Raw genomic sequence first — 72,089 nt, 5'->3', positions numbered from 1 at the left:
TAGCTTTGATCTGATACGGCTCGTAGTTGGAGGAAATCCTGGTGCTAACCCCTAAAAAAATTACACAAGGAGAACGTTTTCAGTACAGGCATGATCTTCGTAAACCCTGACCAGGGTACGAATTAAATAGAATTAATAGAATAAATAATCAATTTAATTAATTATTGATTTTTCAACTTAATTAATTAAATCGGTGAAAAAAACAAGTTTCAATTAAATGTCTAACCTTAATATATTTTTATCAATTAATAAAAAATGTTTGCTTAATTATACAAATGATTTAAATAAATTAAAATCAATTATTTAATAATAACCTAATAAATAAATAGATATTTATTAATTTATTATATTAAAAAAAGATTTATGTATATATATATATATATATATATATATATATATATATATATATATATATAAGAAAGCTCAAAACAAAATATATATATATATATATATATATATATATATATATATATATATATATATATATATATATATATATAAGGCTTAAATGCACCTTTGGTCCCTGTAAGTTAGCGAGTTTTTGATTTTTCGTCCCTGTAAGTTTTTTTTTGGGTCTGAGTCCCTATATTTCACTTTCGCGTTTTTTTTAGTCCCTAAAATCAAAATCCGCAGGAAAATTCATAGAAAACCCTGCAGATTTTCCTGCGGATTTTGGCTTTAAAGACTAAACCGCAAGCAAAAAGTAAGATATAGGGACTCATACCAACAAAAAAATTTACAGGGACGAAATTCAAAAACTCGCTAACTTACAAGGACCAAAGGTGCATTTAAGCCATTAAATAATAATAAAAGGAATTGTGTAATAAAAAAATAAAAAAAATAAAAAATACTTAACTTCTGATCCTGTGTGGCACGCGCTGAGAGACTATGGCGGACTTGCGCCTTAGTGTGCGTAGGATCCAATAAGCTTCTGATCTGATGGCTGACAACGTGAGGGAGCAACATACGCGCGTGGTCTAGCAGGCACCAGATTTGAGAGCGCAAATAAGAAAAGCGCGCGCGTTCTACTTGAAATCAACCAATGAGATGACGCCACGGATGCGTCTTCCTCCTTCCTTCCGTCGTCTTAGCTGGCCAGACTTTTGGCAACGGTTTTACGTCGTTGCTATAGCACCTGCAACTGCCAAAATCTCATATACGCAACATAAATTATATAGGAGAATGCATTAGGGTAAAAATTATGGACTGAATCTTCTTCAATCTTTGATTTCAATCTTGGAAATTTGATTGAAAAATATGGTTCATGATATTTCTAATTTGGGCCAATTTCAATCTCTCTTGCACCAATCTTGCTTGCCCAAAATTATATTGGAAATATGATATAAATGGTGATTGAATGTGATTGGAATAAGATCCTTAGTTGGATATTTGAATTTTATGTGATTTATATAAATTAATATCACTTTTACATGATTAAAAATTCATATAAAATCAAATAAAAATTCAAAAATTCGTGGCAACTAGATTTAGGGCCTTGGATAACTTGATGATCAAGATTGGGCCAAAAGAGATTGGGTCTCTTTACAAGAAAATTCAATTTGAAGCCTTTTATTTCACATTTTTCTTCTCAAAATTGTCCAACTTTGACAAGGCATAGCTCCCTCAATTTTTAAGATATGGAAGAGTTCTAGAACTTTTTGGAAACCTCAAGATGTCCTCTACAAGCCACTTTGGGAACTTTTTTTCATTAGAGGATTTTATCTTGATGATATGGGCTTTGACAAAAAACTGCTTTTGGTTGACTTCCAAAAAGGACCTGTAATGTTTTGATCCATATCTCTCAAATGAAGCATTTTTAGACTTGGCATGTGAGAGATAAAGTTGTATAGAATTCAATTTCCTTCAAAATGAGATTTGGATGGAAAATTTCTGATGTTCCATGTGGGAGTTATGGCTGGTCAAAGTTCAGTTGACTTTCTCCTATGAAAATCCTAATTTAGGAACTTTTGAAATTATTGATTTCTGATCTTTCCTTGATGAACCATGATCAATTCTTGATCAAATGGTGAATGATACTTCAAAATGAGGATGTTGACGAAAAATCAGGAGTTTTGACTATACTTTGACCACAGTTAACTTTTAGGTCAAATTAGTCGACTGTTGACTTTCTGAGCAACTGAGTGACCAATCCTTTGACTTGAGGCCTGAATTTTGTCATGGAGATAGTTTGAAACCTCATAAGCCATATGAGATGCCTTGGAGCCTTTGATTCATTGACTTTCTTCAGAGAAAGCAAAACCCTAGTTTAGGAGTTCATTGTTTAGGAGAGTATGCCTTTGAGTCTTGAGCTTTAGTATGAGCTTGAATAGGGAAATGAGATGGGCAAATTTTGGGGTATGAAACAGACCCTCCAATATGGTTTTCAGAATAAGATTGGATGTTAACCTGTATGTTGTCCTTCCAAAAGAGAATTAATCCTCCAGCTCTTTCCCTCCCCACTCCTCTACAATCCACACTGAGACAAGACTTGTAACCACTCCTTGATTTAATGTTAGCAACTTCCTCTTTCTTAAGGCGAGATTACATGATAAACAACACATCGGGATTTTCTAAGCGAATGAGCCTTGTCAAGGCTCGAACTGCACGGGGACTCCCTAACCCCCTGCAGTTCCAACTCAGAATTTTCATTGATCTAGGCGGTGTTGGGCTTCCAACACCACCTCTGGTTTTGTTGTGTCAACTTCAAGATGCTCCTCTGATCCTTTCATCCTCTTTTCATTAGATCCATGGCCATCAATAGTTCCATCGATAATCATCACATCTATCAGATTTCTCTTTCCAGTCTCCATCTCAACCTTCTTCACTGTAGCTTGATTACTCTTCCTAGCACCTTGTCTTCGAGTCCACTTCTTCTTTTTAGCTATGCCTTCCTTAAGCCCTTTCCCTGATCCTTGTCCTACGTTTGAGATGTCTACTGCCCCAAAAGACTCTGCCATAGCTTCTATCTCGAACACACTTTTCTTTGGTGGATCCACTTTTACAATTGGCAACTCATCCTTCTTACCTACAATCAAGACTGGACTTTTATTCTTCTGATTTACTTCCCCTTCATCTACTTCCTTTTCCTTCCCTTTCTCCTCACACCTACTCTGTCCTGATGATAAGTTGAATAAGCTCTTACTACATGAGCTTGAGGTGGACTCCTTCTTCTTCTGGTCTTCCTGCACCCTGGGTAAAGGAGAAGCTCGCAACCAAACTCCGAATGATAGATCTTGTTCTTCCAAGTTTTCAAAACCTTCATCACTGAAATCCCCAACCTCCTCGCAGTCCTTCATCTGATGTCCAATTTTTCCATAAACAAAGCAGAAAGTAGGCAATCTTTCATACTTGAAATGAACTCGTAGATTTTTCTCCTTGAATCAGACCATCGTCCCTCTTTTTAGCGGTTTCTGAAGATCCATCTTCACTTTTAACCTTAAGAATCTACCATTCCTGTGAGCCTCCTTTTGATCCATCTCAACATATTCCCCAAGTATGCCTCCTAGCTTCTTTGCCATATCTTTAGATCTGAGCATTAAAGGCAGCTCATACACTCTAACCCAGAACGTGCCATAATGCATATTCAGCTCTGATGGTTGCTCTTCACCCGACACTCTAGCCAACACCAAAATATTTCTATCGAAGCTCCATGGCCCGTTTCGCATGACTCATTCTAAGTCTCGTTTGGTAGCAAAACGAAACAGAAAAAGATTTCTACTCAGCTCCTGAACTTCAACAGGGTTTTTTAGCTTCCACGCTCCTATCATTGTATTTGTGAAGGCTCGGGTGTTGAAAGGATTGTCTGTCCATAGCCTAGTTGCCAGAGTTCTTTGAAACACTTCATCCTCACATGCTTCTTCCACCTCCACTGTTATCCCTTCTTCTTCTTCCCTTGAAAACTCAAACTCCTTCCATTTCTCCATTTTCCCGGAGCTTCAGAACCACCCCTTCTAATCGCAAGGACCAAAGACAAAACAAAGAAAGATCTCGTAGAAACGAGATGGAAAGACCAAAACTAGTTTGGAAAACAACAGCCAGAAAGATCTGGGAAAAGGACAGCAAGCGGCGCTCTAAAACCCTAGGAATAGTAAAGAGGATACAACACAATAAGTTTTTTCTAGAGAGAAGTGGGAGCTTCTCTCTCTAAAAAACACGTGGATGCTAAAAATCATTATTTTAATTGTATAAATTTTAATAACAGATACATATTTTTCTCGTATTTAGATTAGTAATATAATTGTTTCTGTATTAAATATGTTTTTATCCCTATAAATATCTCAAATTTCATTTTTTTGTCCGTATAAAAAATGACATATTTTAATCCCTATTCCCTACAAAATTTTTATACATGCAATTTTAGTCTATGCTATTTTTTAAAAAATTTTAAAATTGTTTAAATATCCATAAACTTTTAAATTTTAGAATAATTTTTTTCATACGTGTTTGGAATATTATAAAATATTTCTTTATCAAATTATAGAATTTTTTAAAATGTGAAGAATTAAATATGAATTTTTTAAATTTCAAAAGATAATGATAAAAGTAATACAAATTTCGACTTAGAAATTAAATTTTGATTTAATTTTTTTCGAGGAACTTTGTATAACGTTATGAACATGTCTGTAAAATAATCATTCAAAAATACACATCGGTTTAACAATAGGGACTAGAACTACGTGCATAAGAAAACATTAAATTTTAAATTTTGTCACCCTATCAATTTATAAACACAAATAATCATAGCACACTCTTGATGAACCTAATAATAATAGTTGTCTTTCTCCAATATTTCTTCAAATCCAACCTAATAAACTCACTGCAACATAAGGGAGAATATTACAAAAACATTGTAGTCCAAAACACACAAATCCTAACTAATTTAAGAGATAGCCAAACAAATTGCAACACTAAAAAAAAAAACAGATTTTATTAGACATTCTTAATATAATCACAAAAATACTAACCCTTTTAAGCTACTGAGATGAAATCATCAACTGTAGCCTTGAATTTTTTCAGTAGAGAGGAAAGAAGAGAGTCAAGCTTCTATATCTAATCTCCTCATTGAAAGATCCTTGGGTGGAGTTATCCTACAATTGCAAAACATTCCATTAAAAAATAGATCAGTGATAAACTAAATCTACACCAACAACATAATAATAAACAAACACCAAAAAAATAAACAAACACCAAGCATCATATTCGCACAGTTGACTAAGGGCGTTCGAGGGAGGTGTCGAAGGAAGACCGTGGAGGTTGGTCGCACGAGGACGGACTGCCTGCGGTGGAGTTACGCGGAGGAGGCTTGAGGCTGTCGGCGAATCGAGGGGATCTTGAATGGTTGTATCGGCGGCGCTGCTCAGACGTGTGGGCGCAGTGGTTCATGGCTTGATTTTGAGAAAGAAGGAAGAAAAAGAAATGGAAGAAGGAAGAAGTACAATAGAGAGAGAAATATAGAAATGATGGAATTATGTTTGTTTGATATCAGAAAAAACGTTGCACGTGTTTATATTTGTTGGAAAACCAAGCGATACATTTACATTGAAAACGAAACATTTACAGGAAAACGAAACATTTACATTGAAAACAAATGATACAGAAAATTAATGAGTAGGGTTAATATTTTGCAATTCTTATTTTATTTCAAAAAAAAATTTATTGACCAATCAGTTAAAAGGGTTTTAATGAATTTTGGAAGACTAAAATAAATATGAAATTATTTAAAAAACAAAATAAAAATTATAACAATAATAGTAAGATTTCTTAAAGTAGAAACTATTAAAATAATAAGTTGTCTAGAATTGTGCCACTTGTCAAAATTGCCAATAAACTCATTTTGCTTTATTATTATGTATGATTTTAATCTATCTGGCTACACCCAATTTCGTACACCGATTTCTCTATGAAAGAAACACAAATAGCATCAACTATATAACTAACTAGTAACAAACCCGTGCGTCCGCACGGGTTCTGATACGGGACGCGCATTTTTTTCAGATGTATATTTTTTAATAGAAAAATGTTTGGTACCCGTAAAAAAAAAAAAATGTATAGAAAAATGTCTGGTACCCGTAAAAAAAATTAATTAAATGTATAGAAAAATGCCTGGTACCCGTAAAAACATTTAGATTAATAAATTTTTTTAATATAATATATGTGAAAAATAGAAGATAAAAAATATAATAAAAAATAAAAGCTAAAAAAATTATGATGGAATGTCATGACATCAACTCATGACACCGCCCCTGCAGAACTGGAAGAAAGATTCAGTTTGTACTTAACATATACATAATATTCTATGTGGCGCATATTATGTAATCCTATATAGCGTATATTATGTAATCCTATGCGTTCGCACGGGTTCTGGTACGGAACGCGCATTTATTTCAAATGTATATTTTTTAATAGCAAAAATATTTGGTTACCCGTGAAAAATAATAATTGAAGATATAATTAATAAAAAATATTAATTGAATATATAATTAATAAAAAAATTATTTTGATCAGTAAATTCATGTCTCGTTATTAATCAATATTTAGATCAATAACTTAATATCCCGTTAATAATCAATATAATACGAATGTATATAAAAAAGAAAAACAAAATTTTTTAATACTAAAATACAACCCTGTTATAAAATATGTAAATAATAAGAGCTAAAAAATATTTCCTAAAAAAATAGAACAAAGCATTTGAAACAAATGAAAAAAAAAAAACAATTTGAAAAAGCAACTTTGAGGAGTTGAGTATAATTTGAAAAAGCAACTTTGAGGAGTTGAGTATTGTTACAAATAGAGTTAGGATTGTCACAAATAAACAATGATTGTTTATGGTTTAATTGATAGAGAAACATAGTATTGTCACAGTCATAGAGTCAATATAGTAATTCTGATCTGGATACCCGGGCGTTTCGTATGGATACGGGTGTATTACGTGCATATGTTTTTAAAATGTAATAAGAATGAAAAAATAAAAAGAGAAAATTAGTTAAACAAATTTTTGTTTACTTAAAAGAACATATTTTTTATTTATATTTGAAGCATAAATATAATATTTCCATGTATACAAATATTTTGATCAGCAGTATATTTTCTCGTATATACATATTAAATTTGTTTTGACATTATTTATATTAAAATTATGCAATCATTTAATTATATAAATATCAACTAATAACATAGTATTTAAAAATATTTTCCCGTATATAAATATTAAATTTGTTTTGACATTATTTATATTAATAATTATGCAATCATTTAATTTTCTAAATATCAACTAATAACATAGTATTTAAAAATATTATTTCAATTATATAAATAAATATTAGTAAGCAGATTGGGTTGGGATTTTGAGCATGCTGTTCACCAATACCCGCCCCGCCAAAGCCATCTACTAATTTTCGTCCATCCAAAGTTCGCCGCCTATCAAAATTATATTAATATATATTATAAATAATTAATTTGATTTTTTAATTAAAATTCTCATAAAAATTGGCTAATAACTAACGTTCATTTATTATACTAAATTTGGAAAGATAAATTACTACAATAACTTTTTTAAAAATTGAAATAATATTGCTTTTAGATACACAAGAAAGCTACTGAATCATGAATTACATTATTTGGTCGAAATTATTACAAAGGTTGAAATTATTTCAAAAATAAAGTCTTACTCTTTAAGTAAGACCAATGAGATTTAGGACCAATGAGATTTATTTGCTCTATTCTCTTCGCACGATAGAAGAAAAAAACCATTTTGAGATTCAATCAATATAAATTTACATTGGACTAACTTTGTGATCTTTTTTCTGAAAAGATAAACACTTAATACTTTATAATTTTTTAAGTGTGTATCTAAAGCTTCTATAATGGCCTTTTCAATATCAGCTATTGCCTGTCCAAAAAGAATTCCAAAAACTTAGTCAGTTAAACTCATATTCTTAAATCAATTCTAAATAATACTACCCTGTCTCAAATTATAAGACCTTCGATATTATTTAAGATTCACGAGAAAAAGAAAAAATCAGTATGATGAAACAGAAAAGTAATAATAAGATATTTGACATACATTTTCTAAAACCATTATATATTCCGGCCAACGGTAAATGACAACCTCGTAGGATGTCAATCTCTTCTTCAACCGCTCATACATATCATCAACAAAGGCAGTAGTAGAATACTGTGTTCTAACTCCAGACCACTTCACCTGTAAAAACAAAGCATTTAAACATCATATTCAATACATTAAATCAGAGAGTTTTTAATTAAAAATACCATCAACCAATTGTAAGTTGCCGTGCTGAACTCATATTCTTATCCGACAATCTTTTCATCAGATCAGCTGCATCCTCAACTTGTTGTTAAGTGATCCAACGACAACGGAAGCGTCAACCAACTGTAATTTTCTGTGCAGAAAAATTTGGTTCAGTCTTGCAATAGATACAATTGGCTGCACTATTGAAGAATTCGTTGTGCCAAGAAAAAGCAATACAGATTACATATTTGTAGCTTGCTGCCAAAATATTAGACCAAACAATACTCCAATGATATGGTTATGAAAATTCAGACAACATTATATTGATGATTTCTCCATAATGCATTGACACCTCTCAGCAACAATAGTTACGACGCACCTCATTCAAATGTCAATCATATATCATCAAAGTCAATCTCAATTATATAAAAAATGCTTCAAACAAATAAACAAAATCAACTAAAAAACAAACATCTGTAGAATATGAATCCAATTGCATAAAGCAACAAACTATCTCCTTAAGTCTTTCACCTGCATAAAACAACAAACTTTAAGCCAATTGCAAACCCATGAAACCAAAAAATCAAGCACATTGCAATGTAGAACAACCTCATTCTCAACCTCAACCTTCATTCTCAACCTCATTCATAAGTTTTAATTCTAACTGATGGAGAAGTCCATCAGCTACAGCAACAGGATTCATATTGTCTACAATGTAGAACAATCTTGTATGTTATATGGCACTATAATAACTACAAGTTTTTTAAATAACATTTTTAATGTTCAACATTCAAAAGCCCTTTCATTTTTTGAATCACATGATCAAATTAATTAACAGTATGATGAAAAACAAAATGAGAAGAGAGGAAAGATACGTACCAGGAAGACCATAAGGAATAGTCCAGCTCAAAGAAGCAAGAAATCAACAATGTTAGTGTCTGGGAAGAATTCTTTGACGTAGCGTTCAACCGCAAGTATGCAAAGTTATGATTTGTGTATCAGAGCAGAAGCAATTATAAGTACTCTATGGTTGCAAACAAAGATTATGCTCAGCATTGACTAAAGTGTACACAAGACATTTAATCGAACATGTTACATTCATAGTAAACCGATCATAAAAAATAAAGTGTAGGTCCTCTGTTGTATACAGGAAAACCAAAAACTAAATTTCAACTTATAAATTAAAACTGGAGAAGCAAAAGGAGACTTGAGTTCAAACGGTGACGTCGGAGACTTAACACACTTCAACTTGCATCCGATTAATAAGAAGTTACAAGAGCTTAAAGGCACACTAATTAGTCCTTTATTATATATGTTTTCTGACACTTAATTTTTTACAGCCCACATAAACAGTATGAAACATGTAATTGTGGTGAAAATGAAAAACCAAAATTTACAGCTCAGAATTCAGATAATTGTAATAAGTAATAAATTTGGCATCTTTTTTCATATGCATAATTAAAAATCAAGTGTCGTTAAGCAAGACCAGCACAACTACTGTCGTTAAGATTGATTTGAGTAACCTCTACTCCTTCAGGAAGTGTCGCAACATCAACCGAGTAGTTGTGGCTCTTACAATTTTCATGTATCAATCAATATATCCAAATACCACAATAAAATAGATTCAAATGAATTTAAGTAACTGATATTATTATGTGGAATCCCATTGGTTTTCATACCTGGTGACTAATTTCAACGCGACCAATTCGAAGGTTATGAACGGGCAGATCTTCCTCTATGGTGACCGAATTTATAAGTCAATAACTTTCCATGCAGCCCTACTTCTATCTCAGGAGCATCCTCCTCCTGCTCAAATGTCATAAAGTTATGATAACAATTGCAAAATTAAAAGACTGAAGAAAGCAAACAGTAACTTCGTAATTTATTTTGGCAATAAAAATCAAACTCAAATGTTAATACCTTTTTATCCGCTAATCTCTTTTTTTCTGAAAATTTGGAAACAAAGAAGTGATGAATTTTTGGATGGCTGAAAATATATGTGCAAATTATGAGCATATGACTCACTTGATGTGCCACAAAGTACTACACATATGTCCATTCCAACTTGGAAGTCTTGTTTTTGAGCAATTTCATGTTTCTTCTGCTTTTTTGTAATTCATTCCAGCTAACTTGATAAAATGAAGGCACGAAACTTCAACTAATATTTAACAGCTTTGAAGTTACACCTTTATGCACAATACAATCACCAACCCTTGTGGAAAAAAAATAATGTATTTCCAAGGTTAAAACACCTATAACTTATGTTTCTAATGGAAAAAAAAAAGATAGAAACAGTTTCAGCATAGTAGATTTAGCAATCATGTGAAAATATTCATATGAGAATAAACCATACTACAAACTACATTCTCTTTAGCTGAGAATAAACTATATGTTGTGTTCCTTCCTAACACCTTATGTACGATTGTTTTATCATATACTAAAACTTATCAGAAGTAACAGGTTAATAATCAGAGCCTGCAGATAAAAAAACATTTTCATAAATAATAACAACATAATTAGACGATAAATATTATTATAACATGAAGCAATAAAGTATTTTCCGCATTGTCGCTCCCACGAAACTACCACCGAAACACTGTCAAAAACCCCATAGCCGATGCTGCAGTGTTATTTTTATTTGTAAGACAAATGATTTACATATAGAAAAAGAAGAAAAATAGTTTCTTTTATAAAACCATCAGAACAATCAATGAGTAGAAGTCAAAATCATCTGAATAATCATAACCCAATTGAATTAACAATTAACAAAGTAGTTATGTTCATAGAATCAAACAATAAATATCACTTCTAAAACCCTAAAACCAAGTACTGCATATAAAAAATCAGAAACTACAAACAAAACAAAACCCAAAACTATGTCGTTACAATGTAACTTACCCACTATCTTCTTAACAACTTGTTGAAGAAACAGTGCAAACCCTAAGCCATGGAAGCATTGGATCTGGAAAAAAAATGAGAACATCAAAACCCTCTTCATCACCACTTAGTAACAACAAAAAACTCCAGATCTAAAGAAGAAGATGCTCACCTTATTCTCAGATAAGTCATGTTCATAGTTTCGGAACCAAACGAAAATCATAAAAACAATGTTAGAGATGCTGAATAAATAAACAAATGAACCAAAGCTTTGTTGTGATTCGTACCTTCCACTGCTGGCTTACCGTATAAATCTAAAATTTCACGAAGGAAACACAATATGAAACATAGTGAACATCTTCCCAGGGTTTATTTCCACACTGAGACACCGCACGTGGAGCCACCAGAAACCGCACTATCGGCGAAGCTTCCCCCTCCATGTGAGCCAAAACCACCAAACCTGAAACAACAAACACAAAATCAAAATCAAAATCGAATCTATTTGAAAATCAATAATAACAATGAAGAAGGAGAGGGAGAAGGAAGAAGAAGAGGATGAAGGAAGAAGAATAGTAAGGAGTGGGAGAAGGAAGAAGTCTCAGAAAGAGAGAAAAAGAAAAGAACGTGTGAGAGAGAGAAAAAAAGTAAATGAACATGAGAAAAAGGAGAAAGGACATGATAGAGAGGAAAAGTTGTTTTGAAAAGGTAGAAAAAGTTGTTTTGGAAAGGTAGTAAAAGAAGGAAACAAAAAGTGGAAAATTGGAAGGAAGTAGAAGAGCACATCCACGTGTCAGGCAATATTCCAAAGGAGGGTAAAACAGAGATTTCAAGAACAATGGATTTTCTTATATTAAGATGAAAATCAATAATAACAATGAAGAAGGAGAGGGAGAAGGAAGAAGAAGAGGATGAAGGAAGAAGAATAGTAAGGAGTGGGAGAAGGAAGAAGTCTCAGAAAGAGAGAAAAAGTAAATGAACATGAGAAAAAGGAGAAAAGACATGATAGAGAGGAAAAGTTGTTTTGAAAAGGTAGAAAAAGTTGTTTTGGAAAGGTAGTAAAAGAAGGAAACAAAATGTGGAAAATTGGAAGGAAGTAGAAGAGCACATCCACGTGTCAGGCAATATTCCAAAGGAGGGTAAAAAAGAGATTTCAAGAACAATGGATTTTCTTATATTAAGATTATAAAGCATATTAATACAAATATATCAAATTATAGTCCAACTTGATATATGTTGGAATAAGAATGTTGACATATAAGTCATACACTCTGGTATCTACATTCAGAAAAAATAAAAACTGAAACAACTTGGTATGTTGTTGAAGAACCAGAAGTTCGAGTGTCAAAGACAAACTTATCGTCATTTAAGCGTGTCTCTGTGCTGTTCAATTCTAACATATTCCTTCTATAGTAACCATTATCAAATTGGTATCAAGCATGAAAAGTAGTTAGCTTTATTTATTTTAATAGGAAGATATCTAAAGCAGAAGCTATAAAGTGTGAAGCTTACCAATAAAATCCAAAAATCTAACTCCAATTGCAACACATAATAGTTTCAATGCAAACTGAAAAAGGGAAGTAAAATTATACCTCAAAAACTATTGAAACAATGCAGGCTCTAATATAGAATATTACGTTAGAATATTAGAATATTACTTTCATTATCCAGTGAAATTGAAATAGACCATAACATGAATCGATAAAACATTTTAAACCGAAGATGTAAATTTAGTTGCATCAAAAAAGATGTAAATATGTTTATGAAAATAAGTTTGAAAGAAGTTTTTGAACCCAAAATATTCGAAAAGAATGGCTGAAAGAAGATTGGGATAACATATTTTTTTTGAAAGAACACAACAATAGAACATTACCTAAATAGAGAGAAGAAAGAAGAGACAGAGAGAGATGATGATGGTATAGGCAGCGGAAGAAAGATAGGAGGAAATAAATTTGGGTTGAAGAAAATGTTAAGTTTCATTTTTTTGGAGAAAACAAAAGAAAAATTTGAAAGCATGTTGGTGAGACAACTTGCCAAAGTGATTGATTTGATTTAGCAGTGGTTGGTTTGGAACCAGAACAAAGAAAACCGATTAACAAATATTCATAAAGGTAAATGAAATACAACAAATATGCATTATTTTTGCAACTAAATGGTTAAACAGAAAACTTGGTTCAATTTTAAAAAATTTGGAGCGAAATTACCCCATTTTGATGATTTGTAAAAAAAAAGCATTAAAGGAAAAATTAGCATTTTTCAGAACATCTAGTTTTCTTAGATTATGAAAAGAGAAAATCAATGTAATTTATCTAAAATTTAAAATAATTTTTTATTTTGAAAATAATTTTAAATTAGTTACATTTTTATGTTTTCTTTAACATATATTTAACAAAAAGTTATAATTGTTTTGGGGGTTTGATTTGAAGTGATCTGGTAGAGAAGTTTTAATAAGAAAATTGAAGTACTGATAACTTAATATGTTAATGTATTATTAGTTTGACTAATAATGTTTGAGAATGAAATCAATCTTCTTTTAAAACTTTTGATAAAGTTATGTTGCGGGGAACCTCTATGAAAAATTTGAATAAACATGCATTTCAAGTTTTCAGAATATTTTCTTTAATTAATTGACTTAAAAATATGTGATTTAAATCACAACAATATTGAATATTATAAAAGTTAGTTTGTTTGGAGACCTTAAATTGTTTACTTTTTAGATCATTTTATATCAATAAAAAGAATAAATTTAGTTGTTAATTGGAGTTGTATCTTGGTTAGTTTTGAAAGAAAAAAAATTGATATCACTTTTGCGTGGTTTACAATAATATTTCTTAAATTTATTTATTTATATTTGCAATTTAAGTTTTGTATCTTCACTTTGACATCCCAACTTTTTGTTCAAGCCCTTCCATTTTGCCTAGAGAAAATAATAATAATATGATTATGAGAGTACTATTAATGAGGTAAAATATCAATTTTGGCCCTTAATTATATTTTTGGGTTTGTATTCCTCCCTTTCATGTTTCATATAGGAAAATTCAACTGAAAATATTAACTTCGTAATAATATCAACAATCTCAAGCAGTGGTAGCCAACATTTATTTTTGTTTTGTATGTGCAATAAATAATCAACATCTTTCAACCCATAGTAAAATAAATGAAAATTGAAGAAATTGGAGCATGCAATACCTGTTTGTTTTGTATGTACATTCAATAATCAACACCAAATAAAAATATTCAACAACTTCACTGAATCAAGGCACGTCCAAAAGATATCAGTAACAATCTCTGATTTGACCTTATTTCTGGACTAGTACATGTATTTCTCTTCATGAATTAGACTCAACTGATGTTGCATTTCAGTCAATGGACACCTCTTGCTAATGTTGTACGTAGATCTTGCCTTATGCATGCGTAACACTCGTGAGATTTTTTTGGATCTCTATCTTTCAAATCAACAACTATGTACCTCAGAGTCATATTGTATTTTGCCATGTCATTCACAAACTTTCTTTAATTATCTTTTAAACAACCTAATACGTCATGGTCATCTAAGTCCTTAGATAGTATATGATTGTGAAACACACACCTAACCGTAACCTTCCAACCGCTACCACTTGGCACAGATCTGAGCATAAATGAACATTTAACTTTCATAATATAATTGTCTTCAAACACATTTTTCCTTTTGTAGTTTCCTCCTATCTCATAACCCATAGTCAATTTATCTTTTCTCCCTCTGATCTATTTGCGGTATCACAACAAATAGTAGCAACAATAATACTATGTTGTTTACCAACAGGCTGTGCCCATGTCAAAACGTTCGCTCATAAGGGAAACATATGTCATTTTCAACATATACAAAATAAATTATCAATGTTAGAGATATTGTAAGCCTATTAATTTTTGAACAAGTTAAAAATTAAAATGCATGTAAAACATATAGCGTCAATTGTGAAAAATCATATAAAATCTGTAGGAGAACCATCAGGATCTAGACCACACAAATAAAACATTTTGAACTATCTGGATTGTTAACAATCTGAAAAGAAAAAAAATCCAATATACTAGATTTTTACAAAAAAATATATGCTACTTTTCAATGTTCCCAAATACTTTATAATGTCTAGTATAAATATACCAAACTTTTTGAAAACTAACTACTTCCCAGAATTTTACCAATTTTTTTTTTTAAAAAATGGTAAAACTGCAACTAAACACTAGATATTTCCAAAAATTTCAGTAAAAACGTAACAAAATTCCGAATTTTTCAATAGAATTGATAAAAACTCATATCGAATTTTTAAAAATATTGTAAAAATGCATAAATTTTTCTTTTGCGCAAATTTTCGTACCAGGTGTTTCAAAATAACTATCAAAATTTTTAACTTTTTTTAACAATTTTCCTAAGTGAAATTAATTTACATAATATATATTTTTTTTAAAGTAAATATGCAAAAAGTATTTTCTTTCTATCATTATAAAAATATGTATGGTGCCATGTATAAATGGGGTGGTCGGATAAATATTTATTATATGTGGGGTGCCGGATAGAAATTTCTATTTTTTCTGTTTTCTACAAAAGAGGGAAAAAATTAAAATAACCATGTTAAAAAAAAACAAAAAAAACCACATTTTGAAATAAATTACCTGGGTAACCAGGTTTGGAGGGAGCCTTACACATAGGCGCCGTTCCTCGTGGCTCCAAAGTGGTATTTTGTGAATGAGTGCGCCACCCTAGGTGGCGCCAATGTTGTAGCCAAAATTAGGGTTTCCCCTTTGTGGCGCCTATGTACATATTTTATACATAAGAGCCATATGGGGTGGCTCCTATATGGTAGGGTATTTTCAATAAATATACCCCCAATCTCCCTTCATTTTCCACACCTTTTCTCCATCATTTTCTCACATTCTCTCTGATTTTTCTTGTCATGGCAGCCTTGCCGATTTCTAAGAGAAATGTTCATGTCTTTTTCTCAGCTGTGAAACCTCCGATTAAAATGAAATTTCGGAACATTCATTCCATGGACGATCTGAAGAGATCATTGTTGCGCTTGTTAGACGGGGAGTACAAAGCTGGTGAAAGCATTAGACAAATTCAGAGGCAGGAAACGAGGAGGTTAATTATCACGGGAAAAACCGAACGTTGGTGGGTTGAAGTTAAGAACGACATTGATGTCATGAACATGATGCATGAGACAGATGACATCGTTTTGATGGTTATGATAGCGTGAAACTGTAGTTGTTTTAATGTAGTTAATTTATGTCAGTGTTTGTTGTTAAGCGTTGTTTGTGTTGTCGTTGTTGTTTAGAGTTGTTTGTGTTGTTGTTGTTGTTTAGGCATTGCTTTTGTTGTTGTTGTTTAATCTTTGTTTGTGTCTGTTCAGTTGTAACACCAATATGTTTCAGGAATAAATAAAGTCTAGTTGATTTCACAAAAGATATTACAAATACAAATACATGACATACAATTATTGGTTGGTGGAGGTTTCTCCACGATTAGGACAATTATTTTAATTGTGCCCGACTTGACGACATATGCTAAATTTTCTTACCATTTTTTCATGATCATCCATTTCGGTTTTGATGCGCATGCTGTTGGGTCGGCCCTTTTTCTTTTGCCGCATGTTTTCATTATGCCAAACTACCCCCCCTCGTACGCAGGCCAGTAATCGTCCTTTACCATCACTAGAAATGCATTGTTATATACTCCGAGCAAGGTGTCCATCTTGTAAATGGGAGATAAGAGTGCTGGGACATATCGTGCGCATACGAACATGCTGCTATAACATGGGAGCAAGGCATGCGAAAGGCTTGAAACTTTCCGCAGTCGCACCACCCTTCTTCTAGAAGAACCCTATCTTCTTGTCTCGACAGACCTTCATTGTGGTCAATTATTTCTTTGACATTGAAGGTGCGGTTGAATCGGTCGAAAGATGTAACATTGTGGCTGTTGGCTTTGGCAGATTGTTCTTTCATAAATTTCATGTAGCTTTCGCTGAATAAATGTCCCAATTCTGAAACTGCACTCCACTGCTCACCTCTTCTTGCGAAAAGAGAAGCCATCCAAAGGTAGGTTGATCTCACCAAATTGCTGCCCCTACTGTTGCCCGTTGTCGTAAGTGTAACGCCCCGAATTTAATTAATTATTTAATTAAACTGGTCAAGGATTTATTCGTTGGAACTAGTTGAAGTCGGGGCTTATCGGTATTATTCTAAAGGCGTAATTGGATTAATGTGTTGATTTGAGCAGTTAAGTTATGGTCGGATTAGTCGGAGAAATAAAATTGCGAGTTGGTATTATTTGAGTTATGGATCGATTGTAGTTGTGGAATATTATTGGAAATAATATTTGATATGCTATGTGATTATTTATTTATGTGTGTTAGTTGGCTTAATTGAGTAATTAGAGGAATATTATGAAGTGGGCCTAAGTGGAAGAAATATAACACAATGTATGGGTTATGGGTTAAGCCCATTAGTGAGATAGTAAAGGTTAGGGTTTTACAGATTGAGTCTCATAACTTATTTTGGTGGAAAGAAGAGAAATAAGAGAAAGAAGAAAAAGAAGGGAAGGAAGAGGAAAGCTAGGGCATGAAGGAGAAGAACTCCATTGAAGAAGGTGGAACTTTTGCTAAGGTAAGGATGGGATTCTTACTCTCTAAGGGTTGGCATGATGATGGGTATGGTAGAGATTAGGCTTCATAATTGTATATCTATGAATGTGTGAAGAATTGAAGTCTTGATGTGTTTATGAATTTTATGGATGATGTATGATTTTTGGTGTAATTGATGAAATTGGTGTGTGTATTTGAATAGTTACATGATGCTGGTGTTAGACTTGAAAAATATGACTTATAATGATTTTGGATGATGTAACCAGTTACATTATTTAGGAACCGGTTTCATCAAATAAAAATTGGGTATTTTCGCCACTGAAACTGATGTAACCGGTTACATGAATCATGTAACCCGTTACATCACTGTGTTGGCATATTTTTCCTAAACTTTGAAAATTCATAACTTTTGACTCGGGTATCCATTTGACACGCCATTTGGACCGTTGGAAAGCTAAAATAAATTCTTATCTCATAAGAATGGATTGAGAACCATTAGAAGATTATTTAATAGGACTTATACTTTTTGTATGTGTTTGATATGTATGAATTGATAATGATGTTGTATGTTATATGCAATTATTCGTACGTTTTGATATGTGTGAGCCGATAATGATGCCTTGTGATAAATTAACAATAAATATGACTTAATTAGGGATTTGAATATATCGTGCTATGATGTTACTCGATTCGTGTAATGTGATGTTATTGTTAATATGATGAATTTGTTGTTGTTATTGCGGAATATGATTAATGTGTTGAGGTTGTCGTTAATAAGACAAATTATTGATGTTTGTTGTTAACATGATAAGTTATTGGATGTTGTTATTAGTATGATGAAATTGTTGTCGTAGTTGCTAGTATGTGGAATCTGTTGTTGTTGTTGTAGACCCTATGTTCAATGTTGATAAGTTGTATCGTTTGGTATGGTGATTGTTGTTGTGAAGCGAAGTATTGTTGTATGATGATGCAACATAGCGACGTGATTGTGAAGTGATGCATTCTTATTAATGATAATGATTTTTTTGTTGTTGAAGTTCGACATTATATTGATAATGTTCGATGGTGATTTAGACGATGTTGTGATGTTATTGTTTATCTGGTATTTATGGATGTGCATCATTGAGTCACGTCCATTTCATAATGCATGCCTGAAACTTATGGCAAACACGACGTCCTGAAACTTATGGAAAACATGACGACCTGAAAACTATGGAAAACACGACGGCCTTAATGGCAAGTAGCGACGATGTGCCCAATGGCAAATTTTGAGACGATGGGAGTTTTACTCCAAATGGTACCATATGCATTTGCATAAGTTTGAGTCACATTCGAGTCGCATTTGAATTGTATTTTAATTGTGTTTGTATTGTTGAGATGATGAGATGTTTGTTGTGATGTGATGATATTATAATTGTGAATTTGAATATGTTGTCCTAATTGATTAATGACATTGTTGCCGTTTTGAAAGTTGTATTACATTGATAAGCTATTTTTTGATGAAAATTGTTGTGAGATGTTATGTGATGAGAAGTGGTGAAATTATGTATGATCTATATCTCCTATATTATTTATCATGCATTCCTTTATATTGTAAGATATCTCACCCCTTTGTTGATATTTCCCCTACCATGGGAAATGGGCAGGTATTCAAGATTAGTTGCGGATGTTTTAAGTGACTTTATGAAGTCTTTATGTTGCTTTATGGCAAGTCGAGTTGGTGTCCATTGCTTTGATACGTAGCACTCGGGGGGAATAGTCGTTACTAGTTAATTGTTGTATTCCATGTTGACATTTGTTTTTAAGTTGAATTGAAAGATGTTTATAAGTTAAAGTTGTAAGTGGTGAATGAAGTTTTGTTTCCGAATGCTATGTATCTATGTTAAATGCAATATAAGTATGTTGGTCTGGTTAAGACGAAATGTGACATCCCATTATTTGATGATTTTTTTAAATGCACTCTGATTTTCGCTTATAATTGCGGGGTAGAATTGGGGTGTTACAGTAAGCCCTAGTGCACTTCTCTTTGTCTAGATTATCTATCCATCTACCTGCATCTGAATTTGACAATACGATTTCACGTCGATAATGTTGGAACGTTGGTTGAGTTAATGCATACCCAACATTAATAAGAGTCTTCCAAAGAACCTTATCCTTGATCTCCCACATGAAATTTTGCGCAATATATCAAATACAGTAGACATGCGTTGAAGATGGGTCGTGCCAACCGTTTGCTGGATTATTGTACGCACTCTCGATGGAAGCATGCCTATCTGAAAATAAAACAGAGTCCAGGTTGGAGAGCAACGTATGTCCGGAGATTTTTGAGAAAGAAACTCCAACCCCCAGCAATTTCACCTTTCAGAAGAGCGAACGCAATTGGAAAAATATTATTGTTTCCATCTTATGCAATGGTCATCAACAAGGTTCCCTTGTATTTACCGTACAACCAAGTGCAATCAATTTGAAGAACTGGTTTGCAGTACGTAAATCCTATAATGCAAGGTCGGAAAGCCCATAAACGTTTGTGGAATATCCCATTTCCTTGAACACACGTTCCACCGGGAGAATAGTGTCTCTAAAATAGAAACGGTTTCAGGAGCATAAGTCTGAAGCGTAGTCAACATCTATTATTCTCAACATCTATACTTATATGATGTCCATATTAATTTATTTATATGTGAATGGAGGGGTTATTCCAATGTCCACCTACCTAAACACAACAAGAACCTAAAAAGGGTAGGGGTGGACAACTACCCCAACGAAATTGGGTAGCGTCTAAGTGTGGAACTGACGCTCGTTACGGTGACAATAGGCATTAGAATATTTGTAATATTTTGTTTTAAATAACTTGTAATCCATCTTTTATCATTAATATACATTTCCGTATTTCTAATTATTTACTTAATATTTAATTTTATATAAAAAACAAAATTTTTTAAAAAATAATAAGGCTTAAATGCAGTTTTAGTCTCCCTATTTCAATATTTTTAACGTTTTAGCCCCCCTTTAAAAAAACCCAGCCTTTTGATCCCTCATTTAAACACTTTTTGAGTTTTTTTTGAAGTCCTCCTCCACTTTTAAGGATGTGGCACATTTGAATGCTGAGTTGGCTCATGAAGTCTTGTGCCACGTCATTTAAAAAATTTGGTTGAATTAAAAAACGTTTTTTAATTTGCAGAATATATAAAATCTTATAAAAAACATTTCAGAATTTTAATTCAATCATCCCTTTCTATCCCATTTGTATCCCCTTTCATTTGTGAACCCTAATTTCCAAAATTCACATCTTCCATAATCACTCTCTTCTGCAATTGGCTAGTGAACCCTAATTTCCACAATCCATTTCTTCAGCAATTGCAAAATCTTCTTCATCCGAAAGTTGGAAGCATGTCACAATATTCCCAAGGAAGCTGAGGCTCGACAAACCAAAGATGCCACCAAGGAGAGTGTAAATGTGGCCTTGATGCGCCGTTAATGACTTCATGGATGTATGCTAATCCAGGGAGGCGTTTTTATGGGTGTGGAATGTACAAGGTACTATTTTTCATTTCAAGCTTACATATTCTGGATGTTACCGTATTTTTTCATTCGTAAATGTGACCTCATCTTCTTTCATGTTTTTGTAGCTGTATGGAAAGAAAGGGTGCAATCACTTTGAATGGTATGATGAAGAGATGAGCTCAAGAGCAACGGATTTGATATGTTCATTAGAGCAAAGATTAAATGCAGAGAAGTGTAAAGTGATCGAATCCAAGGTGAAAGAAGATGAATTGAAGATGAAGCTAAAGTACCTGAAAATGCAGTTGAAGTTTACAATTGTGATTTCTTTTGTGCTATTGTTAGGTCTAATTGCATCATGTATAATGAATTAGGAATAGAGCTATAATAGAGTTTACAGTTGTGAGTTATGTCTAGTTGAATGGTATTATGTGTAGTGGAAGTGTATTATGTAACATTGATCTCCAATATTAATGAATTAAAATTTTGGTTTGATAATGAGTTTGTGATAACTGATATGTGTAATTGTTCAACTGAAATGTGTTAACTGATATTTGTGGCAAAAATTTAATTCAAAATGACATATCTTTTTCATTACATAACCAAAATGACACATAACCAAAATGACACATAACCTTGTTCATTACAGGATGACTTAACAAAAGGCTTAACAAAATAACATAACTTAAATGAGTTTGATACAAACTTGTCCAAAATGACTCGTGAAACATAATGACACGTAAACCAAATTGACACATAATCTAGCATTTTGATTGCTGAGTTTGCTGAGTTTGTTGTGGTGCTTGTGATGATGTTCCATACTCTTCAGCAATTGTTTGACCAGCAGATGTTCTTGGTTGTTTTGTCTTGCTACCACTTGTTGATGCAGTCTTCTTTGCCTTCTTCTGTTTCTGTTTTTCACCACCTGTTGAAGCATTTTTCTTTGCTTTCTTGTTTCCCCCTTTTGGAATTGCAATGTCAGCACCCCTCTTGCCCTTGCAACTTCTTTTGTTGTGTCCCATACCTCCACACTTGTGACAAGTCACAGTAGTTAGTTTTCTAGGAAGAACATGTGGATTCCTAGGCTCATCACTGACCTTGTTTCGCATCTTTTTGGGACGACCAATTGCCCTCCTCATCACTGGTGGGTTGATTGACAATTGGCCATCCACAGGCCATAGCTGAGGCCCATTTGTAGGGTACGACCCTATGTGAGAATAAGTGTTCTTGAAAGTGGACTTACTGTAGGCAGAAATTCAGACATAGTAAGTCAGTATGCAGACATAAATTTGGTTAAGTATACATATGCAGACATAGTAGTGGCATTTGCTTGTAGTAGTCAGAAACATATACTTCCAGATTTCTTTTGGTTTGCCATATACAAGTAATGGCATGACTATAAGGGATTCCAATCAAATCCCACTTCCTGCATGCACAAGTGTGTTCCTTTAGGTTAACAACATAAGTTTCATTTCCATTTGTCACACCATATATGGCTAAGTCATCATCACCAGACCATGTAGGAGTCCAATGTTCAGCATGTTTCTTATTCTTCTCAAGCACCAACTATATTCTTGGACAGATATCACTAGTGTAATTATTCATCAACTCTTTTTTAGTAGTAATTCTCTTGGTTAGGTAATGTTTAATGCCTTCTAACAAAGTGATTATAGGCTTATCTCTATATTTTAGGATAGCCCTATTGAAAGCCTCACACATGTTATTTACCTGTAGGTCACATTTAGAATAAGTCCTAAAATGTGACATGCTCCAATGTTGTGCAGGGGTATCCTTCCTGTCATTCCAAGCTGCTAGATTCATGGTTTTCATCTTCAGCATAGCCCTCTCCCAAGATGTAATTGTTGTAGCCCTTGATGCACTCCAAAGAACCTCTTTCAATTCTAGCCCAGGATACTTCTTCTTCCAGTTGCCATAAAGATGTTTGACACATAGACATTGCTCCACATGTTCACTGATCTTCTGAACAGCTGGAACCAGACCCTAACAGTTAACATGAAGGATATATCAATTCATAAGTTCTATTACCAATTCATAAATCAATTCAGTAGATTAAGTATTTACCTTTTGCTGGTGTGAGATAAAAGCATAAGCCCTGTTACTGATCTTTCCCAAGTCCTCCATGAGAAGATTTAGGAACCACTCCCATGAGTCTTTAGTTTCAACTTAAACAACAGCATATGCAATAGGAAATATTTGGTTATTCCCACCCCTCCCAACAGCTGCTACCAATTGCCCTCCAAAGTCCCCTTTCAAGAAACAAGCATCCAATCCTATGAATGGTCTACAAAACTTTCCAAAACCATAGATGCAGGGCTCTAAGCAAACATAAATTCTCTCAAATACAGGACCTTCAGAAGAGTCAGAACACTGCAACACAACATTGCTACCAGGGTTTGATTTTAGCAAATCTTGTGCATAACTCCTTAAGTGGGAAAACTGATCCATACCAGCTCCTTGGATTAAATCAATTGCCCTTATTTTGGCTCTATATGCCTGATCATGGGACAACTTCACACCCCATCTCTCAACACTTTCAGCAATCAACCCAGCAGGTTTCATGTCAGGGTTATGCCTAAGAATGTGTGTAAATTTTTTGGCCAACCATTATGTTTTTGCCTGCCAATTGTTTGGAGTCCTGTAGCATGTATGTTCATCAATTAGGCTCACAACTTGCCAAAATTGATTCCCAACCCTCTTGTTAAACCTCATGTAAAACTTACACCTTTCCATGCAAAGAATTACCATTCTTTTTGCATCATTCTTTTTTTATGAATATATTCTTATTCTTCTCCATTCCATACTCCCTAACTGCTTCCCCTACTATACTTTTGATGTTAAAAACCATTCCTAATTGAAAGTTGACTCCCTCACCACTTCTATAAGTTGGATATTTCTCATGTTCAACATCATCTCCACTTTCTGGAGGTGTGTGTAGTTGATCAGAATCACAGACTTCTTCTTGAGCACATGGCTTGTTAGGAGTTTGGCATATTGTGGTCAAATCCAAGTCAATGGACTCTTCATCACATTCATACTCACTACTTTCATTATCACTTTCAGCACCTACAAAGTCAGGATCTTCAGATTTATTATCAGCATCATTTCCTTGATGCATATCTTCAGCATAAACATCATTTCCTTGTTGCATCTCTTCAGCATCAACATCATTTCCTTGTTGTACCTCTTCATCATTCCCAACATTTGATTGTTGTACTTCTTCAGCATTCACAAAATCTACACTAACAACATCATCATCTTCCCCATGAAAATCTTGTCCAAGTTCAGCTTCATCAACCAATTCAGGTTCCTCAACTGAATGCTCTACATATACATCAACCAAATCAAAACCCTTAACATCCTCAACAAACTTAACTACATCAGCATCACAATTAAGGGGTCTTAAACATCTAGAAAAACTATACTTGGGGTGCCAGTAATGAAGACATTTAATGTTAGCATATCCCTCATTCAAAATTAGTTTTTCCAATGACATATAGGAGAGGTAGTCTACATCCCAGTTCCATGCCATTTCAGATGTTTCTCCACCAACGTACCACTCAACTGGGTTCTCTACAAACTCTCCCCTATGATGAATAACCTGACTTTTTGAGGCTTAGATGGTCTGTACACGAAATTAAAGAACCTAATCAGATTAAACAACTAACATGAAGGGACCAATATCAGACATAAAATGAGCACATGGAGCCATTGTCATGTTAAAGAACTTACAAAGTGGGACCACAACTAGAATCTTACCACACACTGGGACCACAGAAGGGAACACAAACAAAAAGGAAAAAAACAACATTTCACGAATAACCCTAAACGTATAACATGAAAAGAGAACTAACGTCATGCAAAATCTCACATCTTCCTTTGATTTCGATGACAACGGTATATCCATCTTGCAAAGATTCACTGAATTTCTTTGTTCACCACGTTTGCTAGCAAAGTTCCAATTAGGGTTCACGATTAAAGGGGGTGACTGATTTTATATAGGTTTAAAATTATTCAAATAAAATTCTGAAATGTTTTTTTAAAAGATTTTATATATTCTGCAAATTAAAAAAAAACGTTTTTTAATTCAACCAAATGTTTTAAATGACGTGGCACAAGACTTCATGAACCAACTCAGGATTCAAATGTGCCACATCCCCAAAAGTGGAGGGGGACTTAAAAAAAACCCAAAAAGTGTTTAAATGAGGGATCAAAAGGCTGAGTTTTTTTAAAGAGGGACTAAAACGTTAAAAATATTGAAATAGGGGACTAAAACTGCATTTAAACCAAATAATAAAAAATACAAATGGGCATTGGCGCCACCCCACCACATGACAGTCCATTTTGGGCTTGCACATTGGCGCCATGGGGGGTGGCGCAATTGTATAATTTTTTAGTCATAGGCGCCATGGGGGGTGACTCCTATGTGTAGGGCACCCTCCAAACCTGATTACCTAAGTAATTTTTTCCAAAATATCATTTTTTTAATTTTTTTTAAACATGGTTATTTTAATTTTTTTCACAAAAGAGAGGCACTTTACTTTTTGCCTTCTACAAAATGAAACATCACATCTTATAAATTGCAAACAGCTTAATTAACTATGCCAAAAAGTTCATTGAAATAAGTATGTCCTCACAAAAACTTACAACGGTATCTTATGTGATATAACTAAAAAATTGTAAACAAACTCTTCAAAACATATTTAAAAACATTTAAGAAAATGAACATTATAACACTACTTACAATAACTAGTTATATAGTAATATACAAGCAGGGACTACAGCTTAATTACCATGAATAAAAATGTATTGTAAAATGCAGGAAATGACATAACTGAACCTGAACATAACTTATACTCTGAATTTATTACATTAAAAGTAAAAGTCACACATTTCGGTTCTGCTAAAAGAGCGAAACAAAAATCGGTAGGTAAGGGAATGTGATGAGGATTGAGTACTGATGGCAGATGCTATTTGAGTCTATTCACCTCAAATTCCGCATTGGTTTCTTCTTCTTATGCTGTTTCGGCAAAAGAAGTGAGAATCTTGCAAACCCGAATTTCTTTCTCTTAGCAGAAAACTGCTTCTGATCATTTTCTTTATCGACTTGCTCATCAATCAATGCACCATCAACATCATTGTGTTTGCCAAGCATCTGGCCTAATGACACCTTCCGTTTCACCGAGGCTTTTTCGCACTCTTCTGGTCTAAACAGCTTCCTGCTTAGTATTTGTCCTATTGATAGAGTTGGCTTTAAAACAGGCTTGACTTCATCGTTTACCAAATTCAACCCGTTTACATCAAGTAATGTGAAATCTCTCCTTTGATTTGATGGACCAGGGTTTTTGAACTTGGTAGAGGTATTATTCGTCGAAGAACGCTTTTTGTGACTGTCTGATCGCCACTTTCTTAAAGCCTCTTCAACTTCTAGCTTCCCTCTATCTGCAGCCGTTACTCTTTCTAGGGCTTCTTCAAGGGCCTTCTTGCCGGTTATAGCTTCTTTTGTTGCTTCGTTTACCCTTTTCAAAATTTCCATGCGCGATGTACTTGCTTCGTCAACTTCAAGCTTAGCATTTGCTATTCTCTTCTTAGATTGTTCCTCAGCGTCTCGAGCTTTTCGGGTCAGAGTAATATACTCATCCATTGAAAGCGTAATTTCCTCCCGCTTTGGCGTACACTCTCTTGGTGAACCCCTGTGGTTAGAGTTAGACAATGCATTAATTTCGGCAAGGGTAGCAGCTTCTGCAGCTCTTGAAGCTTTCTTCATTTTTTTTGCCGCAACCAACCTGCTTTTGGCAGTTCTTATCATAGCTCTTGTCAGCTCAATCTCAGACATTGTTTTCAAAACTTCTGATTGTGCAGATTCTCTCCCTTTTCTGAAATTCTCGGCCTCGGAACGCAATTTTTGGAGCTCTATTGTGACATCTACAGGATTACCAGAAGCATCACCTTTTGCAACTTGTAGTCTTAATTTGGTTTGGTTTAGCTCATCTTCGAGAGAAGATATTTTCGAATGATTCAAAGTTAACCTCTCACGGGTTTTCTCAAGTGAGATCTTTTCTTTCTCTAATTTCTTATTAAGAGATTCAACAGTAGCTCGTACATCCGCAAAATCATGAGTGGTTTTCGTTAGATTCAACTTAGCCTGCTTCAATTCCATTAGTATTAATCCCGGAGAAGATACATGAGAAGGCTTCGAACATTCCTTCATAGGACAAACAACCTCAGACGGACTCGATTGATTCTCCTTTACATCCGATTTTTGATCACGCGTGCTGATTTCAAGATTCAATTTTGCTTCAGATTCTTCCTTCTGCAGCTTCGATTTCAAATCTTCAACAAGCCTTCTGGTCTTATCCAATTCTTTCAATACATCAAAAGTTTCCCTTTCTTTCCGACTCAGTTCTTTCTCCAACACTCTCGCCTGCTCCTCCAGTTTCTCCGTATCAAACTCTTCTATACAATGCTGCTAACAAAAGAGAAGACGAGAACTTAATATACAGCTCGACGACAATATTTTTCGTTAGAGTTAATTCACACTACAATGTAGCTTCATAATGGAAAATGATAGACTAATTTAATTCCTACGCGTGCATACATATTCGATACAGATACACAAATGATACTTCAAATACATATAACAGAAGTATCCTTCAAAATGTACTATGACAATTTGTTTATATAAAATTGAGTTCACTTAGCAAATATTACTACGAAACACAGACACCTGAAACACGGCACCGACAATGACATGTTTGACCCTGATAATAATTTTGAAAAAATGAATAAACTAAACATAATCAAAGTGTCTGAATCGGTTACAGACCCGGACACTGATACATACATGCATTTATTCAGAGGTATCGGTGCCAGTGAAAATATTAGGGTTTCACAAGTTAATTGCAATTCATAAGATTCAAAAAACCCTAGCACTAAAAAACAGAAACAAAATTATCATAATTCATAAGCTAAAATGAACAAACTAAATCACCCAATAAACACATAAATGGCATTGATTGGGTCCATTAATTGCAACAATTAATCACATTATTAATCACAGAAACAATGTACATGGAAACAAAAATACCTTAGAAGAATGAGAAATATGAAAGGATTTCCAGGAACCAACACCTCCGAAGCGATGAACAGCTTCCTTAACCGATTCAAATGGAACTGAAGTGTCAATCAAACCCGCATTCTTCGATGAACTCGGTTTATCTTGATACGTCGTCGTTTTGATGAACTTGGGTTCCATGTTGATTACTGGCACTGTTGAAAAAACCAGAAACAAAAGAAAAACGACAAGGATTGTTGTGTCGTGTTCCAGTGTTTGGGAACAAAGTACATAGAGAGGGGAAATTTATATGGTGGGGATTCAAATTAACGTTTCAAATTATATTTCCCAAAATACCCATGGTGATAAGATTTTGTTTGTTACTACTTACTATGTGCTATTTGAGAAAACCATCATTGACTAGAAATAAAAGAAAATGATTTCATATGGAAAACTATTTTTTGGTAAATTTTCAAATTATTATGGTCAAATTACCTAAATTTTATAGTGTATATGGTAGGGTATTTATATTTATTCCTATAATAATTTGAATAAAATGTAATAATATTAAATATAATACTTTAAATAAAATTCTGTAATCTATAATAATATTTACTTAATAAGGTATTTTTATAAATAAATGATTATAATAATATTACTTAATAAGGTGTTGACCAACTCAAATTGAAGAGAGAATTAGGGGAGAAGTATGCAATTTCTCTTTATTGGATGAGGAGAGAAACATAATAGAGAGATAAAAATCACTTGAAACCCATTTGTTTTATAATCTGTTCATCTTTGAGGATAAAAAGAGAGAGTTGTGAACGTTTGATTATACTCTTTCTTTCATAATTTAGTGGCTAGTTTTAATGTTTTTTACATTGTAAAAAACATTAAAAATTGAAAAATAGGGATCAAAATGCAATTTTTAAAAATTTGAAGGACCAAATTGTAAATTTTAAAAATTATTAAGGACCAATTTGCAATTTTTTGTAAAAAATTAGGGTTAATTTTGTAATTTTGGAAAATATGAGGACCAATTTGCAAAATTTGAAAAAATAATAGTAACAAATACATTTTATGGAGTATGAAAGAATTTCAAATTCTTTGGTTTTTGGTGTCATTTCAAAATGATTAAATTTAACATAGATAAAATATTTCATAAATTTCCATCATTTTAACAATTCTTCATTTTTTGTATTCAAACAATAAATTTTGTGCAAATCATTTTAAATTCCCTCAAAACATTACATTACCTCATTAAAATGCTTCATCCAAACACACTCAAGAAGTTTCTATTTTTTCTGTTTTCTACAAAAGAGAGGCACTTTACTTTTTGCCTTCTACAAAATGAAACATCATATCTTCTTATAAATTGCAAACAGTTTAATTAACTATGCCAAAAAGTTCATTGAAATAAGCTATGTCCTCACAAAAACTTCCAACGGTATCTTATGTGATATAACTAAAAAATTGTAAACAAACTCTTCAAAACATATTTAAAAACATTTAAGAAAATGAATATTATAACACTACTTACAATAACTAGTTATATAGTAATATACAAGCAGGGACTACAGCTTAATTACCATGAATAAAAATGTACTGTAAAATGCAGGAAATAACATAACTGAACCTGAACATAACTTATACTCTAAATTTATTACATTAAAAATAAAAGTGACACATTTCGGTTCTGCTAAAAGAGCGAAACAAAAATCGGGTGATGAGGATTGAGGACTGATAGGAGATGCTATTTGAGTCTATTCACCTCATATTCCGCATTGGTTTCTTCTTATGTTGTTTTGTCAAAAGAAGTGAGAATTTTGCAAACCCGAATTTCTTTCTCTTAGCAGAAAACTGCTTCTGATCATTTTCTTTATCGACTTGCTCATCAATCAATGCACCATCATCATTGTGTTTGCCAAGCATCTGACCTAATGACACCTTCCGTTTCACCGAGGCTTTTTCGCCGTGCCCTTCATACTCTTCTGGTCTAAACAGCTTCCTGCTTAGTATTTGTCCTATTGATAGAGTTGGCTTTAAAACAGGCTTGACTTCATCGTTTACCAAATTCAACCCGTTTACATCTAGTAATGTGAAAAGTTTCCCAGAGAAGATACATGAGAAGGCCGGAGAAGATACATGAGAAGGCTTCGAACATTCCTTCATAGGACAAACAACTTCAGACGGACCCGATTGATTCTCCTTTACATCCGATTTTTGATCACATGCGCTGATTTCAAGATTCAATTTTGCTTCAGATTCTTCCTTCTGCAGCTTCGATTTCAAATCTTCAGCAAGCCTTCTGGTCTTATCCAATTCTTTCAATACATCAAAAGTTTCCCTTTCTTTCAGACTCAGTTCTTTCTCCAACACTCTCGCCTGCTCCTCCAGTTTCTCCGTATCAAACTCTTCTATGCAATGCTGCTAACAAAAGAGAAGACGAGAACTTAATATACAGCTCGATGACAATATTTTCGAAAAAAGTTAATTCACACGACAATGTAGCTTCTTGATAGAAAATGATAGACTAATTTTATTCCTACGCGTGCATCCATATTCCATATTCGACACATATACACATATGATACTTCAAATACATATCACAGAAGTATCCTTCAAAATGTACTATGACAATTGTTTATATAAAATTGAGTTAACTTATCAAATATTACTATCAAGCACGGACACCTGAAACACAACTCCAACATTGACATGTTTGACACTGATAATAATTCGAAAAAATGAATAAATTTAACTTAATCACAAATGTCTGTATCAGTTTCAGACACAGACACTAACACATACATGCATTTTTTCAGAGGTGTCGGTGCCAGTGAAAATATTAGGGTTTCACAATTTAATTGCATTTCATAAGATTCAAAAAACCCTAGCACTAAAAAACAGAAACAGAATAATCATAATTCATAAGCTAAAAGAACAAACAAAATTACCCTATAAACACATGAATGCTATTAACTGGTCCATTAATTGCAACAATTAATCACATTATTAATCACAGAAACAATGTACATAGAAACAAAATACCTTAGAAGAATGAGAAATGTGAAAGGATTTCCAGGAACCAACACCTCCGAAGCGATGAACAGCTTCCTTAACCGATTCAAATGGAACTGAAGTGTCAATCAAACCAGCATTCTTCGATGAACTCGGTTTATCTTGATACGTCGTCGTTTTGATGAACTTGGGTTCCATGTTGATTACTGGCACTGTTGAAAAAACCAGAAACAAAAGAAAAACGACAAGGATTGTTGTGTCGTGTTCCAGTGTTTGGGAACAAAGTACATAGAGAGGGGAAATTTATATGGTGGGGATTCAAATTAACGTTTCAAATTATATTTCCCAAAATACCCATGGTGATAAGATTTTGTTTGTTACTACTTACTATGTGCTATTTGAGAAAACCATCATTGACTAGAAATAAAAGAAAATGATTTCATATGGAAAACTATTTTTTGGTAAATTTTCAAATTATTATGGTCAAATTACCTAAATTTTATAGTGTATATGGTAGGGTATTTATATTTATTCCTATAATAATTTGAATAAAATGTAATAATATTAAATATAATACTTTAAATAAAATTCTGTAATCTATAATAATATTTACTTAATAAGGTATTTTTATAAATAAATGATTATAATAATATTACTTAATAAGGTGTTGACCAACTCAAATTGAAGAGAGAATTAGGGGAGAAGTATGCAATTTCTCTTTATTGGATGAGGAGAGAAACATAATAGAGAGATAAAAATCACTTGAAACCCATTTGTTTTGGAGAAATGATAAGTTTACACTAAATTTGACATTTATTATTTTTATGAAAATTGAAATCTGTGCCAAAATAAAGTGGGGCTTAAAAGCTATTGTGTACATTTATACGGTGTTATAATTGTAGTGTAAAGATATCACTCCTCTTTGTAGTGTAAAAAAATCCACCATTATAGAATCATGAACATAGTTAAATTCATGAAAGTTCTTATTAGTAAGACTAAGACTAACCAACTTGTGTGCACGAGCATTTCTTCTTTTATAAATGTGAGATTTAGAAATCCATTGACTTAGTCATCATGATACAGTCCAACCATCTTGCTTTAATCTTCTAAGGAATCAAGTTGTGAATGGAGAGGCTTACACTATATGCAAGGAATCTGACTTGAGTCAAGAGTGATTCTGATTATTCTTAACAGTTATTTCCACAACAAATATTGCCTACTATTAACTTAACAAACATTGTCTGCTATTAACTTTGATTGAAGACCATTCTCATCACCTATGTAGATGTTTCCATTATAAGATTTTCTAAAGATGTCTCCACATAAGATATGAAAGGGAGTCCTATGACTATGTCATCAAAGTTTTCTTTTATCCAATTAAGAGGTGGAGGAACGACAACACGTTAGTTAAAGATGAACTAGTAGAATGCAAATGTATAGAATTATTTTTTTAGGATAGTTAATTCTAGCATAGATGAACTAGTAGTTTTACACTATATGTTAGTTGAGTTAGATGAATGTAAGTCGTTGGTTCAAGATTAAATATTTGTCAGCATCATTTCCTTGTATTTTCTTGCAATTTATTAATATATATAAGTTGTTGATACTTGTTGTTGAAGTATGCTTTGAAACCTTAAGTGATAAAGATAAAGGAAGCATATGTTCGATTTTATTGAGATTTCAAAAACTACAAATCGGCCTTGAGGCGGAGCCAATGTTGAAGTTGGAGCTCGGGTTCGATTGTCTTGGTTCACGTGTATTGGGCATCGTTCGTTTTTGGTTTGTAGATTCATTTGTCGATGGATTAAGTTTTTTGGCTTGTTACGGATCGATTGGGTTTCAACAATTATAAATATGTATCCCTTGCATTCTTGTTATCACAACATTTAGAACTTTATAGTTGAAGACAGAGAGGAGAGTTGGAGAATCCTAATGGTGATGTTAAAGAGACAAGAGTACATTCTTAAGAGCGTGTTCTTGGAATTCGGAAAACCTTTTTGAGATGTCTAAGATGAATTGAGAAACACTTATAAACACATAGAGCTTGTGTGATTTATATATAAAAAATCAGAGAAATTAAGACACACATGAGTAGAATATAGGGTTTGTTCTTGGTAACTTAAATGAATATTTTCTTTTAACTCATTTGTAATATTTTGTAACAACTTTTGGAAGTATAGTGAATTGAAGAGTTGCTCTCTTTCAAAATAGATCGTTTGATCAAACTGAGTAAGCAAGTTATTGTGTTTCTTATCTTTATTGTATCTTTTTCTACCAAGTTAGACTGTTGTCTTATTGCATAAAGTTATTTTTGTTGAAAACCATTTATTTTGATTATCATTGTTCTTTGTTCTCATACGTTAAATTTTTTAGTGTGATTAAACATTTCAATTTTGCAACACTTATAAATCAACAACTTTAAAAATATTATTTAAATTATTTTAAATTAAATACTTCTATATCATATCATGAATTAAATTTATTAATAAAAAAGTGAACAATAAACTAATATATACTTAAATTTATCACGTGAATGCGAGGCGAACCCTAAATGCCCATGGTAATAACATATTGTTTGTTACTATGTGCTATCTAAAAAAAACTATCATTGACTAGTAATAAAATAAAATGATTTAATATAGAAAACCATTGTTACTAAATTTTTAAATTGATATGGTCAAATTACCAAAACTTAATAATGGATATGATATGAGTATTTTTCTTTATTCCCAAATTAATTGAACTAAAATATAATGTGTGTGTGTGTGTGTGTGTGTGTGTGTGTGAGAGAGAGAGAGAGAGAGAGAGAGAGAGAGAGAGAGAGAGAGACAGAGATAGAGAGAGAGAGAGAACCTATGCTCAATCCTTTCAAACATTTCTTCAAAAACAGCAACCAGGCCCTGTTTTAGCATACATCTGTCAGTACATAAATAACATATGAAATGACATTTATCAGATAAACAACTAACAAAAATATGTAACAAACCTTTTGTTGGTCAGAAATGAACACATATCTTTTGTCTTGTCCAACATCTTCCATTAATAGCTGCATAAACCACCTTCAACTGTCTTTTGTCTCAGTTTCCACAACACCAAATGCCAAAGGGAAATATTGGTCATTGGGATTCCTTTCAACAGTAATTAACAGTTGACCACCATATTTAGTTTTCAAGTGGCATCCATCAACTCCAACAAATGGTCTGCAACCCTTGATGAATCCCTGTTTACAACCATCAAAGGAAAGGTAAAAAGAGCCAAACCTTGGTTGAATTGATGGGTTGGGTCTCTCAACATTAATTTTCAAGGTATTCCCAGGATTTACCCTATGCAACTCAGCTGCATATCTCCATAGATTAGCATATTGTTTGTCTGCATCTCCTTCTACTATCCTCTTTGCTATAAGCTTTGCCTTCCATGCCTTAGCCACATTCATGACCACTGAATAGTTTTGTCTCATATATTGGATAATGTCACAAATCCTAACTGATTCAAATTTTTGCATCTTCTTCACAACTGCCTTTGCCACCCACCTATTGTTTGTAGATCTGCTATCCAAAACCCTAGCACATGTGTGGCTGCCATGTATAGTCTTTATAGTACACATGTGCTTATGTTCCACTTTAGAGCAGAGAATCAAAAACCCACATTTAGCCCTACATTCTACCCTTACTCTGTAGCTCTCATTCTTCACAAAAGTAATTTCTCTTCCATTTAATATTGACCACTCATGTATGGCATCTCTAAAATCATCTAGGGAATTGAATTCCATACCCCACTCAAATTTAAAATTCTTATTCAATGCCTCTCTCCTAAAATTTTCAAACATGGGCCCCTCTTCATCAAAAACATTTGGATCTGAGTATAGCTCATCACTTACATATTCATCATCCTCCACTTTATTTTGGAACCATCATCTTGAGCTGCATTCTTGTTGGAACTATCATCTACATGTTTCTTCTTTTTGAACCCATCATCTTCCCATTTCTTCTTATTAGAACATTTCAAGAATCCAGCAAGACCAACATTATCATTAACTGGTTTCACATAAATTACTTTAAACCCATCTGCAAGAGTTGTGGCTCGTTCATCCTCACTATCATTGAGCCCTTCAATTCTTTCATCATCATAAACAACAGGAGCCACAACCTCATTCACACACTTAGCACACCTGACTAATACTTCTAAATCAGTGATATGATGCTCCAAAAACAATTCCCCTGATGTTTGGGTTGCACATGCATATGCATCCAAATCATAACAATCATCGTCCCTCCTAATCTGGAAATGATTTTCATCTATTTCAATAATCTTTGTCCATATTATGTACGTCCCTTCAATATATCCCCACCCATTCAACAAGTTATGAATAACGACCATTGACCACTTCTCAATATATTGCCCATAGACTAAAGTAGAAACATCATCTCTATATATCATAACCCCATCATACATTCTTACAAATTCTCCCCTCCATGGTTAAAAACAACATTGAACAACTGCAAGTTCTGAAATTATAAAAAACGCACTTTTACACTATTGTTTTTATTGGGATAAAAAACGCAAACTTTATTGTGTTTTGGAGATACATACCTCTTGCGTTTTTGATGCCTCTGCGTCTTCTTCGTAATGTAGCTCTTCTTTCTTCCATTCGCTTCTTGGGGATTGCCCAATCCCTTCAATTGTCTTCTTCTTCTCCACTTTCTTCTTCATCGACACAATCTTCTTCTTCGGTGCCGTCTTCTTTTTTGTCTTCACCGGACTCTTCTTCTTCTCCACCACTTTCTTCTTCCTCGAGTTCATCTTCTTCGTCATTTTGGGTAACTTTTCTGCAAAATGATTGAACCCCGGGTTTTTAAGGGGGTAGAATTAGAAAATGAAGGGCTGAGACAAAAACCCTAGGCACAGTCAGAATCTAATACACAGTCATCAACGTATCATGTGCCTAGTGTGAAGATTCCATGACCCAGTCAGCATGAGGGGGGACACAATTTGGAATCTGGGTTTCTCAAGGGGGGAATCAAATTTTTTTTATAAGGGTGAAATATCAAATCTCGCTTATTTGGCAGGTGGTATCATATATTAAACCCTTAAATTTATTAATAAAAAATTGAACATTAAACTAATATATAATTTAATTTATCAATTAAATTATAAGACTATACTACTTAAAAAAGAAAAAAAAGACAAGAACGAGAGGCTAGACCCGAACCCTAAATGCCCATGGTAATAACATATTGTTTGTTACTATGTGCTATCTAAAAAAAATATCATTGACTAGTAATAAAATAAAATGATTTAATATAGAAAACCATTGTTACTAAATTTTTAAATTGATATGGTCAAATTACCAAAACTTAATAGTGGATATGGTATGGGTATTTTTTTTATTCCCATATTAATTGAAATAAAATATAATGTGTGTGTGTGTGTGTGTGAGAGAGAGAGAGAGAGAGAGAGAGAGAGAGAGAGAGAGAGAGAGAGAGAGAGAGAGAGAGAGAGAGAGAATTCTATTTTATAGCCTGAGGGCTAGCCTTTTCTAGAAAGCCTTTTACTTCAGTTGAATATAGGCTCAAAGTGAAAACCTATTAATTATTGAAAGACATGCTTACAAAAGGTAACACATTGTTGAACCATAATTATGAAGGAAAAAAGATATTTTGTCCAATGTGTTTGGATTATATCAAAATGCATGCATGTAGTAATGATTGCATATTATAAAGGAAAAAGTATGATAAAGTGAATTAGTTCTCGATGAATAAGGAAATGTGCTACAAGTTGAAGGATAATGTTGATGATGATGGTGATTATGATGATTAGGGTTGTTTTTGGTCCGGGCCGTTCTGGGGATGCCAACTCCCAAGGAGTGGACCGAAACCCTAATTGGGTAAACCGAGATTGGACCAAAACAATAATGGAATTTTTTGGGCCCGAAACTGGTATGGTGCATTTGGGTAAACTAAGACCGGACCAAATTTAAATTACTTGTCTTATGATAACCGAGACCGGTCTGATGATTTTTGGTCGGGTAACCGGACCACCCGAAATATAAGCAAAAAAATAAACTTCGGAATTTCCAACATGTTTAATTCACTGTCAGAGTTTTCAAATTGTTTGAAAAACTGAATAACAGAATAATATTGTGCATAATTTTGATACTAAATTCGTATCATTTCACATTGTATCATTGGATATTATATTACAAAACCAGCTTAAAAAACTTGGCAAAACATAAGTTATGAAACTTATGTTTTCAAAAAAGTACAAAATATCATTACATTATATTAATGATGCCTCAGAACAATCTAATCATTTTCATTGCAAATATAGTTCTTCAAGTTGCAGTTGTAGAAGAAGCGACACCCGGATCTTCACCAAAATGATATGTCAAAGGTTCATCTTGTGGTTCCTCAAGCTACAAATGGAAATATATTAGTGAGATAGAATATTAAGAAATATACATATTAAATTAAAAAAGACACGACAAATTTACTTACAACACTAGCTGTGCAAACCTTCTTAATCTCATACTTCTCCTTCATCCAATCACCTCCACAAAGTACCATTTCAACTGTCTCAGTTTTCATATATGATCGTTTTGGATCAATTACCCTTTTTCCAGCACTAAAAGTTGTTTCTGAAGCAACAGTAGTAACTGGAACAGTTAGGATAGCCTTTGCCAATTTACTAAGAATAGGATACTTGGCTTCATTCCCCATCCACCATGTTAAAACATCAAATTTAGCTTTAGGGGGAGCTTTCAAGGGAGGCTCCTCAAGATATAATTCAAGATCAGATTTTGAATTATTATTATTACCCACAAGTTTCTAAAAACCTCTCAAAATCCCTCCTTCCCAACCCAGATACAACAGGGGCAATCTCATCATTGGTTCCATAGGTATCTTGATACAATTGGAAAAGGGGACATAAGTTGGTTGACAACTATTGTTCAATGGAAATTGCTTGAGTAGGATTTGGATACAAGAAAGGATATACCCATTTGATGAAGATCATCTTATACCTATTGGATCAAGTAGAGTATAAGGTTACGATATTGGCCTTAGAATAATTCACAAAGCAACATAGTTGGCCTTAAAAATAATTTTCATCATAGACACATAAGAATTCACAAGGAGGTAACATAATAAGCCTCAGACACAATTAAATTCACAAGCACGTAACAAAATAGGCCTCAGCTACTATAATCAAATGAAGCAAATCAGACAAAATTCATCATAGGCACTATTAAATCACAATTAACAAGACAACTTAATTGAATTAATAGGGACTATTAAATCACGACTCACAATGCAAACTAGGCAACAAAAATCATCATAGGTTAAATTGAATCACAAGGCAACATATCAAACAGATCATACACAGTTGGCCTCGGGTATAAAACATTCATATCATACAAAATTCATCATAGGGACTAAAGAGTAACATGAGATCAAACAAAAATCACCATAGGCTAAATTGAATCACAAGGAAACATATCAAGTGGGTCATACAGAGTTGGCCTCAGATATAAGACATTCATATCAAACAAAAATCATCATAGGCTAAATTGAATCACAAGGAAACTTATCAAGAAGATCATATAAAATTGGCCTCAGATATAAAACATTCATATCAAACAGAAATCATCATAGGCTAAATTGAATCACAATGAAACTTATCAAGCAGATCATACATATTTGGCCTCAGATATAAGACATTCATATCAAACAAAAATCTTCATTGGCTAAATTGAATCACAAAGCAACATATCAAGCAGATCATATAGAGTTGGCTCTAATATAAAGCATTCATATCAAATAGAAATCATCATAGGCTAAATTAAATCACAAGGCAACATATCAAGCTACCTAATGTACAATGCAATGACAACTTAATTAACGTACATACCTTGGATCAAGAACTGCACCAATAGAAATCAATGTATTAGACTTTGACCAATACTTGTCATATTTCAACTTCATTTCATTAGAAAGTTCCTACAACTGAGGATTATTTGAGATGATTGAAGGTTTATCAAGTAGAACCTTCACCCTGTAAAGCTCAGCCAAAAATAGATTAGAAGTAGGGTAAGAGGTGCCATTTATAATTGATGTAACATCAGCAAAAACCTCCAAAAACTTGCAAATATCATGAACATCTTCCCAATCATTTGCCTCAAGCAAAAAGCTGAGAAATGCACCATTTTCCTCAGCATATCTAGGCCACACTTCTCTATAATGGTATGTATTGGAAAACATCAACCAAGTTGAGTTCCACCTTGTCTTGGTATCCAACACTTGCATTTTGCCTTCAAGTTGCAACTCATCAACAAACTTTTTGAATGCTTTGCATATAGTTTGAGAATTCATCAAGTATTTGACATCATTCCTAATCTTATCAACATTCACCTTAATCATCTCCCTACATAAAACCTCCCTAGAATACGGTGGTGGCACATTCTTAAAAGATAAAACTCTTTTGTGAAGTTGCCATTTTGAATCAATGAAATGACCAGTCACAGTAATATAACCTATCCTCTGTTCACCAGACCACCACAAGTCAGTGGTAAGAATGACCATGTTAATCAAAGCCACAAACCTTTTCATCTTAACTCTACCAGCCTCATAAAATGTCTCACAATCAAACTTAACTTGTTTCCTTGTAATCTTTTTATGCCATGGATAAATCTCTCTTAGAAACTTATTAAATATACACCTTCCATAACAGAAAAAGGAAATTCATGACCTAGAATCATATGTCCAGGTTTCCAAACTAGGAGTACTATCACCTATGTTTAACCTAGATTTTGCTACCTCTTTGTCATTATTACCTATCAACCTTAAATTTCTCTAAATACAGGCTTCTAAATGTTTATTACCATTAGAGGTACTTTTCCACTTCGTATCATATGTGTACAACTTACCACACCATATGCACTTGCACTTCTTAATGCCATCAGGTCTTTCAATAAGCACCATTTCAGTATGAACAACAATTTTTTTGGGACGAGGGGCTTTACCAAAAGCATTTCTCTGACTCTGAGAACTCTGATCTTGGTTAACTTGAGGGGTTGACCCTTCAGCATTTGTAGTATTTTGAGTAGTGTTATTTTGAGTAGTAGTATTTTCAGTGGAAGTATTTTGAGTAGTGTTATCAGTTGGAACTGGAAGCTCCAAATAAATCATCTCACAAATCTCTAAGTTATCTCCATCTGTTTTCTGCTCTTCCCCAATGTAATCAAACAACATATTAATATCAATCAGATCATCCATGGCTGGAGTCAATGAGGAATCTTGAACATACATGGAACAAAATACAATCAATAAAACAATAATGTAATAGGAAATTAAAACAAAACTCAGCAACATAAGCCATACTTTATTAAGAACAAGACACAAATAATTCTTAAAAACCCTAGCCAAACCTTTATTATGACCAAAACTCAACAACAGAAAACCCTAACCCTTTATTATTATTAATCAAACATGAAACACAAAACCCATGTCAAAATTGTAATATGCATTTACAAACTCCCAAACAATCAAAATATTTAGGTTAGAAAGAAACAAAACATTTTAGTTCAAAAAAATTAGGTCAAAACTGAAACATGGTAAGAAACAATTCATCAAATCAAACATGCAAGCATGGTAAAGATAAAGAATAGTATAAGAAAAATAACAAACATAAAAGGTTGAATACATTACAAGTTTATGGAAGCCTTGAACGATTAACTATAGCTCTCTCTGAAATAGGTATACTTAACACTCACGAAGAAAAGAAAAACACATAAAATTCGTAACACTACACTAAAGTATTTGGCGTGAGCGTGATCAGAAAGAGAGAGGGGAAGAGGAGGTCGTCGGAGGAAGGAATGAGAGACATGGTAGCGTAACTAAAGGAGTGGGAAAAGTGAGGAAATGAAAAAAAAATGGTTACTCATGGGATAATTGGTCCGGATCTTCATTCGAGAATTAGATTAAAATCCAGGCCTTATTTTAGTCGGCCCAATGGGCGAGGTCTACTAGTCCGGTTCTTGGGTGGATCTCGGTTTCTGAAGCCCAAAAACAACCCTAATGATGATGATGATGGTGGTGGTGGTGTAAGTAGAGAGAGTCCTCCTGTCAAGGTATTGTGGTACCTACTGATAATTCTAAGATTCAAGAGAGTGTTTGCTAATGTAAATGTCACAAATAATATTATATGGCATGCAAGTCAAAGAAAATATGATGGAAAAAAATTTCATGTAGCCAATTCTTTGTAATGGAAGAAAAATGATTTTTTTTTCTAGATTTTTCCCATGAGTCAAGAAACCTTAGGCTTGGACTTCTCATTAAACACTATACCAAATTTGTCTTTTAGCAGCACCCCTACTAAAGCGCTTTTAGTAAAAAGCGCTGGTATAGGTTGCGCTAAAAACAAAATAAAAAAACACGCTAAAAAAGCGCTCTTAAAGGTGGGGGGGTTACCAAAGCGCTTTCAAAAAGCGCTCTTATAGGCTGGGGTACGAAAGCGCTTTCTGAAAGCGCTCTTATAGTGGGGGGGTACGAAAGCGCTTTCTGAAAGCGCTCTTATAGGGGGCTTATGAAAGCGCTTTCAAAAGCGCTCTTATAGGGGGTGGGGTACAAGAGCGCTTTTATCCTAAAAAGCGCTGGTATAGACTTAGTTACGAAAGCGCTTTTCAAAAGCGCTGTCATACCCTTTTTAAAATTAAAATTTTTAAAAACAAATTATACTAAACGCGCTTCATCGTTTCCAAATCCCTAATTTCTTCATTGCTGCCCAGAAAACTGAAACTCAGAAAACTCACCATCTCATAAAATCGTTTCCATCGTTTTCATCTGAAACTCAAATCTTTTCCATCGTTTTCATCTGAAACTCAGAAAACTCACCATCTCATAAAATCGTGAGCCACCATTCTCCGTTCTCAATCGTCTTCTTCTCATAGTGTTCTGCTCTTTGATTGTTCTCATCGTCTTCTTCTCAACGGCACTGCTCGTCGCTTGTTCAACTCTGGGCTTTTGTTCAGATTATTCGAGAGACACATACAGATAAAGGTTCTTTCTCTGAGATACATTCAATTTACCTACTCTGTGTATCACTCTTTTTTTTACTGGAAATTCAGTTGAACTCGTTTACTCTTGTTTACTTCTTTTTTTCAATAATTGTTGTTTAATCTTACTCTTGTTTGATTCTTGAAGTTTCTTTGTCAGTAAATTAAGTTTTGTTTATAGTTATATATGTTAGCACATTGTGAATTTTCCCCCCTTTTTCCATCTCTATTTAGCACGCCTTCAATTCTCATGTTTTATATGGCTCGAAATACTCACATTAGCATAGTTATGTGTCGGGTTTGAGTATAACTATTGGTGGTTGTTTTTGCTAAGTGTTTGATAATCCATATATTGTATTAGATTGGGTTTGAATGATATTGTGCTTCTCTTTGAGTTTTGGTTTTGGTTCATGTTCATGGCTGCCCGAGTTCGTTGTGTAGACATGTTTGAAGTGAACTTAAGTATGCGTTAATAGGTTGGTGTAGTGGCTTCCCGGTTTCTAAGTTAATTGATTCAAAGGTGGTTGGAATTGATCTCATGTTTTGAAGTGGACTTAAGTCATATTTTGTATTGATATTATTTGATTTTGATTCTAAAGACATTGTTGAGCTTTGATATTTGAATATGCATGATTTTGGTTGATCGATAGATCTTTTGGCTATGGTTGAGTTTACTTTCTTTCATCTTGAACTTGTTTGAAGTGAATTTTGAGAGCCAATTTATACGTATATCATGGCTGTCCGGGATGTTGGTTTAGGGATTTAGAACTTCTTTTGAACCCAATTTCTCATGGTACAATGTGACTTCTTGCATCTTGTTTCATTTTTGGTTTGAAAATTGTGTTAGTTTGTGAGTTTAGTTGAATTTGAATGAATTTGACATAATGATACAATGCTGATTTTTTTAAGCTATGGATTATGACCTAATTTTTATATTCTTCAATTAAGTTTTTTATTTTATATTTTTTAGGAATATCTTTGCTAGATAGGGGTTACTTGTGAAGAGTGAAAGTTTGATCTCATTCAAGAAGTTGCTTTCTACTATACAGGTAATTAATTGCTTTCCATTGACACAATTTCTAGTGTTGTCAATGTTATAGATTTGTGACTTATTCTTTTTGTATTGATGCTCTTACATAAATATCTTGTAGTTTATGTTAGCATGCATTAGTTACATGAGTTTTGTTTGGTACAGTGGAGCATATATGCATTATTTATATAAATGTCTATTTATATGTAACTAGATACATGCAATTACTTCCTTCACTTTTATGATATTTGTATTTAACTGCATCGTGTGTGTGTTTAATTTCACAGTTACTTTGAAATCTCTGGTTTCTACTTGTACAACGCCGATTCAAACCTACCATCTCCCACATCAAGTCTAACTCAGGTTACTATCCCTTTCTTCTTGCTTATAGTTTGTTATTTTCTGCTTATAGTTTATTGTTTATGGTTCTATTTAATATCAATTTAGTGTCTCTCAACCAATTTTTTGGTTTGTGGACTTATATTACCTTGAAACAAGGTAATGTCTTCTTTAAGAAATCGGGTATTCTGATTAGGTATTCTGATTAGGTATTCTATTATGATGATAGCTATTTATTTTCTTGACAGAATTCCTTAGTACCTGATAGAGAAACCAAGAAGCATTTGTTTAGCTTAATTAAGACATGGATAAGACATGGATGAATTCAAACCGATTGTCGAAAGAGTACGAGAAAGGGGCATGGGAATTCGTTAAGTTTGCGGTTGCGCACTCCAAAGACCCGCTTCGAATGCCGTGTCCTTGCTTGGGTTGCTGTTATGGGGGTAAGTTTGACGGGAATAAGTTGGCATCCCATTTACTACGGTTTGGAATTGATAGAAGTTATACATGTTGGAAAATGCATGGTGAGAAAAGTAACGGGAATGCTGAGTCGAGTTGTAATAGGAAGTATGCTTCAAACGACGATTGCACAGACACATACGATTGCGATCGAGTCGAAGAGATTGCAGAAGCGCTTGAAGAAGATCTTGCGGATTGTCCCAAAATGTTTGAGAGGTTGGTAAGCGATGCAGAGAAACCGTTGTATGATGGTTATTCAAAATTCACAAGATTGTCTGCGGTGTTAAAGTTGTACAACTTAAAGGCGGACAACGGATGGTCGGATAAAAGTTTCACAGAGTTATTAGCCCTTATGAAAGATATGCTACCAGAGGATAATGTTCTTCCTAATCGAACGTATGAAGCCAAAAAGATGTTGTCCTCTATTGGCATGAGCTATGATAAGATACATGCATGTCCAAACGATTGCGTTTTGTTTCGAAACGAGTATGCAGCGTTGAATGAGTGTCCTAAATGTGGTGCCCCTCGATATAAGAAAAAGTTGTCTCCTGCTAAAGTCTTATGGTATTTTCCTATAATTCCGAGATTTAGACGCATGTATCGTAGTGAGACCGATTCAAGACACTTGACTTGGCATGCAGATGAAAGAATTATTGATGGAAAGTTGCGACATCCGGCAGACTCACTACAATGGATGAAAGTTGATACTGATTATCCTGAATTTGGAAAAGAAGCAAGAAACCTTCGGTTGTCATTGTCTACTGATGGAATGAACCCGCATGGTATTCAAAGTATCTCGCATAGCACATGGCCTGTGATTCTTATGATCTATAACCTACCTCCGTGGCTATGTATGAAGCGTAAGTACATGATGTTATCTATGCTAATTTCTGGGCCTAAACAACCAGGGAATGACATAGACGTATACTTGGCACCCTTAATCGAAGATTTAAAGTTTTTGTGGGAGAGCGGTGTGGAGGTTTACGATGGGTATAGGAAGGAAAGTTTCAACTTGAGGGCGATGTTGTTTGGAACAATTAATGATTTTCCAGCATGCGGAAATCTATCCGGGTACAGCAATAAAGGTCAAAAGGCGTGTCCCGTTTGTGAAGATGAAACCGATACGACACGATTGGAGCTTTGTCAGAAGAATGTCTTTCTCGGCCATCGTAGATTCTTAAATTCTAATCATCACTACCGTGGGTGGAGAAAAGCATTCAACGGAAAGGCCGAACATGGTACAGCCCCGCCTTTTTTGTCAGGTGATCAAATTTTTGAAAAGGTGAAAGATGTGAGCACTCAGTTTGGCAAGCCTTTTGCACATTCACTTGTCAAGGGTGGGTGGAAGAAGAAGTCAATTTTTTTTGAACTTCCATATTGGAAGTCGTTGTACGTAAGACATTTCCTGGATGTTATGCATATTGAAAAAAATGTATTTGACAGCGTCATAGGTACGTTACTCAATATACAAGGAAAGTCTAAGGATGGCCTCAACATAAGGAAGGACATGGTAAACATGGGAATGAGAACTGAATCCTACCAAGAAAAGAAAGAGACGTTAGTGATAAAGGTAATAGTATACATATTCCGACAAATTTGATTTATTCAATTTGTACCGATTGTTTTATTCAATAGTATAGTACTTATTCAATTTTGGTGCATATTCTCGTTTTGTACATAACTTTTGAACCATGTATCCGTTTGTTGACTTCTTTACATGTAACTATACTATTTTGACTATTCCGGAGCTGCTCATGCACTTACCTTTACATTTCGGGACTGTTTTTTTATCGGTTTTGCTTCTGCCCGTAATCAAAAGTCGGGCTTAGGGTCTGAATTTCGGAAAACCGACTTTATTTTTGAGTCCGTGGGGACGTTTTACCATAGCCATGTAAATTTCGTTCAATTCTGACAACTTTCTTTTTTGACGCTTATTTTGATTTGTACCGATTTCGTTTCCGATTTACTTGTACATGCATGGTTTGACTTCCATTTGACTTGTATAGATTGTTAGCTTATTAATAGTGTACTAATGTGCTTTAGTTTGTTTGATACAGGTTCAATGGCTCCGGATAGAGATGTTCCACTTGAAAACTCACAAGAAAACTCACAAGAAAGAGATGCTCAAGAAAGAGATGCCACGGATACAAATGCTCCACCTGATACTGAAGCAAAAGAAGTTGCACGAGGCATCACCATTATGAAGGGAATCTTTCGACATAGAGACCAAGGATTAGTATACCATTTGGATTGGAATTTTGATAAACAAGCAATTGGTCCAAATTCTGCAAAGTTGACAAGCTATATTGGTACACTTGTTCGTATGCATATTCCGGTCTCCATAGCTAAATGGAATATGAAAAGCGAAGAGTTGGATGCGAAAAAAAAGCGATTTGGGACGAGCTTCAGGTATATATCATATATGGTTAATTGTTGTTATTATCTTGACGATAAATTGTTTAAATTACTTATACTAACACACTATGCGTATGTTTTTTTGCAGAGGACTTTTGAGATACCAGATGATCGTAGACGATACATACTTAGTTTGGCCGGCAAAAGATATAGAGGGTGGAAAGCTTTTTTGACAAACACCTATCTTAAGGATAAAGATGGAAACTTTCTTGAAGAGGCACCGGGACGGCCAAAAAAGTATGAGATCTTCATTGATGAAAAAGATTGGGCTGAGTTTGTAAATCAAAGAGATGAAGATTTTCGGAAAAGGAGTGCCACGAATAGTGCGAGAGCATCCAAACCCGCGTATCCATACAAAAAAGGGCGTATGGGATATGCACGCTTAGAGGATAAACTTGTAAGTAAATAGAAATGCATTTTAATTAATTGTCTAAATGTGTTTTATTTGACGATTTTATCATTTGTGTCAATGCATAGTTAGAGGAGTCTAAAAGTGAGGAAACTTCACTTCCTGAACATGTGTTGTGGAAGGAAGCTCGTGTGGGCAAGAATCGAGCTGTCGATCCCGATGTTCAGAGAGTTTATGCTGAATGTGTAAGTATAATACTGTGTCTTTAATTAAATCAAATGTTTTTAATATATAAATGATTTTTTATCTCCACTAATAATTATTGAAATGTAAATGAATTACAGGAGACATTGTCGCAATCGGTGTCCACCGGTGAGGACCAAGATGATAGGAGCATACTTAGTAGAGCACTAGATGCTCCTGAGTATCCCGGTCGGGTGAGGGGTAAGGGTCATGGTGTGACTCCAACCTCTTTTTACAAGCATCCTAGGAGAAGAAATCCTTCAAATGAAGAAGTGTTGCAAAAATTGGCGGAATTGCAAGCACAAGTCTCTGAATTGCAAAGAGATAAAGATATGTATATGAGAGAAAAGTGCAATACTGCATCGGTGAAAGAAACTAGTGATAAAGCTAGTTTCAACTGTCAAAGAAAACTTCCCGAGGTAATTATAAATTTCTTTTCCTTACAAATTGTTCTATTTTATTAACGATAATGACTTTATATTTACTATTGGTTTAGGGCATTTCTTCTTGCCAACTATACTTATCGTCACCGTCTTATCGCCTAGTTGGCAAGGGAAAAGTGCACAACACTGTGGGAGATTTACTTCACCATAGACCGCTCCCGGATGGACACCTGAAAGTATCGGTGGATGTTGTATTAGATCATGATGCGGTGCTACCGGTACCTGACATGGTCTCAGAGACGACATTGCTGCGAGATGCAATAGGGTCATTTGTTGCATGGCCCTCGGAGCTCATTATCATTGGTGATGAGGTATATTCAAAACCATTATGAATCATTTAGTTTTCGAATGTCAATTTTGCACCGTTACGTTAATTATTTTTTACATTTTAATTTTAGACTGCTCCTACAAAACCCGCAATTAAGGGCAAAGGGATTTTACAGGAGGAGGAGTCTGTTGCATCACTAAAAGAGGTACATTTAAGGTGTTAATATATAATTTGAATGTAAAACTCCATGATTTTATATTTTATCGATCGTTATTTGATTTTTAGGCATCTGCTCGGGAGTCACAACAAGTGACACAGGTCGTTCGTAGCGTACCGCCTAAGGGTCCTCCGAAGCAAGCGGCAAAAAAAGGTGGTGCTTTTTTTCCTCGATATCGGACGACGCTCGGAACACTTGTTGATATGTCCGATTTGAAGGAAGGTGCTCTCCGTAAAATCAATATGGAGGAAGGTATCTTTGGTGTTGAATTCATTTCACATATTGCAATAGATGACTTGGAAGAGATTTTTACACAAGAACAACTAGGCGTCGCTAATATGCACTCGTACATCTGGTAATATTCACTCATCCGATATATTATTTAATTAGTCGAACAATTTATTTACACATTATGTTTATTATGTTTTTCACTCATCCGCTAATATGTTTATAATGTTTTTATTTAAGGTTGTTGCATGACAGAGTGTTGCGCGGGACTGCATTGTCAAACAGATTCCGTTTCGTGTCTTCCGCCTATTGCAGCGGAATGACAATTGATTCGGAACTGGAATCAGTTAGACAGCGCTTAGTCGATAGATTCATGTCATCCGGCAATACAGAAAGTCTGATTCTTTGGGCGTATAATACCCGACCAGTAGGGTTAGTTTCTCATTCTTGGTTCATTTAATCTTTGTTTCTTTTGCTTAGCAAAATTTTTATATAACCTATTGTTTTAATTTATAGAGCACACTGGTTGTTGCTTGCTATCAACCCGATAAGAGAAGTTGTATATTTTCTGAATTCGGTAGATGGTGAGTGGAGCAATTATCCGGCTATGAAGGAAATTATTGATTTGTAAGTGGGATCGTTCTAAATATTCTTGTATATTTATATATTTAATTATTTGTGAGATTGATCTAAATATATGCTTTTATATTTTTGTTAGATCAATACAAGTGTTCCGAAGTCAACGAGACGCACAGGTATCCCGGACTAAATCAAACAACATTACTTGGATCAAAGTGCAGCTACATTATTTTTCACAATTTTGCTTATAATATTTATGCTACTTGATAAAACAAGACAACTATAAATTCTTATTTGTTTTCTATGTAGTGTCCGATACAGCGGAACAGTTCAGACTGCGGATACTTTGTTTTGAGGTTTATGAAAGAAATCCTTCAAATGAATCAATTAGAGATTCAATCACGGTATGGATTTATAACTTAATTAGATAACTTCTTATAATTTATTACATTTAACTAAATCATTCATATTATGTTTTTATTCTGTAGTACTTTGACGAATTCCGTGCTGCTTTTTACCCGAAACTTAAGTTGGAAGAAATCAAAGAGGAATTGTGTCAATTTTATATTCATCAGCTATTCATGTAGTAGGATTTGTGTCGATTTGAAGAGAATATTATAGTACTCCAGAATATATGGTTACTAACTTTGTTCATATTGTTGCCAATTAATATTTGAAGTATCATATTGTTGATGTTAGAGATTTAGTTTGATTGACATAATGATGTATATATATATATATAATTTTGGATATTATAATGGTATTATATTAGTATATATATAGTCCTACCTATGGTTGAAAATATATCGTCGAAAATATATTACTGGTCGAAAATATTACAGGTTGAAAATATATTACAGGTCGAAAATATTACAGGTTGAAAATATTACAGGTCGAAAATATTACAGGTCGATCTGGGAGGCTGAAATTATAGGCTGCACTTTAAAATATCTCATTTAGCAACGACAGCGCTTTTAAAAAGCGCTCTTAAAGGTCCCCCTACTAAAGCGCTTTGTTACAAAAAGCGCTGCCAAAGATCAAAAAAAAAAAGAAAAAAAAAAAGCAACCTACCAAAGCGCTTTTGGAAAAGCGCTCTAGTAGGGGGGGTTACCAGAGCGCTTTTTCCAGAAAAAGCGCTCTGGTAGACCCCCCTATAAGAGCGTTTTTTCCAGAAAAAGCGCTCTTATAGGGGGGTCTACCAGAGCGCTTTTTCTGGAAAAAGCGCTCTCATAGGGGGGGTCTACCAGAGCGCTTTTAGAAGCGCTTTCGTAGCCTACGCCAGCGCTGGCTTTGGCAGCGCTTTAAAGCGCTGTTAAAGGCCAAAAAAAGCGCTTTTAAAGCCCTTCCGTGTTGTAGTGAAAGGAATGAACCCGCTTGGTAATTTAACTACTAAACGTACTTCATGGCATGTTCTTCTCATAATTTACAACCTATCTTTGTAGTTGTGCATGAAACACAAATATATAATATTTTCATGTCAAGAAAAACAAGAAACGACATAGATGTTTATATAAGTATATTGATTAAATATTTAAGTGTTTTGTAGGAAGAAAACATTAATGTTGATGATGCGTATTTAGGGGAAAGTTTTAGTATGAATGTTATGTTGTATTGCATAATCAACGACTTTCATGCATACGATAGTTTGTTTGGTAAAACATTAAGGGACATAAAGTGTGTCCTATATGTGAAGCTGATACAGATCGATGTGCTTGTAGGTATGAAGTCTACAACAAACTATTAATTTTGTTTTTATGTTGACAACACTCTTAAGAGAAGTTTTAACAAGACTTGTTGTTCAAGGCTCATTAGTTCATATAATATCATCTAATATGTTAATAAAGTGATTGTGCTTAATATGTGGATCAAGTGATAGTGTTTGACATTTTGTAGATCAAGTGATGGTGCTTGATATGTTAATCAAGTTATATTTCTTCATTTATGGATCAAGTGATGGTGCTTGACATGTTGTTTATCAAGTGATAGTGCTTGATATGTTGATCAAGTGATGGTGCTTGAAATGTTGATCAAGTGATGGTGCTTAACATGTTTTTCACGTGATGGTTCTTGAAGATCAAAGTGTCAAATATGATCAAATGGTGGTGCCTTATATGAAGATGAAACCTAAGGTATATTGGTAAATATGTGTTAACCTAGATGAATCCTAAGGATCTTCTAAACCACTAATCAATAGGATGTGCTTAAATATCAAGTTGTGTTGATCAAATATTGAAAATAAAAATGTAAATTTATGGTTGGGAATATTAAGATGTGGTGATAAATTTTGCTTGGTGAATAAGTTATCTATGGCTATCTTTGGATACAACACCTTATGTCAAGCGGTGTTCGGTGAAGTCAGCAAACATCTCTGGTCAAGTTGTTATATTGATGATGGATTTTTGTTATGAAGAGTTATCTCAAGCCTAATCTAAAGAATAATCAAGGTTAGAGTTAAGTTATAAACTCAAAGATAATGTGGCAAGAAAACAATAGCTTTAAAGTTGTGAAAGAGAGAAGGTGTGAAAGATCATCTTGTCTAGATCGAGTGGACTACGCTTGTAAAGCTATAAGACTACCTCTAAACTTTATTAAGGAAAATCACACACACTCTTTAAACCATTTGAAAAGTCTCTCTTATTCTATGAAAATTACCTTAAAATGTTTTAAAAGCTTAGCCGATTAATTAGGGAACTACCCAGTCAATTATAAGCGTGTTTTACAAAGGGATAGTCAATTATGCCTACATGATAGCCGATTATATCACTTTGTAATGACTAATAATGATTGGAGCAGTATCTTAATGATTGACAATGGATATAAATCAAAATGTTCCATTTTGGGGTGCCATAATCATTTATGTACTTTAAATAATCGATTATCAACATTGAAAAGTCTATAGATTGTTTTCATATATGCTTCATCTTTTGTCTATAAAAAGGTGGCTTTGTTGTACCCCAATTTTTGAATATTGAGATCCCATCATATTCCAAATAATAGGATCATCATCATCATCATTATTATCATCATGCATATATCATTTGCTAACCAAAAATACAAAAAATTGTTGTTTGTTGCTTGTGTCCTAAGACTAGAGACTAATCAAAGAAGAGACTAAGCAAACTATGGTTTTGAGGCCCACAAGGAAGTTCAACATTATCCTATGATTCAAATTGTTCTCCCATAAATATCAAAGCCCGAGGATGGCCTAATTCAAGATCAACAACTTTCAAGTTCACTTGAGGCCCAAATTAAGGTTTTGACCTAATTTAATTGGAGGATTGACTTTTAATCAGGACATGGCTCCAAGACTCAAACCATGATTCAAGGGCATGCAAATCAACATTATAATCAATTCACATCATTCATTTGAAGAGAAGAACTTGATTCATGTGGAATCCACAAAACTGTATTTCATCTGAAAAAGTCAATTGTGTGGGTCAACCTTTGACTTTTGAGAAAATTAGTCAACCATGAACTTTTAAGGACTCAAATCATCAACATATGATTAATGAAGACATTTAACCAAGAGAAATCAATAAAGTTCATCAAGAATAAAAAAGTCAACAAAAGTCAAAATTAGGGTTTTTAAGTGATTTTGACCTCAATTTGGGAGCTTCAAATTTCACCTACAAACTTAAAAATCTCCCAACATGAAAGTTGTAGATTTTTATCGAATAAACAACTTTGACATTAATTTCATTTCATCAAAAAGTGATTATTTTGTGAGATATGGAATTAAGAAGTTTATGTTAAAAAAACTTAGAATTTATTTGTGTTTTCACTTGAATTTTTTCCAACTTTGTGGCCATTTTTCTCCATGATCCCAAAAGAGTTTGAGAAAATTTTTAATAAGTGGATAGAAGTATGTAGCAAGGGCTTTCCAAAGAGACCATTGGCATGAATTTTCATCACTTGAGCTATGAGATATGATTTTGTCAATATGGCTTCATGGCACTTGAAATGGAAGGTATGAACATGAAGAACAAAGATGAATCTTGATCCAAATATGAAAAGTATTCAAAGTACAGCCACTCTAACTTGTTTAAAACACCATAATCAAAATATTACACTCTCTTTTGAGCTATGATCCAAGTGTTTAAGACATTAACCATTGAATCATTCCATTAATGGCAGAAAGATCACACTTCCACTTTGAAAAAGAGGCTTTAATCCCAACCAATCTTCCCTTGAGCCTCCCCCATGTCTCCTTTGCAGAAAAATCAAGTTAAACTCAACAAGAAAACATCTAATGATCAGAACAAAGTCACACAAGCATGCTTGAGCCTTGTACCATTCCATTGAAACCACAAATTTCACGTAACTTCATAAAGAAGCAAAATAGTACAAGTATCACATGGGATCTCTAATTGATCTTATTCCTTCACCAACAAACCCTAATTTTGGCCTATAAATAGAGGGACTTGCTTCCATGATCAAACACACAAGAAATCTCCAAGTCACCATATGATCCAAAACTTCATTTTTTGTGTCTTTGCATTTTGAGAGCCATTTTGAATTGCAATGGTTCTGAGTGCAAACCAACCTTTTAAACACCTTCTAAACATCATTTAGAAGTTGTTCATCACTCCCATACACCTCCAAAACACTTCAAACTCAGAATCATCATTTTCACCTCCATTAACACACCTTTGAAGCCTTAACCTTCAAGCTCTCTCCAAATTCACACATTGGCCAAACTATCACTTTGAATACCTTCTATATACCATATGCAAGCTATGTAAACCATTTATTTGCAGCTGTAACACTTTGAACCCCAAGTTCCATTTTCACTTTCTTGTTTTGTAGGTAACTTCGAGTAGGAGGATCCAGAAGGTTTCCAGTTCATGTGAGCACCCATAAAGCTTCCACAAGGTCCCAGGAAGCTAATAGGATCAAGAACACACTTCTGGAAGTGCCCCATTGCCAGGTTTGAGTTTCATTTTAGAGGTAAAATTCAAACTTTGAACTCCCTTGTTTAAGCATCAATCTTTGCAAAACTTGATATTATTCCACTCAGAATAATGTAAGGATCAATAGCCCTAAGGTTTTAGGGCTTGATTTTGTGACTTGAGAATTTAATTTTAAAAATGGATTTTAGAGTTCATACGTTTTTCCAGAAATTAACATGTTTGAGGATGAATAAATGTTTGTAAATTACATGGTTGAACTCGTGTTTAAAAGTTAATCAGAATGATGTTTTATTTTGTGAAAATTGATTCAGTTTTGAGAGAGATTGAATTTGGCTCCATTGTTGTTCATGTTGTTGTTTCACGAGGAAGAAGAAGGTGGCCTTGGCGCCATTCTTCAATTTAAAATGCAAGTTTAAAATATAATGTGTTGGAAGCGTGTATATATCTTAATGCATTAGTAGCTCACTTGGTCACAACCTGCCCTTAGTCCTCTCTTGTCCCAGTGCGTGGGTTCGAACCCCACCTTTTGCTAAAAATCTCATTTTTTTTTGTTTATCCCATTTATGCACTTGTCTTAATATTTTACATGTGAATGTGTTCATTGACTGGGCCAAGCGCATGGCCCAGTGGTTATTGTTTTGTGAAATGAACTAGGGTGCGTGGGTTCAAACCCTAGTAGCAATAAAACCTTCTTTTTAACACTTGTTTATTTTAGTTTTTATTTAAACTTTGAAAAATCATTTTAAATAGCAAAATCAATCTTTTTAACTCCATTTTTTTGTGTTGTTTATTTAACTTGCCTATTTTATTATCATGATTAAAAAACCCAAAAATATTTATTATTTTACCATTTAAAATTAATCAAAAACATGTTTTTTTGAGTGTTTAAAAATACAAAAAAAAAATCATTTCCTTTTAAATGTTTTCTTCAAATTAATTGTGAATATTTTTCTAGGGTTAGGTCAATGTCCCCTTGATTATCATGAACCCTTAAACCAATTCTCTTTTAGAATTTGGTATTTAAATCATTAAAAATCAATTAGGTTTAGGTGTGATTTCAAAACCATAATTTCAAACCCTAATTCAAAAACATCTTGATCTTTGTTCATCCATGTTAAATGTGACTTGTTTATCTTGATCATTATCTTTTGTACATGTACATAAACTTGTTGATTTCCATCCTTGTTTTTTTGTACTTGTATCCATTATATTATCTTTGTATATATATTTTGTTTATCTAATCCATATGCATGAGATGAAGGATAGAAAAACACTTAGAAAGGGGGAGGGTTTGAATAAGTGTAGTTTTAAAAACTCAAACGATAAAAACAATTTGCACAGTTATTTTTATCCTGGTTCGTTGTTAACTAAACTACTCCAGTCCACCCCCACAGAGTGATTTACCTCACCTGAGGATTTAATCCACTAATCGCAACAGATTACAATGGTTTTCCACTTAGCCCACGACTAAGTCTTCTAGAGTATCCTGATCACAACCTGATCACTCTAGGAACAAATGCTTAGACACAAGCTAAGACTTTCTTAGAGTATCCTGACCACCACGTGATCACTCTAATTACAACTGCTTAGACACAAGCTAAGACTTCCTAGAGTATCCTGATCAACACTTGATCACTCTAGTTACTTACAAATTAATGTAATCAAATAAGATACCTCAGAATTCTCTTAACCGCAGTTAAATGAGATTCTCTCGGATCTGATTGGAATCTAGCACACAAACAAACACGAAAGAGAATGTCAGGTCTAGAAGCAGTTAGGTATAGAAGAGATCCAATCATACCTCTGCACAACTTCTGATCTACCTTCTTACTTACCTCATCCTTACCTAGGACACATGTTGGATGCATAGGAGTTTTGGCTTCTTTGCTTTCAGAAAGATTAAACTTCTTCAGAAGTTCTTTCACATACTTCGTTTGATGAACATAGGTTCCATCAGAAGTTTGGTTGATTTGAATCCCAAGGAAATACTTGAGTTCTCCCATCATGCTCATTTCAAATTCAGCCTGCATAGACTCAGCAAACTCCTTTCCAAGTGTAGCATTAGATGTTCCAAAGATAATATCATCAACATATATTTGACAAATTAAAATATCCTTTTTAAATGTTTTACAAAAGAGAGTAGTGTCCACTTTTCCTCTAGTGAAACCATTTTCCAGAAGGAAAGAACTCAAACGTTCATACCAAGCTCTAGGAGCTTGTTTCAATCCGTATAATGATTTCTTTAATTTAAAAACATGATTTGGAGACATGGAGTCTTCAAAACCAGGAGGTTGATGGACATAAACTTCTTCATCTATATAACCATTTAAGAAGGCACTCTTGACATCCATCTGATAAAGAGTGATGTTATGTTGAGTGGCAAAAGAAATTAATAGACGAATAGATTCTAACCTGGCCACTGGTGCAAAGGTTTCTGTGTAGTCAATCCCTTCTTGCTGACTATAACCTTGAGCAACCAGTCTGGCTTTGTTTCTTACCACTTCTCCCTTCTCGCTTAGCTTGTTTCTGAACACCCACTTAGTGCCGATGATGTTAAATCCTTTTGGTCTAGGAACCAAGTCCCATACGTCATTCCTTGTAAACTGATTTAGTTCTTCTTGCATGGCAATTATCCAGTCTGGATCTTCTAGAGCTTGATCAACAGAAGTTGGCTCGATCAAAGAAACAAGACCTAATTGACATTCTGCATTGTTCTTAAGGAATGCCCTTGTTCTGATGGGATCATCTTTCTTCCCAAGGATCACATCTTCTGAATGAGCTGAAGCAAGTCTAGGTGATCTTCTGACTGTTGACTCTTCAGAAATCCTGAGATTCTCTAAAGATGCAGCAACTTGATCTTCTGATCCATTGCTTCTGAGACTTCCAGCTTCTGCAGCATTGCTTCTTGGTTCTACTGCTTCTGATATATCAATATCACAATCTGCAAAATTCTCAAACTGCTTTGGTTTTTCAAGACCAAGCTTATCATCAAACCTGATATTGATTGATTCTTCTACAATCAATGTTTCAGTATTGTATACTCTGTAGCCTTTAGAGCGTTCAGAATATCCAAGAAGAAAACACTTTTGTGCTTTGGAATCAAACTTACCAAGATGATCTTTAGTGTTCAGAATAAAACATACACATCCAAAAGGATGAAAATATGAAATGTTGGGCTTTCTGTTCTTCCACAATTCAAAAGGAGTCTTATTTAGAATAGGTCTGATAGAGATTCTATTCTGAATATAACACGCAGTGTTTATTGCTTCTGCCCAGAAATGCTTAGCCATATTGGTTTCATTGATCATGGTTCTGGCCATTTCTTGTAGAGTCTTATTCTTTCGTTCTACAACTCCATTTTGCTGTGGAGTTCTAGGGCAAGAGAAATCATGGGCATTACCATTTTCTTTGAAGAACTCCTCAAAGAATTTGTTCTCAAATTCACCACCATGATCACTTCTGACCTTTATGATTTTACACTCTTTCTCAGATTGGATCTGAGTGCAGAATTCAAAGAACACTGAATGAGACTCATCCTTGTGTTTCAAGAACTTTACCCATGTCCAGCGGCTATAATCATCAATGATGACTAATCCATATTTCTTCCCTCTGACAGATGCTGTTTTGACTGGGCCAAACAGATCAATGTGCAAGAGTTCTAACGGCCTTGAGGAAGAAACAACATTCTTAGACTTGAATGCAGGTCTGGAGAACTTGCCCTTCTGACATGCTTCACAAAGAGCATCTGATTTGTATTTCAGATTTGGGAGTCCTCTGACCAGATTTAGTTTGTTAATCTGAGAAATCTTTCTCAAACTAGCATGACCTAATCTTCTGTGCCAGACCCATTGCTCCTCAGAAACAGACATAAGACAAGTCACCTTCTGCTTCTCAAGATCAGAAAGATCAATCTTATAAATGTTGTTCTTTCTCTTGCCTGTAAATAGGATTGAGCCATCCTTCTGACTTACAGCCTTGCAAGACTTTTGATTGAAGATTATATCATAACCATTGTCACTTAATTGACTTATGGACAATAAGTTATGCGTTAATCCTTCTACAAGAAGTACATTAGTTATGGAAGGAGAGTTACCAAGACTTATGGTTCCAGAGCCAATGATTTTGCCCTTCTGATCTCCTCCAAACTTGACTTCTCCACCTAGTTTAAGCACCAGGTCTTGGAATGTAGACCTTCTTCCCATCATGTGTCGCAAGCACCCAGAGTCCAGGTACCATGACATTTTGCTTTTTGTCCTCTTTGCCTCCAAGGATATCTGCAACAGAAATTATCTTCTCCTTAGGTACCCACAATTTCTTGGGTCCTTTCTTGTTAGTTCTCCTCAAGTTCTGATTGAACTTGGGTTTAGCAAAATATTTAACAGGAGGAACAGCATGATATTCTTTAGGTTTGTCAGCATGATATTTCTTAGGATGTGTCACAAGCTTCTTGGTGTGAACAGTGTTAAACTTCTGTGCATGTGAAGTGAGCCTAATATCATGTGCATGGCCATATTTGAACTGATCATACAATGGCTTGTATGTGATCTTCAGATCATCAATAGGTTCAAATTTATGTGAGGTATCACCCTCATAGCCAAAACCAAACCTTCTGTTTCCAGAAACACCATATATCATAGAAGCAAGATGACTTCTGCCAATACTTCTAGATAAGAACTTTCTGAAGCTTGAGTCATATTGTTTCAGAATATGATTCATGCTAGGAATGGATTTTTCTGTTTCAGAAGGAGATCCACTATCTTTGGATAGATTTAAAACTTTTTCCTTCAGTTCAGAATTTTCCACTTCCAGCTTCTTAGTTTCAAATTCAAACTGCTTCTTCAGCTTTTTGTATTTGATACTAAGATGAGCCTTGAGTTCCAGAAGTTCTATTAAACTGGAAACTAACTCTTCTCTAGATAGTTCAGAAAATACCTCTTCAGAATCTGATTCTGATGTAGATTCTGATCCATCATCTTCTGTAGCCATCAACGCGAAGTTGGCCTGCTCTCCTTCAGAGTCTGATTCTGATTCTGATTCAGAATCATCCCATGTTGCCATAAGACCTTTCTTCTTATGAAACTTTTTCTTGGGATTCTCCTTCTGAAGTTTTGGACACTCGTTCTTGTAATGTCCAGGCTCATTGCACTCATAGCAGACAGCCTTCTTCTTGTCAGATCTTCTGTCACCAGAAGATTCTCCTCGTTCAAATCTCTTTGAGCTTCTGAAGCTTCTGAACTTCCTTTGCTTGCTCTTCCAGAGTTGGTTTACCCTTCTGGAGATCATGGACAGTTCATCTTCTTCTTCAGATTCTGATTCTTCAGGATCTTCTTCTCTAGCCTGAAAAGCGTTAGTGCATTTTTTAACATTAGATTTTAATGCAATAGACTTACCTTTCTTCTGAGGCTCGTTTGCGTCCAGCTCTATTTCATGGCTTCTCAAGGCACTGATAAGCTCTTCCAAAGAAACTTCATTCAGATTCTTGGCAATCTTGAATGCAGTCACCATTGGACCCCATCTTCTGGGTAAGCTTCTGATAATCTTCTTTACATGATCAGCCTTGGTGTAGCCTTTATCTAGAACTCTCAATCCAGCAGTTAGAGTTTGAAATCTTGAGAACATCTTCTCAATATCTTCATCATCCTCCATCTTGAAGGCTTCATATTTCTGGATTAGAGCAAGAGCTTTAGTCTCCTTGACTTGAGCATTTCCCTCATGGGTCATTTTCAATGACTCATATATATCATGGGCAGTTTCCCTGTTAGATATCTTCTCATACTCAGCATGAGAGACAGCATTCAGCAAAACAGTCCTACATTTATGATGATTCTTGAAAAGCTTCTTTTGATCATCATCCATTTTTTGCCTTGTAAGCCTTACGCCACTGGCTTTCACTGGATGTTTGTAACCATCCATCAGAAGATCCCATAGTTCACCATCTAGACCAAGAAAGTAACTTTCCAGTTTATCTTTCCAGTATTCAAAGTTTTCACCATCAAATACTGGTGGTCTAGTATAACCATTGTTACCGTTGTATTGCTCAGCAGAGCCAGATGTAGATGCAGTTGGATTTGTTTGAACTTCACCAGCCATCTTTTACTGAAGCGTTTTTCTCTTCCTGAATCTTTTCTAAACACGGTTAAGTGCTTGCACCTTAGAACCGGCGCTCTGATGCTAATTGAAGGATAGAAAAACACTTAGAAAGGGGGGGTTTGAATAAGTGTAGTTTTAAAAACTCAAACGATAAAAACAATTTGCACAGTTATTTTTATCCTGGTTCGTTGTTAACTAAATTACTCCAGTCCACCCCCACGGAGTGATTTACCTCACCTGAGGATTTAATCCACTAATCGCAACAGATTACAATGGTTTTCCACTTAGCCCACGACTAAGTCTTCTAGAGTATCCTGATTACAACCTGATCACTCTAGGAACAAATGCTTAGACACAAGCTAAGACTTTCTTAGAGTATCCTGACCACCACGTGATCACTCTAATTACAACTGCTTAGACACAAGCTAAGACTTCCTAGAGTATCCTGATCAACACTTGATCACTCTAGTTACTTACAAATTAATGTAATCAAATAAGAGTATTACAATGCTTCTGAAAAGCTATAATCACAACAGTGATATTTCTCTTAACGTTTAAGCTTAATCTCACTAATATATTACAACAGCAATGTAGTGAGCTTTGATGAAGATGAAGTTTCTGAGCTTTTGATTTGAACAGTGTTTCAGCAAGTTTTTCAGAATAAGTTTGTTCAGAATTGGTTAACCTTGCTTCTCATCAGAACTTCATATTTATAGGCACTTGAGAAGATGACCGTTGGGAGCATTTAATGCTTTGCGTGTTCCGTACAGCATTGCATTTAATGTTTCACGCTTTTGTCAACTACCTCGAGCCTTGTTCACGCTGTGTCTACTGACGTTGCCTTTAATAGCTTCCAACGTTCCTTTTGTCAGTCAGCGTAGCCTGCCACCTGTACTTTCTTCTGATCTGATGTTTGTGAATAAAACGTTTGAATATCATCAGAGTCAAACAGCTTGGTGCATAGCATCTTCTTGTCTTCTGACCTTGAAGTGCTTCTGAGCGTGATACCATGAGAACTTCAGTGCTTCTGCTTCTGATCTCAAGTTCTTCTGATGCTTCCATAGACCCATGTTCTGATTCTGCCTTGACCATCTTTTGATGTCTTGCCAGACCATGTTTTGATGTTGCATGCTGAACCTTCTGAGACAAAGCTTCTGAGCGCTGATTTGTGCATACTCTTTATATATTTCCTGAAAGGGAAATTGCAATGTATTAGAGTACCACATTATCTCACACAAAATTCATATCCTTGTTATCATCAAAACTAAGAATATTGATAAGAAAAAATCTTGTTCTAACATGAGATTCATATCCATCATCCATCATTCATTCATACATGAAATTAATCCAAAGGTATAAATATCCTTGCTCATTATCATTGATGTTTATCATACTTACTTATTTGTCTTTTATGACACATGTTATCTCTCTCTCTCTCTCTCTCTCTCTCTCTCTCTCTCTCTCTCTCTCACACACACACACACATGTAAGAACAAGCATACACTCACAAATGAGTTTTTGATTCATGGCAAACATCACAAGCAACCAAATACAAAAGCATAAATGAATGACTCAAGACAATGGAAGATTATGAAGCTCAAACCACTCAGAAAAATGGTATTGCATCTGTTAGGTCGACCAAGCAAAGCCCTAGGTCGACTCAAAACCAGAGCAAACTCAGCAAAACTGACAAGGTCACTGTTAGGTCGACCTACCCACACTCCCAGGTCGACCTAAACTGAAGGGATTTACACATGCCACTGTTAGGTCGACCTACCCACACTCCTAGGTCGACCTAAACTGAAGAAAAGTCACAAAAATGCATTTCAACTGACTTTAGGTCGACCTAAACCTTCAACAGGTCGACCTAACTGGAAACAACTGACTTTAGGTCGACCTAAACCTTCAACAGGTCAACCTAACTGACTTTAGGTCGACCTAAACCTTCAGCATGTCAACCTAACAGATTTTAGGCCAACCTAACAGGTCAACCTAACTGGGACAATTTCAACTCTGCTTCTGTTAGGTCGACCTAAGCACTAAAGTAGGTCAACCTATTTGCTGAAAACTTCCCAAATTATGTGTTTTCTCTGCTCCAACATACCAGCAACTATATATATATATATATATATATATATATATATATATATATATATATATATATATATATCATTCCATGTTAATTATTCATCAACAACAACAACTGAAAGATACACAAAGGCTTCTCATCTTCGTTCTTCATCATCTCCAACGCAATTACACATAATCATTCTTGTGTTGAGGGTTAGTGATCGAGTTCGATAACGTCCATGGAACGGAATTGAAGATTCCTAGTGGGTGAAGATTTGTGGGGGTTTTGGTGAATAAAATCTGAGGGTTTTGTCCTCCAAGATAGGTGAATTTTGGGGGTTTTTATCAAGAGGCTTCATCAAGGATCCAGCTGAGTGTGAAGATTGAAGAACAAGTGTTCAAGCAATTCAAGACACTGCAGAAAGGGATCAAAGTGAAGCTCTTGGAAGACCTTGATCTGGCTCAAGATTAAGGGGGAAGAAGATTCAAAGGATCGACAAATTTGGTTTATTGTTTATCGCTTTGTTATCTTCTTTGTATAAACTGCTTTCAACATTAATGGAAGATTTCCCAATTTCAGTTTGGAATTGGGGGCAGACGTAGTCGTAGCGAGGACAATCGACGAACTGCCTGAACAAATATCGTGTTCTTGTCGCTTTTATCTTTTCATTTACGTTCTGTTCATATTTGGTTATAATTGCAAATTGATCAACGATTCGAGTGTTAAAATTGTGAATTAAGAACTTGTATAAACATCACAATTCATCACACATTGAATCACTATCAATTTGATCATTATCACCAAGTGTTTGTGGCTTTGCTTCTTTCACTATTACTGCATTGCAAACATCGTTCATCATACAAGAAGATAATCGATTTTCATTAGAGCGACGTATTGATTCTATAGGGTATTCTCTTATCGTTTATCTCAAACTGTTTAGTGGTTTTAACACATATACAATCGTTTCAATAGTGGTCCGGAATAGACGCGAGTCGATTCAGAACCGCTTTCGCTTAAAGTTCAATTAACTCCGAAAAACTCTGTGAGATCTATTCACCCCCCCTCTAGATCCTTAGGCCAGCGTCTAACAAGTGGCATCAAGAGCTCTGGTTTATTCCGTGCTACGTGAAACACTTATTGGAAAGATGGCTTTCGGACCTAAAGGGGCTCACAATAGAGCTCCAGTTTTCAACGGTGAAAACTATGGCTATTGGAAGGATTGTATGTGTGTCCACATCAATGCAATTGATAGGAACATCTGGACAGCCATTGTCAATGGTCCCTTTCAGATCATCATGACAAATGCAGTTGGTGCAGTTGTTCCAAAACCAGAAAATACTTGGGATGCTGAAGATGAAAAGAGATATGGATACAATTGGAAAGCGAGAAACATTCTAATCTCAGCTCTAGGAGTTGATGAATACTATCGCGTTTCCCATTGTAGATCCGCTAAAGCTATGTGGGACACATTGCAAGTTGCCCATGAGGGAACGGATGATGTCAAACTAGCTAGAATCAATACGTTAACTCAAGAGTTCGAACTCTTTCACATGGAAGATGGTGAATCCATCGAAAACATGCAAAAGAGATTCGTTCATTTGAAAAATCGTTTAAACTCTCTTGATAGACCTGTTTCCAATGCAGTTGCTACTAACAAAATCTTGAGATGCTTGAATAGGGAATGGCAACCCAAGGTTACGGCAATAAAGGAAGCAAATTATCTAAACACCTTAGACATCACCACTCTCTTTGGTAAACTAGAAGAACATGAACAACACCTTAAATGTCTTGACATGCGTGAGAAAAGAACAAAGAAAGATAAGAACATGGAGAAAGAGGTAGAGAAGAAGTTAATTGCTCTAAAGGCTTCAAGCTCCAAGACCTCAAAGCAAGAGCAAGAGGATAGTGATACGAGTGATGATGAAGACTCCGATGATGAGGAAATGAGACTGTTCTTGCAAAGATACAACAAGTACATAAAGAAAAATGGAGCAAAACACTCCGGTAAAAACTTGATTAATCATAGGAAGCAATTTGACAAGTCCAAACAAGACGATGATAATAAAAGAAAATCCAAAGGTCCTTGTTTCAATTGCGGCAAAGATGGTCATTATAAAATGGATTGTCCATATCTCAATAAGGAGAAAGACAAGAATCAAAGCAAAAGTCACAACAAGTCTAGAAGAGCTTATATAGCATGGGAAAGTGATTCCTCAAGTGAAAACTCATCAAGCGATGAAGAAGAATCAGCAAACTTATGTCTTACGGCTCATCAACACAAGAAAAAGAAACGTGTAAGTCATCTTAAACCTGAACTTGTAGATAAGGTATCTCATGCTCAATTAAAATTAGCTTTTGAAGAACTACATAGAGATGCAATTGAAGCTTTTAAACTTTTGGCCTCAAATAAGAAATTTTTTTCATATCTTGAATCAAAAGTTGAGAAGACCGAAAAGGACATGGAAGCTTTAAAACAATCTATGCTAGATATTCAAAAGGACAAAGTTGAGATAGATCCTACATCATGGTTTGGTTGTGAGACATGTCATATTTGGCAAAAAGAAGTAAGAGATCTAAAGGCCAAGTTAGATAAGGCTCTACAACCAAAAGTGACTTTTGCGGTTGATCCAAATAAGTTCAAAAGATCGTATACTCCTTTATATAGTAAATACACTTTTGTACCAAAAGTATCAACCATCAAAACAACATACTCTCATCATATTACTTGTCACTATTGTTGCAAAGAGGGACATACCATTGAGAAATGCAAATTTAGGAGGATTTTAGTTCCTAAAGGAGTATTTCAATGGTTGCCTAAGTGCAACAATTTATGTACTCACCACCTAGGACCCAATGAAGATTGGGGACCTTCCACTCTAAATTAATTTTGCAGGAAAAGTGTCTTGACATTGCCGAAAAGTTGTGGTTCCTTGATAGCGGATGTTCAAGACACATGACGGGAGACATATCACTCTTTGTTGAGTTCCACGCAAAGAAAAAGGGGTATGTCACCTATGGAGACAACAATCGGGGAGCTATACTTGGTAAAGGAAGTGTAGGTAACCCATCTACCACAACAATAACTGATGTGTTACTAGTAGAAGGTCTTAAACATAATCTCCTAAGTATTAGTCAATTGTGCGACAAAGACTTCAAAGTAACTTTTACAAATTCTGGCTGCACAATAGAACATATTAAGAAAAGAGAGATCATGTTTAATGGCACATGAGTAAACCACATTTATATGCTAAAACTTGGACGAAGGCATATTTTTTTTGGTTACTCTCAATCTAGTAAGGCATATAGGCATATAGGTTCTCTCAATTCGATTACTACTTATTGTTGAAGAGTCAGTTCATGTGTCCTTTGATGAATCTTATGCAAAATGTGTCGAGAAAGGTATATCTTTTAATAGTGCAGGCCCATCTACTGAAGACATTTGTCAAAGATAAGGAAGACGAAAGTGAAAGTGTTGCAAAGGAAGATGCTAAGAAAGAGAAAGATGAGTCTCATTTTAGTGTTGAAAAAGAAAGCATCTCAAACAATGAAGAACTTCCTAAGGCCTGGACAAATGTAAAAGATCATCCAATCGACAAGATAATAGGGGACATCTCAAAGGGCGTGACAACACGCTCCAAGATAAGTAACTTTTGTCATCATTTTGCTTTTGTTTCACAAGTTGAACCGAAAAACGTGAAGGACGCATTACTTGATGAGCATTGGCTAATGGCCATGCAAGAAGAATTAAACCAATTTAAACGGAATGATGTTTGGGACTTTGTCTCTCATCCGGGAGATCATCAAGTAATCGGTACTAGATGGGTTTTCGTAACAAACTTGATGAAAACGGAGTTATCACTAGAAACAAAGCTAGATTAGTTGCTCAAGGTTACAATCAATAGGAAGGTATTGATTATGAAGAGACATACGCTCCTGTAGCACGTCTCGAAGCTATTCTCCTCTTACTTGCCTATGCTTGTTCAAAAGACTTCAAACTATTCCAAATGGATGTTAAAAGTGCCTTTCTAAATGGCTATATAAATGAAGAAGTCTATGTTGCTAAGCCACCCGGCTTTGAGAATTACATGCATCCAACTCATGTTTATAAGCTGAAACGTGCTCTATACGGTCTTAAACAAGCCCCTCGGGCTTGGTACGATCGTTTGAGCAAATTTCTTCTTAGCCAAGGGTACTCTAGGGGTAAAGTTGATACTACTCTCTTTATTAAAAGAAAAGATAAAGATGTACTCTTAGTCCAAGTTTATGTAGATGATATTATATTTGGGTCGACTAATGCAAAACTTGTCAAAGAATTTTCTAAGCTTATGCAGAGTGAATTTGAGATGAGTCTCATGGAGATGCTCAAAAGATTTGGAATGAGTGAAGCGAAGGAGATTGACACACCTATGGCAACAAATACTAACCTAGACAAAGATGAGAAAGATATCAATCTTGTCCAAAGGAATCTCACTTAAAAGCTGTCAAAAGAATTCTGCGATATCTACGTGGAACTCCTACATATGGCCTATGGTATCCGAAGGGAAATGAGTGTTATTTGGTAGGATTCTCCGACTCAGATTTTGCTGGCTGCAAATCCGATAGAAAGAGCACCAGTGGAACATGTCATCTATTCTCAAATTCATTGATAAGTTGGCATAGCAAGAAACAAGTATCGGTTGCATTATCTACTGCTGAGGCAGAATATGTAGCTGCCGGAAGCTGCTGTGCGCATATATTATGGCTCAAGCAACAACTTCTTGACTTTGGTATTAAGCTTGATCGTATACCTATCATGTGCGACAACACAAGTGCCATAAACTTGAAGAGCAAGAAGCAACTAGCTGACATCTTCACCAAACCTCTTGCAACGGAGCAATTCTTCAACATTCATAGGGAATTAGGGATATTAGATATCTCTAATTTTGAGCTAAATGCGTTTGTTTTCTTAATTTTATTCCTTTACTTTATATATATTGATTATGCTCAAGCTAACATCTCTCTCAGTATGAAGGTAGTTCATCATCAAATCAAGCATCATTCCACATTGACTAGAGGAATATACTTCATTCTACGAAATGATGACGAGATACCTACAATTGAGAAAGTGGTAACATGTTTGTTGTTCACATCCAAAAATATCATTGATGCTATAATATGCTATCAATTAACATGTTTATAGTGACTTCCTATATGCTTCTCCACCTATCTCATTTACATGTATATGTTGTTCATCATTACTCATAACATATCATGTTTGGACATAAAAATAGTAGAATAAGCATACATCTAACATGTTTGGGCAAACATTAGCGAGCATTGCATTAGTTCATTTCATTGCATTGCATCTCATTTCTGTCATGTTATTATGTCTTTTATTACTTGAACTTAAGCTTGGTTTGTACCTTTAAATATGTTTGGATATTATGCTCTATTTCTTTACTATTGTGTTATGTAAGACATTGTTTTGTTTAGATTATTTTGTTATTCTCTTCTACTATTCTCCTGGTTTCTTTCTTTTGATGTTGTCAAAGGGGGAGATGAGTTGAGAGTACGGGGGAGCTTAGTACGGGGGAGCTTAGTACGGGGGAGCTTACGCATACAAGACCGGGGGAGCTTTCGTCATTTAATCAAATGTTTGCCATCATCAAAAAGGGGGAGTTTGTAAGAACAAGCATACACTCACAAATGAGTTTTTGATTCATGGCAAACATCACAAGCAACCAAATACAAAAGCATAAATGAATGACTCAAGACAATGGAAGATTATGAAGCTCAAATCACTCAGAAAATGGTATTGCATCTGTTAGGTCGACCAAGCAAAGCCCTAGGTCGACTCAAAACCAGAGCAAACTCAGCAAAACTGACAAGGTCACTGTTAGGTCGACCTACCCACACTCCCAGGTCGACCTAAACTGAAGGGATTTACACATGTCACTGTTAGGTCGACCTACCCACACTCCTAGGTCGACCTAAACTGAAGAAAAGTCACAAAAATGCATTTCAACTGACTTTAGGTCGACCTAAACCTTCAACAGGTCGACCTAACTGGAAACAACTGACTTTAGGTCGACCTAAACCTTCAACAGGTCAACCTAACTGACTTTAGGTCGACCTAAACCTTCAGCAGGTCAACCTAACAGATTTTAGGCCAACCTAACAGGTCAACCTAACTGGGACAATTTCAACTCTACTTCTGTTAGGTCGACCTAAGCACTAAAGTAGGTCAACCTATTTGTTGAAAACTTCCCAAATTATGTGTTTTCTCTGCTCCAACATACCAGCAACTATATATATATATCATTCCATGTTAATTATTCATCAACACCAACAACTGAAAGATACACAAAGGCTTCTCATCTTCGTTCTTCATCATCTCCAACACAATTACACATAATCATTCTTGTGTTGAGGGTTAGTGATCGAGTTCGATAACGTCCATGGAACGGAATTGAAGATTCCTAGTGGGTGAAGATTTGTGGGGTTTTTGGTGAATAAAATCTGAGGGTTTTGTCCTCCAAGATAGGTGAATTTTGGGGGTTTTTATCAAGAGGCTTCATTAAGGATCCAACTGAGTGTGAAGATTGAAGAACAAGTGTTCAAGCAATTCAAGACACTGCAGAAAGGGATCAAAGTGAAGCTCTTGGAAGACCTTGATCTGGCTCAAGATTAAGGGGGAAGAAGATTCAAAGGATCGACAAATTTGGTTTATTGTTTATCGCTTTGTTATCTTCTTTGTATAAACTGCTTTCAACATTAATGGAAGATTTCCCAATTTCAGTTTGGAATTGGGGGCAGACGTAGTCGTAGCGAGGACGATCGACGAACTGCCTGAACAAATATCGTGTTCTTGTCGCTTTTATCTTTTCATTTACGTTCTGTTCATATTTGGTTATAATTGCAAATTGATCAACGATTCGAGTGTTAAAATTGTGAATTAAGAACTTGTATAAACATCACAATTCATCACACATTGAATCACTATCAATTTGATCATTATCACCAAGTGTTTGTGGTTTTGCTTCTTTCACTATTACTGCATTGCAAACATCGTTCATCATACAAGAAGATAATCGATTTTCATTAGAGCGACGTATTGATTCTATAGGGTATTCTCTTATCGTTTATCTCAAACTGTTTAGTGGTTTTAACACATATACAATCGTTTCAATAGTGGTCCGGAATAGACGCGAGTCGATTCAGAACCGCTTTCGCTTAAAGTTCAATTAACTCCGAAAAACTCTGTGAGATCTATTCACCCCCCCTCTAGATCCTTAGGCCAGCGTCTAACAACACACACTTGAGGTATCCATTGATTGATTGCTTAAGTTGTTTTGTTGAAAAATCCAAAGGAATGAGAATGATATTGACTAAAATTGTCAAGGTAATGAAACTCTTTTCCAAATATCTTTTATTTTGTATTAAAGTATTGTTAAAGCTTTTCACTTTTTAAAAATGGTTTTGTATTGTTAAAGGTTAACCTTTTCAAACTTAAAAATGGTTTTATATTGTTAAAGCTTAACCTTTTTTAAACTCAACCCTTGGTTTTGTATTGTTAAAGCTCAACCAATCCTTTGTTTTGAAACCTTGTTACTTAGAGAAGAATTATTTCCGGTGAAACTACTCTTAGTCTATTGACCTTGTATTATTAAAGCTTGGTCCATTTTTATTAAAGTTATTAAGTATTGTTAAAGCTTAACATTTTTAAAAACCCGTTGAGTGTTGTTAAAGCTGAAAACCCAAAAAGATTTTGACCACTTTGGCCCCCTTTTATTTTCCTTTTTAAGAGGAATTGCAAAAGCTCTGACTTCCCTTTTCTTAAAAGGGGTATGTAGGAATAAGGTATGATGCCTTATCGAGCTCACTTTCAAAAGCTTCTTTTCCCATCCCTACACTCTATTTAAACAAAAAATCACATATGCTTTTTAAAATAAATGTACACAAAAACAATAATATTTTCAAAGAGGTTCCTATTGTGAATACAAGATTACACTCAAAGATGTTTTTGATTCATGGCAAACTCAATAAGCATTCAAACAACAAGGCGGAAGCAGAAAACTCAGAGAAAAGCAGGCATTGATCACTCATGATAGTACAGGTTGATCTATTATGCATATAGGTCGACTCAACACAAGCAAAACAAGAAGAATGCAGAAAAGCAGCAGTTAGGTCGACCTACTGTCAACCCAAGTCGACCTAAAATGGAGAAAAATCCATATACTTCTGCTAGGTCGACTCACACATCATCTAGGTCGACCTAAAATGAAGAAATTTGCATATTAGTCTGCTAGATCGACCTACACAACAACTAGGTCGACCTAATCTGAGAAAATGTCTCCAAAATGCATCTGAAGAGGATTCTGGTCGACCTACTCCTTTAACAGGTCGACCTAACTGGGAGCAAATCTTTGCAAGCTCTGCTAGGTCGACCTAAGCACTACAAGAGGTCGACCTAACTGATCAAGAATGCCAAAAATTCTGTTTCTCTCATCTCCAACTGTTAAGCTATCATATATATTGTCCAAGGTTCATTATTGAAAGCAACACCAACGACTGAAAGATACACAAAGGCTTCTCATCTTCGTTCTTCGTCATCTCCAACACAATTACACATAATCATTCTTGCGTTGAGGGTTAGTGATCGAGTTTGATAACGTACATGGAACGGAATTGAAGATTCCTAGTGGGTGAAGATTTGTGGGGTTTTTGGTGAATAAAATCTGCGGGTTTTGTCCTCCAAGATAGGTGTTTCTTGGGGGTTTTTATCAAGAGGTTTCATCGAGGATCCATCTGAGTGTGAAGATTGAAGAACAAGGGTTCAAGGCAATTCAAGACACTGCAGAAAAGGGATTAAGTGAAGCTCTTGGATAACCTTGATCTGACTCAAGATTAAGGGGGAAGAAGATTCAAAGGATCGACATAATTGGTTTATGGTTTATCGCTTTGTTATCTTCTTTGTATATACTACTTTCAACATTAATGAAAGATTTCCCAATTTCAGTTTGGAATTGGGGGCAGACGTAGTTGTAGCGAGGACGATCGACGAACTGCCTAAACAAATATCGTGTTCTTGTCGCTTTTACCTTTTCATTTACGTTCTGTTCATATTTGGTTATAATAGCAAATTGATCAACGATCCGAGTGTTAAGATTGTGAAATAAGAACTTATATAAACCTCACAATCCATCACACATTGAATCACCATCAATTTGATCATTATCACCAAGTGTTTTTGTTTTTGCTTCTTTCACCATTACTGCATTGCAAACGTCGTTAATCATATAAGAAGTTAATTGATTTTCAATAGAGCGACGTATTGATTCTATAGTGTATTCTCTTATCGTTTATCTCAAGCTGGTTAGTGGTTTTAACACATATACAATCGTTTCAATAGTGGTTCGGAATAGACGCGAGTCGATTCAGAATCACTTCCGCTTAAAGTTCAATTAATTCCGCAAAACTGTTTAAGATCTATTCACCCCCCCTCTAGATCCTAAGGCCAGCGTCTAACAAGTGGTATCAGAGCCTGGTTTATTCCGTGCTACGTGAAACACTTATTGGAAAGATGGCTTCCGGACCTAAAGGGGCTCACAATAGAGCTCCAGTTTTCAACGGTGAAAACTATGGCTATTGGAAGGATTGTATGTGTGTCCACATCAATGCAATTGATAGGAACATCTGGACAGCTATTGTCAATGGTCCCTTTCAGATCACCATGACAAATGCAGCTGGTGCAGTTGTTCCAAAACCAGAAAATACTTGGGATGCTGAAGATGAAAAGAGATATGCATACGATTGGAAAGCGAGAAACATTCTAATCTCAGCTCTAGGAGTTGATGAATACTATCGCGTTTCCCATTGTAGATCCGCTAAAGCTATGTGGGACACATTGCAAGTTGCCCACGAGGGAACGGATGATGTCAAACTAGCTAGGATCAATACGTTAACTCAAGAGTTCGAACTCTTCCACATGGAAGATGGTGAATCCATCAAAAACATGCAGAAGAGATTCGTTCACCTGAAAAATCAGTTAAATTCTCTTGATAGACCTGTTTCCAATGCATTTGC

General features: G+C 34.7%; 3 protein-coding genes and 1 long non-coding RNA gene across 12 annotated transcripts; 1 reads left to right on the top strand and 3 right to left on the bottom strand.

Annotated features, from left to right (window-relative positions):
- Positions 1-7,512: 7,512 nt before the first annotated feature.
- On the bottom strand, positions 7,513-12,068 carry LOC131609460 (uncharacterized). 9 transcript variants are annotated; one of them, XR_009286225.1, is made up of 8 exons: positions 11,301-12,068; positions 11,150-11,213; positions 10,277-10,463; positions 10,172-10,197; positions 9,131-10,057; positions 8,861-8,959; positions 8,066-8,782; positions 7,513-7,891 (listed from the first exon to the last, which is right to left on the bottom strand). It is a non-coding gene; the product is annotated as an uncharacterized LOC131609460 (long non-coding RNA). The 9 variants fall into 9 exon arrangements; XR_009286226.1 differs by having other exon boundaries at positions 8,066-8,959; positions 9,131-9,201; positions 9,931-10,057; XR_009286224.1 differs by having other exon boundaries at positions 8,066-8,203; positions 8,272-10,057.
- A 14,034-nt stretch (positions 12,069-26,102) lies between these two features.
- LOC131614274 (WEB family protein At2g38370-like) lies at positions 26,103-31,615 on the bottom strand. Its single transcript, XM_058885884.1, has 4 exons — positions 31,367-31,615; positions 30,087-30,745; positions 28,349-28,595; positions 26,103-27,730 (listed from the first exon to the last, which is right to left on the bottom strand). Exons 1-4 carry the CDS (start codon positions 31,532-31,534, stop codon positions 26,246-26,248), a joined length of 2,559 nt encoding a protein of 852 aa, XP_058741867.1. The 5' UTR covers positions 31,535-31,615; the 3' UTR covers positions 26,103-26,245.
- A 2,782-nt stretch (positions 31,616-34,397) lies between these two features.
- LOC131614273 (uncharacterized) lies at positions 34,398-35,788 on the bottom strand. The gene is made up of 2 exons (XM_058885883.1): positions 35,214-35,788; positions 34,398-35,145 (listed from the first exon to the last, which is right to left on the bottom strand). Exons 1-2 carry the CDS (start codon positions 35,786-35,788, stop codon positions 34,398-34,400), a joined length of 1,323 nt encoding a protein of 440 aa, XP_058741866.1.
- Positions 35,789-46,724: 10,936 nt separating this feature from the next.
- On the top strand, positions 46,725-51,380 carry LOC131614272 (uncharacterized). Its single transcript, XM_058885882.1, has 7 exons — positions 46,725-47,023; positions 47,104-47,220; positions 47,320-47,637; positions 47,715-47,972; positions 48,060-48,134; positions 48,215-48,330; positions 51,254-51,380. Exons 1-7 carry the CDS (start codon positions 46,994-46,996, stop codon positions 51,378-51,380), a joined length of 1,041 nt encoding a protein of 346 aa, XP_058741865.1. The 5' UTR covers positions 46,725-46,993.
- Positions 51,381-72,089: the final 20,709 nt, after the last annotated feature.

This window comes from Vicia villosa, linkage group LG6, assembly GCF_029867415.1.
Source record: "Vicia villosa cultivar HV-30 ecotype Madison, WI linkage group LG6, Vvil1.0, whole genome shotgun sequence".
Classification (NCBI taxonomy): Eukaryota; Viridiplantae; Streptophyta; class Magnoliopsida; order Fabales; family Fabaceae; genus Vicia; species Vicia villosa.
This window is presented reverse-complemented; position numbering and strand designations above follow the sequence as displayed.

What these genes read in the sequence shown, in the direction of transcription:
- LOC131614272 (XM_058885882.1), top strand. Translation starts at nt 46,994, where the DNA reads ATGGGATATGCACGCTTAGAGGATAAACTT. An exon ending in CACGCTTAGAGGATAAACTT is followed by an intron (nt 47,024 to 47,103) that starts GTAAGTAAATAG and finishes GTCAATGCATAG; the next exon opens with TTAGAGGAGTCTAAAAGTGA. An exon ending in CTGTTGCATCACTAAAAGAG is followed by an intron (nt 48,135 to 48,214) that starts GTACATTTAAGG and finishes TTTGATTTTTAG; the next exon opens with GCATCTGCTCGGGAGTCACA.
- LOC131614274 (XM_058885884.1), bottom strand. Translation starts at nt 31,534, where the DNA reads ATGGAACCCAAGTTCATCAAAACGACGACGTATCAAGATAAACCGAGT. An exon ending in ACATTTCTCATTCTTCTAAG is followed by an intron (nt 30,746 to 31,366) that starts GTATTTTGTTTC and finishes CTCTTTTGTTAG; the next exon opens with CAGCATTGCATAGAAGAGTT. An exon ending in AAACCAATGCGGAATATGAG is followed by an intron (nt 28,596 to 30,086) that starts GTGAATAGACTC and finishes TGTACTTTGTTC; the next exon opens with CCAAACACTGGAACACGACA.
- LOC131614273 (XM_058885883.1), bottom strand. Translation starts at nt 35,788, where the DNA reads ATGTATGATGGGGTTATGATATATAGAGATGATGTTTCTACTTTAGTC. An exon ending in AAGTGGAGGATGATGAATAT is followed by an intron (nt 35,146 to 35,213) that starts GTAAGTGATGAG and finishes TGAAAATTTTAG; the next exon opens with GAGAGAGGCATTGAATAAGA.